Source organism: Copadichromis virginalis, linkage group LG6 (genome assembly GCF_057382275.1).
Source record: "Copadichromis virginalis isolate Kocher_CV1m ecotype Utaka linkage group LG6, C_Virginalis_male_GT1.1, whole genome shotgun sequence".
NCBI lineage: Eukaryota > Metazoa > Chordata > Actinopteri > Cichliformes > Cichlidae > Copadichromis > Copadichromis virginalis.
Genome location: NC_140623.1, coordinates 32,439,915 through 32,505,719, shown reverse-complemented (window position 1 = coordinate 32,505,719; position 65,805 = coordinate 32,439,915). Strand labels below are relative to the sequence as shown.

The following is a 65,805-nucleotide window of genomic DNA, read 5'->3' as shown; positions in this document are numbered from 1 at the left end:
ACAAACATGTGCACAGAATCTAATTGTGTGTGTTAATTCTTCACCACCCAGAGCAACCAACTCGAGCCCAGGTTCAGAACAAATCGACCTCATGGCTTCCAGGGACAAAAACACTGGCTTCCATAGAAACCACACTATAGGATGTTAGTTTTGCGAAGTCTCCAAGCAAATCGCAAACAGGAGCCCTCTTTAACCCTCCTTTTTATCCAACTTTTTCACTTCACACAAGCGGACAGCCATCTTTCAAAACCCATGTCGTTCCAGTGTCCGACCCACAAAGCCTGAGAAGCTGCTGCTAAAGAAGAAAAAATGGCAAAGAAGGAGTTTTCATTCGTCTGAGTCTATGGTCAACCTTTGAGCACCAGCCTCTTAATGAGCCTTTGGTGGTGTTCAGGCTTTTTGTGGATGTAATTAAGAACGTCTTGAGCTTCAGCAAAGTAGAAAGGCCACTGAGGGGCTACCCCTATTCAGTCTTTAAAGATACTTCTTTTAGGTTACCATCACTTGTTTCTGCATTGCAAACCTTGCTCTTTGTGCCTTTGAAATTGAAATTGGAATCAAAGTTTTTCATTTACAGTCCATCCACGTGCATAGCATTGTTTGACGTTGGAGTAAAATTTAAAGAAATGTGACTTCAAAGCACAGATGTCATTTCGTGACGGCTTTCTTATAAAACGGTAAATATGAAAGACTAACGGTGCACTTTGCACTACAGTAAAAAAATCTGCGAAGTGTGGATTATTTTAAAGAAATAAGCTCTGTATCACATCTGCTATAGCATTTTAGGACATTTTCTCCAACATACCCTTAGAGCCAGGCAAGAACAAGGCAAAGAGCATCTAAGTGAAAACCTCAACAGGGATAAAAACACTGCTAAAGTATTTTACTGAAAGCATTACCCCTTCTAGTTTTTCATTCACTGAGTGGAAAAGAAAAATTGTGTTTGGATGTATTCATACAGATATGAGAAGGCTTTGCACTCCAGGAGCGTTTTGTGTATTCACTGGGAGTACCTGGAGTTTGAAAAAGACCACACATTAAGCGGTTTTCCAGTCATATGAAAGAAAATGTCTTTGGAAAAATTCAGTTGGTACCAGTTATTGTGCAGAGCTTGCAAAAGCATTTTTACACGAAGGGTCTGGCACAGATCAAATAATCATAATATAATATAGGTGCTCAGGGGGAGCTTGTGAAGTTTTTTTTAAACATTTTATTACAGTTTCCTTTCTCTAAAAGTTAAGACACTTTGGGACTTTTTAATTTCTGGGCAGACATTATCAGAAAGCAAATTAGTGTGACATGCAAACTATTGGACTATTTCCTGCTTTTTATTTTTATTTTTTTAATGTTTTTTTGTTTTTCTGTAGCCATCTACCAGCATTTACAAATGCAATTAGCGATGCTCATACTTATTTCTATGATATATAATATTTGAGCCTAATATATTCACTTGAGAAAACCACCAGATGTTTAACATAAACATCTATATCAACATTTATTTATTACCCAAATCCTACATTGTGAGTTACAATAATATAGTGAGTCTGAGACTAGACTGTGTTTTGATCTTGAATTAGACTTGCTCCACTTTTTCAAAAAACTGGTGTACATCTGCTCGGGACAAAGCTCTGCAATGTAATTCAATTCATTCTCATGTGTAGGCATTTTAAACAAACCGTCACCTCAACTCACCACTTCATGCACCAAAACCATTTGTCTGAAGCAGCGACTGTTTCACAGTCCGTCTTTCAGTATCTTTATTTTCTCTTCCTGAGCTTGTCATCTCTCTCAATCAGCTTTTCACAGGTACAGAGATCAGTCTAACAAGCCTGTCTCATTCAATCAGTGAGTCCTTCTGAGTGCTGCTGTTACACACTGATCTGTGCGTTCACTTTGGAGAAAGGCACTACCTGCCTGCATCTCCGTCCATGTGTCTTCCTAAAAATAACATTGTTCCTGAGGTTGAAATTATGCCAGAAACCACATCTGAACGCAGGTCCATTGCTGTCTGACACATATGAACCCTGCAGCCAATTCCTTTTTGTGCCATTTGAGTTTAATTACAATTGAGTGAAGGTTTAACAAACATTTACAGTTTCTATTCCCCTGTGGCTTCCCTGTTCCTGTCTTCTCTGCTGTTTATTTTTCTGCCTTACTTCTCTCTTTGTCGCTCATCTTGTCACAAATGGACATAATAATAATAATAATAATAATAATAATAATAATAATAATGATAATAACAATAATAATAATAATAATATAGAGTTTTATAGACATGCTCTTGATGGTTTTGGTGGTGGTCGAGAAAAGCAGCTGCATCTTCTGACCTCCTGGAGGCTGTAAAACCACAGCACATGACTTTTACATGAGAGTTATGGTCCACTTAGAAGGAGCAAAGGGTGAGGCTCTAGGAGACTAACAAGTATTTAGAGAAAGTGTTATTATGGGTTTGGCATGTGTTTATCATGGATTTACCAAATGGATGACTGGATTACGTTCTGACAGCTGAGGTGCTGTGGTACAGGCAGTTGTGTTTCCTGGCCTCCGTATGTGGGATGAAGTGTCATTTTTCCCCCATCAACAGAACAGTATGCACTAGTGTATTTTTCTTTACGGAAAAATGTGCATTGTGTTGGATAGTGTATCAGTTATTTCAAACGAGAAATGTGAAAGTGTTGAAACTGCCAGGTGGTTTTAAAGACAGATGTCCTCTTCAGCTTAACCTGCTGTGGTCACAGAGCCAGATGTTTTACTAATTCTCCACTTCTGGAATATAAATTAGAAGCAAGCCAAGTTATTGTAGAAGTTTCAGTCAGATCTTCAGCAGAGATTGAAACAACTTTGAAAAAAAAATCTGAATTCCTTCAAAAGCATTTTTTTATATTCTTCTTAGAATTTGTATTAATACACATTTTAAATGACATATTTCTCATGTGTTTATTTACCCTAAACATTTTATTTTAACCTTTTGAACAAAAAGACCATAACATGCAGACATTCACAGTGTGTTTTCTTTGATAGCTTAACCGTTTGACTACTGTCTTTTACATATTTATCTATGGATTTACTTTGTAGTAGGGGTACATCGTGGTTGCACAGTAGATATGAATGTCTATCAGGTCTTTCTTTAGAGGAAGGGCATGATACTTGAGATATAAAGATGTTTAGATAAAGACAACATCAGGAGGCTCAGCTGTTGCAAACAATTTCACATAAATTCACTTCATCCAGACTTTAATCACCCACAGAGGGACTAATAGGAGGAACATCTTGGAGTCCAGAATGAAACATGAAGGATAATTTTCTTTACTTTGGACTTGGGCATTCATGTGAAACAAATCTATTACACAACATGTGTATTATAAGGCATAAATTTCACCATATGTCTTAAATACACACTAAATTGCATAAATATATGCCTTGTATCAACAGACACGGTTGCATCTTTCCACACGGAAGATCGATCTCACCTCTGTTTCAGAGGGAGAATGAATATTCTTTGAAATGAGCAGTCCCTCAGTGAAGGCCAATACATATTTTTACAGCTGTGCAGAGAGTAAAGGAACATGCATGAGAGCAAGAACTTCATTAAAACATTAAATCACAGCTCTGCTGAAAAACCGGAAGAGGGTCTTTTACCATTTAGAGTCTAGAGAATTAAGTAGTCCTGTAATGCAAAGAAAACAGGTGAAGTGACTTCCTATTTCAACACCAGCTGAAGATCGTTCAATCTTTTCAGGCCTCACACCGAGTTGGTGTACTTGCATTTACAGTATGCATGTTTCTTTTAGCTTGTGAACTGGGCGGTATCACAACATCTGAACCCTGCTTAAAACCCCAACTGTGTTTTTAACAGACGCATCTGTGGGACTGTTTGTTTGAGTACTACTTTGACTTCAGAAATGGTGTTTAAATAGTGTTTACATTCATATCTGTTCTTCTGTTTCAAGCTCTCCTTTTTTAAATGTCTCCATTCAGAGATTTTTGTTTGTTCTGAAATGCAAAAATGAATTTATTGAAGAACTGCCACACCTCTTTTGCACCTGAAGGCCGACTGCAAACCAGCCTAAATGGTCCAATATGATTCACTGGTGTAAGGTTTAAATGTTAACATTTAAAACCTAAAATGTTACCAGAAATAATTTTTAATAGCTAAATTTATTTTAGAATTAAAACATCATTCTGTTTTTCATTTTTTAACTTCAGTGTCTACAGATGTGTGGTTAGACAACTGTTTTCTAACACTCACCTTTATTCACAGATAATATGCCTCCTGCTAATAGCAGAACGTTTTTAGAGTAGGTTCAGGGAGTAAAAAAATATCTTTTTAAGTAATAAGTGTAGCAATAAGTCTTTTATATAGCATATAAAACTATTAAACTATATACAAAACTCTTAAACTGTGTATTGAACTATATACAAATTACTGTAGTTTTTTTATTACTACTAATAGGTTAATATTTCACTATAACCTTTTAATAAACAAATTTATTGTTACTGGGGCTGAGAATTCTTTCTTCAGTTTTTCACAATAAAATGCCTTTACACTAAGAACCAAAACTAAAACAAAAAATATACAAAACTCAATTTAAAAAATAATGAGAATAAATTAAAAAAAAACTTGTATGTGACTACAAAGCCTGCCTTGATATTTAGAGCATGTTGTTATAGCTGAAACTCCACCATTTGTCAGGAAAACCATAATCAGAGTGAACCCTCTGGGACTGACACCAGCCGCCTATTTTATGGGCAGCCCCGACCACGTGTAGCTGTCCCATCTAAAACTGTCACATCCTATTTGTGGGCGTGCAGGTAAGAAAACAGCAAAGCATGTTCGCGATGAACATGGTGAACATTACGAGCTAGAAGAGGTCAGATGCAATAAAGTTGTCATGTGAAAAGATGCTGTTAGTGAATGTGTATGTGTTTAGAAAAGAAAACAAGCAGGGAAAGGCGAAAATATGAAATCCAGTCAAATTCGTGGATGTTGATGCATTTGATGGATTTTGAGGATTCTAAAACACAAATATACAGATACACATTATTTAGTTAGTATAGAGTAATTGAGCAATAAATAGCTATAGGTTTTTTGGGTTTTACTTTGGGGTTTTGTTGCATTTTTATGTAATTTGCAGAATGTCTGTGTAAGTTCTCAGTGATCTAGGTCATGGTAGTCTGTACATGCAGCTTTCACCAGCTATCTTGGGGTATTCATGCCATATGGTGATCTTTTGCATTTGAGCCTGCTGCACAGTCAGCCTTGACAAGGGAAACATTGGACCTTTACTAGTCTAACTAAGCCTCCTGGCTCAGGCTTCATATTTGCCACACTAACAAAACTCTCCTCATCAAGACAAACATACTGCTTGTCCTATACTGTAAAATCTAAGTTAGGGTTAGATAAGTGTGGGAGATAAATGAGGCAAATACAGAAGTGGTGAGAAAAGAGCGGGGAGTTTATTGGGGTTTCCTCTAATCTTTGGAGACAGGAAGAAAAAACTGGGGGTTTATCTGAAAGCGCGACGATGAGTTAGGGATCTTCTGAATCACAGCAGTGTTTTTATTGGTCAACCATAAACCTCTGATGATCCCTGGGCTGACAGGTCACCTATAAACCGCCATTTAAGAGTGTCCTGGAATTCTCTAAGCTAAAACTGAAGCTAGGTAGGTAAAAGGACACCGTCGGGTCTGACAAGTTTATGAGACCCCCAACCCTCTTTAAAACAGACGGGCTTTTAGCTGTCTCGGAGGACCAAGAAGATTCCTTTCCTGTTGATCTAAACAGGAGATTCCAGGCTTTAGTGAACCAGAACAAGTGGCGATCAGCGCTTCTCCACGTCGAACCAATGAACTGGAGAGGAGAAGGTGAGGTGGGGGTAACTGGATGGAGTCAGGAAGACAGAGGCAAAGATGCTCTGTGTGTTTACCAGCACACATGGCTGCACAACATTGTCAGCTTGTCAGCCACAGTCAAAAGGGGTTAAAACATCCTGCCAATTAGATGCTGTCTGCTTTCCCACAGTGTTTAGTTTCTGAGAAATAAACATGGCTTTAGATATTTATACAACAAAATGATTTTCTTCATTTCTGTGGAAAAGCAGAGCTTAAAATCTCTCTCATATTAATTTGAGATCCATCTGAGTATTTGAGCATTTAGCAAGCAAAAAAGCTGCAATCATGCAGGGTTTACATTTACTAATCACCATGTCTCAGCTTCATTCTGTTTTTCTTCACTTGCTTTTGGGTTAACTCCTCCCAGCTCTCTCATTAGTATAAATGAAAGGAGGACTTCTTGTAATATCAAAGTGGCCTTAATGGATCTGTTATCTAGATGATCCATGTGTGATACCATGTGTGGGAGGTTGGCCATGATGAATGTTTTTTAAACTTTCAACTCAGGGTCATTTGGCAAATTAATCTACATTTATCAATCTCTCACTCAGGCCAGTGACAAAGACACAGAGGTCAGAGTTAAGTTTAGAGAGACAACGCTTTGCATGAACTCTAAAATAAAATAAACTAAGTGGTGATTCCTAATCTGATCAGGTTAAAAGCTGAGACTGAAAGTGTGTTATGAAAAAAAAAGTTTTCTTAAATAACATTTATTGTTTGAAGTAAAATATAGCAGACCACCTCTGAAGTGAATTTAGGTAAGACAACATTTGCTTGGCTGTAAGCTTAAAGTCATCATAATACAAACACAGTACTTCTACATTATGAGAGTGATTTATTTCCCTGTGCTAAACCTCTCTGCTACTGAAATAAATATGGTCTGTACAGGCAGACGGTATTGTGGGGAAACTCGATATACCTGAATCAAACAATGCTGCTACTTACAGCCACTGCATTCCTGGCTCATCGATAAAAATCAGAGTTCGCTCTTGAAAATGGCCGAGTACAGATGATTACTGAAAAATGCGTTTCCACAATCTTTACTGCATCTTACAAAAATGTCAGAGTTTTTCAGTCAAAGCTCTTTTAAGCAAGGCTAAACAAAGACTTTATTAAAAGCAATCTCAGATCCAGGGGGGAAGAAGCCAGAAGAGTCGCGCTTAAGTTCTTGATATGAGATGACTGAGCAACGTGATAGTTGCTGACCGGGGGGTGATGTGCGTGCCAGGCTCATGCTAGCAAATGCATGCTTCCACATACATCCATATGTACTTAGAAAATGTCATTTATGGGCTCTGTTTGTTTTTTAAAGAATGCAGTCATGTTAATTTAAAACCTGTAATCTATACAAATATACATGTTAATAAAATTGTTTATTTTACATATTATTACTGGAATAATTTCTTTGACTGCTTATTGTGTTAATTTTAAGTTTTTTGACTAAAAGATAATTTAGTTTTCATCATAACTCAGGTGTTAAAATTCACTTAGTTATAGTTGAGTTTTAGATTATGGTAGACTTTGAGAACTATGATGAAAATTATTTGTCAGTGAAATTAACACTGGTCCGCATACTGCCTTCTCATGCAAGCAACACACAAATAATCCAAAGTAAACAATATATAACCAAAAAGTTTTTGCATGCACTTTTAGCATATAAACTTTAAATCAATACATTCAGCAGAATTCGCCTACAGAAAATCCTCTTTCTTCAACGGCTTATTTCCAGGCACACAGGTAGAACCAGACATCAAAAAATCCCCTAAAGTTTATACTCACTTTCATTTTTTTCTTTATCAGCAAAATATATGTTTTAATTATGCTAAATTAAACAACAGAAACTGAAAAGTTCTCAAACTTATCACTAAATAGGCACAGTGAGGAGGAAGCAGTGAACGTTGAAGCAGCCACTTGCTTTACATTTTCTTCAGGCCTTTCAGGTCCAAGATTTCAAGTTGAGCTTTACCCACTTCCATTAACAATAGAGTAAGTTTAGATTATTTAAGAGGTTGTTGTTCCTAATAGCAATCAAATTATTAGTCATTAAGGGAAATGCATCTCTTCGCCCATCCAGGAGTTACACAAGTGGAGTGAATGGGTCTTATACAGTTGTGGAGCTCGTTATAAACATGAGGCTTTATGCCATGCTAACAATTAAGCTGTCCTCCTGCAAAATAAGTCACAGTTCATGCAAAAGTCGGATGTTTTATCACTTTTCGTGTTGTGTTAATGTGAGATCACGGAGTGTCCTCAATGGTAACTGAGCCGCAGGATGTTTATTGTCCTGTTAAATCCACATGAGAAAGTCAGCAGACACAGGCGGGCAGCAGCTGTGGAAACATAAATCTCAGCCTGCTCGTGGTAACTATTAACAGCTAACAATTACTATTAGCACTAACTCACACATCTGTTATATAAAGTGGTACCAGTGTTTTAGAAGCTGTGGGCAGTCCATGGAAAAGGTACTAAACAAAAAGATTAACCAGCACAGCCTGAGCTCTTTATCTTTAAATAACATCTTGTGCATTGGTATACTTTAAATGTCTTGTGAAGGGTATATCGCTCAAAGTAATGTGGATTGTAAAGTAAAGCACGTTGAGTGGTTAATAAGAGAAAAGCTAGTCCATTTATTATTTGCCATCTTAAACTAAGAAGAAAACTACAGCTGTACGTGCATATTTTAAAATATGAATACTTTTGATGGTGACATGATGAATAGAACATGTGAAACGCCCCGGCGCATCTGGCGGATTTGAACCCAGGACCTTTCTGCTGTGATGCTTTGCATTGCTTAAATGCATCTCTCACTTACTCTGATCACAAGGATGACCATAATACTGGAGATAAGATTATTATAGAGTCAACGCTTTTCAAATGCACCAGGCCCCAGAGTTTGAATTATTGCACAACACAGAGAAGAAACAATATCTATGTTTAATAACACATTTCCTCTTTACCTCTGATCTCTGACCTCCCACAGTGTGACCCTCGTGACTATTTACTGACCAAGCTTTTAGCCCCACGGATAGTTGGGCCGACTGGGATATATGTTGTTCCTGTGGGGTCAGAGGTGAAGTTTCGGCCACTTAATGGAAAGCTCTCTCGTGAGCTGCCAATCATAGCTACACATATCTGAGCCAATGATAATGTCCTGCTCCCTCTCACGGGAACTCAAATTAATTTCAACCTAAAGTGTGTTTGGGAGAAGCAAATGGAACGAAGCTGCTCTGGATGATGATGTAATGATTGAAGTGCTATCGCTATAGATTGAAGAGGTGCTCATGGGAATGTGTAGGATGTACTAGGAAGTTGTTGTAATAAAGAAATACCACCCAGAGCACTTTGAGGCACATACTCGACACACTAAATTCAATTCAATTATCTTTATGTTTTTTATCCCATCCATTTACTATAAACCTCTTTAATTTTGCTCCACAGACCAAGATGGAGGTCTAGCTTGTCGTTACATACCTCGGCTTCTTATACAGAAAACAATAACCATCATGCAGCAGAAGTATGAAATGTTTGTGGAACCTCCAACGGGGTTTTCCTTATGAAAAAAAAAAAGGAAGAAAGTAGCTCACACGAGTTCAGTGCCAGCCTGAGGCACAGTATTTAATTTCAATATAGTCAGAAAAAGAGGACACAGTCCAGCATCTGTGTGAATGTGAGTACCTGCATTTCAGGACAAATCTATCATCACTTTAAAGAGGCAGATTTCCTGTCATCCTCTGAGGATACAGATAAGAATGCATTCATTCCTGAGTTGATCAAGAAGGCTGCCAGAATATAATCTAATATGATTCCAGGCCAAGCTTTTCCCCCGTAAACTACAAGCTGTAGGGTCAAACCTAAAGCGGAACATGATTTAAACGTAGCAGGGTAGCATGCCAAAACCCAGTATTTTGATGATTTAGAAAACATTTCATATAGGAGTAATTCAATCCTAAACGGTTTCCTGGACAGAAATCATTAGATGTTTGACTAATTTTTAATGACATAAGCAACGCAGTGAGAACTCTAATGAGTGAGATGTCAGAGAATCAACAGATGTTAGATTACAGCGTGGCTACGAGCTGATAAATGGGTAATAAATGAAAAGCAGCTATGGCTTATTTAAACAAAGCTGCAGGGAGTTTGATGAAGCGTGGTTGTCCGATGATGAGCGATCCATCCTCCGACAAAATCAAACACGCTGAGCGTGTGTGTGGCTGGATGAACGTGTGTGTATAAGGTTATGGCTGAAGCAGAAGGGTTGAACATTGTGCACCTATTCATGCATGCACTTCACATGTGTCTGAATTGCATACAGTATCTCATATGGAAGCGATTGTCTCAGCCAGGACAGCTTTTCTTTTCTCTTTAGGAGGCAACAATTCCATTTATCATGATTTATGGCCTCTGATGGATGTCAGATAGTGTTTCTGGGGTCTTTTCAAAGCATCCTAGATGGGAAAAAAAAAATGTAGAACTGTATAAATTAGGTTTAATGGCTACTAACTCGCCATAATGTTGCCATTAAGTATTCAGAGCTTGGATTATAGCAAATGTTTGAATGTTTGACAACTCTGAAACGCCCTGACACTTGTTTACATTTTAAATCTTTTGTGATGTTTGACCGCACCACAATGTATTAGAGACATTATAAAATACCTAAAATAATAGTGTACATCGCATTCTTTCGAAGGATCTTTGGACGCCAAACACTAAAATGAAACAAAAACCAGTCTGAATGACTCACATGTGGAGATGTGAGGTACAGTTTTATTTTGTTTCCTCAGGTTTTTAACCATTATGTAGTCATGTCATCACTCCTCCAGGAAAAAATGCAACTATAAAGTGTAGTGCACTTCTCTTCTCTCAATTGGGTGCAAGAACGATCATGTGTTATAGATACACAAAATTTATACAGCAAGAGAAGATAACAACAACAGTGAGCCAAGTAATCTAGAGATGTAAAACCTCCTCTAAGGTTCAGATATGTCTATTTATTCTGGATGGATAGAGATCTCCACCTCTCCGACTGCCATCTGTTTTGCTTGATTTATGATTAGATCTCATCATGTCTGCCAAAGTGCCGCATTGTGGCGAAGGTTGTTTCGATCTCCGAGGCTTGTGGCCGGGAGTATATGGTTCTTTCAGTCAGCTCACTCTCACTGCAGATTTCATTCTTTAATCAAAGATTCGCCACATGTTTTTTTTCAGCAGGTGCAGTCTAAATCCTACGTGTGAGGCTCAGCTTTCTCACACTATATTGTTTACTGATGTGTCTACAACCATCTCCTCCTCCATGGTCATAGTCTCCAAATAGATTTACGACATATTTTGTCATTCACAGTTTATAAACTTTCTCAACAAAGAGGGTTTGGGTTTTTTTCCTCTTCTTTGAACAGAAATAGTTGTTATTTATCGAAATAAATTAGACTTGAATATACAAAGACGTGAAAACAATGACAAAGATTTAAAAAGGCAGAGATTCAGACAAACAAACAATGAGAAAAAAAAGTGAATAAAACGCCACTCAAAATATAATGGAATGAAACAAACGATCAGCAGCACCGGTGCCAATTATTTCTGATCGTACACATTTACATTAGTCTATTTTTCCCTTTTTCTCTTAAAGGTTTTCTCACTGCCCAAGATGTTGTGCTTTTACTAATGTTTCTGTCTTTTAAAATGATGCTAAAATGCTATTTGGTTCAGTAGATGACACTGTTTCACAAAATAAGCCATTTTTAAAAACATTATTATTTCAAAAGTTTTAGCAGCAGCACAAGGCACAATGTTGTTCTTACTTTCAGCACATTTATTCATGTCTAACATAAGTGGTTCTTCAGCAGATGTTTATTAAGAAATTATCTGATGACAAAGATTTATGCCAAGTCTCTTCTTCAGACTGTGAAGGAGCCAAGTTTGATATCAAAAGTATTAGCATTTGGATTTTTTAAAAGTCACTTAAAACTAGATATATACACAGGGCTACACTGCAAACCAGATAGCCAGCTGCTGATGGGTGGTAATCAAGAAGACAGACTGCAGAGAGGTAACCTGCTCCAGACAGTCATTCATCAAAAGGGTAGAAACATCACGACACTGTATCCCATGTTGAAGAGGTGGGCTCTGGTTTATGTTGCACACATAGAAGGACTGGTATTTGAAAGGAGCAACAAAAGAAACTGGAGCCACCTCCAGTTTTAGTCTTTACTCACTTGGATCTGCAACACGGTGTAGTAAATTTACATCACACCCCAAAAAGGAAAAAGACAGAAACCAACTGGCCCTAACAAGCAACTATCCTCCAGTGTGAGGTCCACAGGGTCCTCATTTAGAGCTTAAAAATGTTTATCAACTCAATCAAATTAATATTTTTGGACAACTGTGATTAGGTGGATGTTTTATTTTCTTACTACAGTCATGCAGATTGTTCGGGTGTGTTTGCACGGAATGCACGAGGGTCTATACGTAAGGGTGTTGATTTAAGCGATCCTATCTGAGTCTGCATGTTAGCTTGATTGGGTTTGTGTGCGTGCGTGCGTGTTTGTGAATGTGTGTTTAAGTATGTGCTCTCGTGGGGATTGTTTTTAGTAGAATGAGAGAGGTAGGACAAACACTGGGTCTAGTTTATCTAGTATAATTAATGCTGCAGGAAATTTAAGCATGGCAACGAGAGAAGCCCAGTGGCTCATTTCAGTGTCTCCGCTAATTTTCTCACTTTCATTTCAGCATTATTTTCATAATGTGTAATCCTGTGATGTGGATTACAGAAGACTAAATGTGTGAAACTGAAGCCCTATAGATGTTAAATGTAAGTGGATTTAATTAGTATAAATCAGTAAACAAAGAGTAAGAAAAGCTATAGAGAGACAGAATGCAGAGAAAACCTAAATTTCCCCTGGGGTCTTCAGTCTATCAATGCATCTATTGTCTGTCTGTAGCACTGGTATGATGGATTTGACATGCTTATGATCTACAGATAAGTGGAATTTAATCTGCCCTCATGTTCCTGTCCTGCATGTCCAGCCGTTATCTGTCACACCACTATTGCCTCAGATTAAGGTCAGTTCAATGTCAGATTTGTTATGACTGCCAGGGCAGTGACCAGCTTAGGTTTACACTATGGAACAAGTGATGTTAAGTGAGCTATACAAACTTATCTTTTTTTCTGTTTGTCTGTGTTTGGTTTAATTTAGACTTAGTAATGCCTAAATGATGGCATTCTGTGAATCTGGAAAGACTGAGTAGCTCAGTCTGTAGCTCAGCTAGTGAGATGTAGCATGTGAGCACCATGTTACATCAAACTAAGTTAGCTAGTGAGAACCCCCAAATCCCTGTCCTGCCCAACTTGATTTCACCTGATGACCAACACTAAGAATATCCTGAAAGGTTTTCATTTGCACTTTGGCTGCAGGCAAAACAGATCGTGCATCCGACTCATTCACCAATAGAAATAATGAGAATGGAGCAAAATATTTTAATCTTGACAGTCAACGAAGACACAAAGACCCACTGGAGAGAGAAAGAAAATTGAAGAGATGTTTGAGGAGGGAGGAAATCCCCTTTGTCCCACCTCATCATTCGAAAATGCACCTGCAAATAATGATAAAATTCTGCCTGGTGCAAAAGAAACAGCTGCAACAGACAGCTTCTGAGTTACCTCTGACCACCTGTGAGTGTCTGTTATAGATGTTACCTAGAATGTGCGATGAGACAGGGCTAATATGTCTTGCAACAGCTACAGCATGAGAGCTCCTGGCATGCCAAACTACTGTCTGATGCGGGACTCAGGGCAGGGGAGATGCTAGCAGTGAGTGGCCACTCACTGAACTCACTGAACATAAAACAGATTTTTTTTCAGCTCTTGCTAAAAAGTTAAGGAGACCATCCATGGAGAACAGAATTTGAAAATGCTTCCAACAACTGTCTGTTGACAGCTATAATTTTATTATAACTGTATAAATAATCTTATTACTGCTAACAAGCAGGTGCACATAGAACTGTAGCGCTTCTCATACCTGAGGCTGTTGTGCTGAACATTAACATGGCCCTGATTATCTTCAGCTTCCTGTCTGCTGCCAATTCAATCACAGATGCTGATTTTCATTACAGGGGCTATTCCTCTTATACTGCAGCTTAAATATAATATTATAAAGTAAACATTCATTTTAAAATCCCTTAAGATGAATATGTTTGGAACAGCTTTGGTGGAAGCAGTATAACAGGAACATTTGGAAACATCACCTCATTCATCCTCCTCAAGAAAGAACCTACAAAAGTAACCGTTAGTACTCTTTAACTTATTCCAGGTTTCAAGGCTGAAGCCATAGTACCACAACCAGCTGTTTTTTAAAAGCCTGTTAACCATCACTAGTGGGCTTGAGCTGAATTTGAAAATACCTCGCAATTTCATCCGGATAAGTGCAGCTTTAATTTGCTTTTATCAAGGCCTCGCCTGGATTAATTGTTTTCTCTGACAGCGTACCGATCACAATTATACCTCTATAATAATCCTGTCCGTTCAGTTTTATTAGCAGTGCCAAAAGGGTTGTGTAAGATTTACAGTACCAACCTTGCCAAAAGTCCAGCTGGTTTTTATTTCTCTGTCATGTCGGTTGTGTTTTGAAACTCAAAATACTGCAGAGAATAGCGAAATCAATACCTTATGGCCAAATACCGTCGTAATTAATGGTCGTGTTGTGTTCCTCCAGTGACAAAAACAAGATGTTAGAGGCAAACTGGGGTCTTGCACTTCTGGAAGACTTCAAGACACATTGGGGGTTACTTTTGGCGTAAGGAGACAGCATGAATCCGCAGCAGCCCATCTATGGTCTCAAATGAGAACTGCTAATAGAATCGCTCCAGCCAACTGTCCCTCTAATGGCATCTTCAATTACTCTGATAAGGAAATAATTAATGAGCCACTTTTCCTCGCCCTGAATTGACCACATGCCTGTATTTAGGTGTGGAACTAGAAATGGGACCCGCTGGAGTACCAGGTTTCACTGTAATTGAGCAGAAACAATAAACCCTCCTCAGGTTTGCAACTCCAGCCAAGATGCGGAGGTGGGTGGTGCTGCTGGTGGAGGGGTAATAGACTCTGCGCTGCATGGGTCTCCGCACTGACAAGCTGATCACGACATTCAGTACAAACGATTAGGGCAGTGCTTTGCACTTCTGAGGCATGCCGTGACCAAACCCTCAAATTACCTGCTACAAGCTTTCTTGTTTTTCTAGCGCTAGCGCACTTTGAGCGATGCGCTTGTGTCTGAAAGATGTGGTGGGAGTTAGGCCCTCAAAGGCCCAGGGTCAGTTCTGTTTTATGTTTGCCCAGAAGTGCTTGTGTAGGCCCCACTGTATTCAGGAGAGGTGAGGATCCATCTGTCTGGCTACTTATCCAGGGTTCATCGTGTTTTATTAGCCCTCCCCTTGTAGCTACAGCCATTTGTATTTGTATATCCCGGAGACACATTTTATAGGTGCTTTCCTCTTCTTCTCTGACAATACAGTGACACAGATTCATGACCAACCTTTATTTTCAAAAATGACTTTTGCCCTGTCTGGCTATGAACTCGTGGTGGAATTTTCCTTCTGCAACGCCGTCTTTGACCTCGGCTTTTTAAAATAAACTCTCTTAGTGCAGTTAGTCATTATTTAGGCCTGCAGCAGCTCCGCACTTGTTGTTTCAGGTAAGTGTGAAAGGAGAGCAGTTGAGGCCAAAATATTCTCCTTTCACACAAATGCAACCGAGGTTGCATATTTATGATCATATCAGCCAGATATAAATCTGTTTAATGTGCGTAAGCCATTTAGTAAAAACACCGGGCAGGTGATCTGACACACTGTATACTCAGCATTTCTCCCACTTAAACAGTTTCTGCCATAAAACATTACTGTAACTAAAATAAGTTGGAAAAATAAGGAACGCTGTGTTGCTATAATACATTATTAATGGTTTACTATTATTCAACATTTGTCAGGGGCGTGTCACCAGTGTGCTTCTTTCATCTTTAAGCAAAGAAGACATTAGAGAGCTGAAGAAACCAATTAATGTAGTTTTAAAAGCCAAATCTTTTCCAGTCCTTGTTTTTATTTTGCTTTTCAGCTGTTCAACAGTTGAGGTCATTGTATTTATTTATTTATTTCTGGTTATCTAATCTTTAAATCTTGCAGACAGGCAAGTTGAGCACTTGGACTGTGTTACTACCTGACCCATGCTGGCAGGCCTAATGAAGATGGCAGCGTTGTATCCATTTTTCTATGCATGGTGGAGTATTAAGTTGCATTTGTGGATACAGTGGAATGTGTTTGCAAACAATAGCTTCTGAAGTATTTGTGTTCTTCACTACACAATCGTGTCTGAGATTTCATCTAGGGTCATGCACAATAGATGTTGAAATACCCAAAATCTTATATTATAAAACACTGTGTTCAAAATGTTGAAGATTTGCAACTTCTCCTCATCGTCACCCACTTTGTGTCTTTCAGACGATCATTTTACTGATTGAACTAATTGGGAAATGTTTCTAACAGGTGTTTTCTTTAAGCTTACACACAGTTTATATTGTCTTCTTGCACGTATCCCAGTGTTGTTGGATTTAAAATGTTTTCAATTAAAGAAAGGGTTTAAAGAATTTGTAAATTGGGGCAGTACTGCGGTGCGTTAGTTAGTAGACCTCACAGCAAGAAGGTTCTGGCTTCTAATCTGCTGACTAGCTGGAGCTTTGCTGTTGCATGTTGCACATTCTCCCTGTGCCTGTGTTGGTTTTCTCTGGGTACTCTGACTTCCTGTCACAGTACTCAGCCATACATGGTTAGCACTCCAACACAAATATGCAGTATTTACCCCACCTCTCGCCATATCACAGCTGGAATAGGTTCCAGCCACAGTTCTAAATTGGATGACTGGAAGAAAATGGATGGATGGTAGACTCCCAGCTATCTAAGGAACTATCTAAGAGTTAATCCAAACAGTCACAGACATCAGTAACAGTTATGTTATGAGTTGTAGTAAATTGATCCTATTTGTTAAAGGTTTTCTGTCGATGTGTACTTAAGTACAAAGTCAGTGGCATACCTTTTATACCATTTTTCTAGCTATTGTTAGAGTTAGATTGTACATATAAATACAAGGCCAGTTTGGCAATCATAATGGTTTATTAAAGGTATCTAAAATAGGGATAGGTTGCATGCCTAATATATCTATTACTGCTGTTTTAGTCCACTAAAGCACCAATAATATATGTGTAATATATGTGTAATACACCAACACTGGCATTAGTTTACCTTTCTTGATTTTTTTTCCCACTGATGTGTCATCCCTGCAGCAAAAAGCATTTACTGGCACTCTGGAAACACAGATTCATGTTTCAGCAGCTGTCATCACAGTGATGATTCATATCAGCGGTAAATTTTCCATGAAGACAAATATGTGTTTGAGCTGCAGCAATTCATCATCACCGATTGTGATCTGATGAAGCACTTATAAAATAGGATGACAACAGTGACTGTGATGTAATGGGAGATTTAAAAGGCTTATCAGAAGTGCCTCGCTAGATCTCTGAGGTATTCTTTTGCTAAAAATGTTGCCCTTTTAAATGACCTTGATGAATTAAATAGTTAATAATAACTATGTGAATGAATGTGCATGGAAGTGATATTCACATCCCATGTGTGTTCTGTTTTTCTACTGAGAAAAATTTCCATAAATCAATAGGAGACATCTTCTCTTTGCTGTTGACAGTCTAATTCGTCATCACTGGCCAGATGTGAGAGTGTGATAATGTCCACCTGGGCCTGGAGAAAGGATAATATAATTTGCTATTCGGACAAGTCAACCATCAAGTTAAATGTGGGTGTTCCCGTGTTAGATATGTTGCAAGCGGACATGAACTATGGCATCTACCACTTATACAAAAGGCGGACAAACATTATACACCTAGAAGCCTAGATCATACCCCTCTGTGGGCATGGACGCAAACAGCCAGAGACCCAGCAGCTGAGAATCTTATCCACTTGAAGTTCGCATGACACAAGTCTAAAGAAACACTGGCAGGCAAGTGAACTTCCATACGAACAATCCCACTCACTGGGATGATGGTGAAATTTACGTTAATTGGACCCAAGTAATCCCATGTTCATCAAGGCAAATAAAATAATATAATACCACTCAAGACAGCACAAGCTTGGTAACAGCTTATTAAGCAAACTCAGCCAACATTCCCCTAATGGGAAGTCTATTGTTTGTTAATTATAATACTTTTTAAAGATCTACCTCTGCCTTCCCATTTGGATATATTAATTTTTGTATTCCATGTAAAAACTTTTAATATTTATACATTAAATAGGAAATAATTACAAACACACAAAGTAAAATTTATGTAAATATTCCTGAAAAACAAAAACAATCAAAAGCAATGTGTTCAAAACAGCAAATTCATTATAAATAAATTATAAAATATACTTTGGTTGGTTTTATCTATCTATCTATGTATGTGTGTATATATATATATATATACAGACAGACAGACAGACAGACAGACAGACAGATAGATAGATAGATAGATAGATAGATAGATAGATAGATAGATAGATAGATAGATAGATAGATAGATAGATAGATAGATAGATAGATAGATAGATAGATAGATAGATAGATAGATAGATAGATAATAGGTGACACAATTATAGTGCAGCATATTGTTACACTTATCTAAGTTCTGTGCTGGTCAAAAGATGGATGTTGTGGCTATTTCAATTTGTGATTGAATTAATTAAATAAGTTAATGAACATAGTTAATCATCTCAGCAAAGCCTGATTTGAAAGAGGCCCCCTCAGTTTCTCAGTTAGCAGCCGGATCTCCCGGAGCTGGAGCTGGGGAGCTTCATCACAGATCCCAGTACAGCTGGCAGAGACCTCACAGCCAAAGCGCCTCCAGTGTGTCTGATCTCTGGGGACGAGAACCTAATACCTCCCTCCCTCAGCTCTCTCCACGCTTGGGCGAATGCACATACTGTACCATGAGCCGCAAAGTATGCGATTTCACTGTTTGAGTTGGCTGCCGACACCAAAGCTGTCTGCGCCTTAAGGAGGAACCTGCTGGCCCCTGTTAGAGAAGACAGGCATCACAGAGCAACTATTTTAAAAACCTTGTTTCTTTTGATGGAGCTACACATTGTGTATTCTGGTACAATGGAAGCATAGTTCACAACAATCACTTTTGTGCTGAGGCATTTCATATATGTTATGTCATGTGGTGCCGATGTTTATTTTAAGTTCACAGCTGTATTCAATGAATGCGGCACTGAGGTCAATGTGTAAACAGGGTCATAGACAGTCTTTGTTTATGAGGTGTTAGGCCAAACACTTAAAGCGACATGCTTGTGGTTTTGCATGTTTACTGCACTGTTCAGAGAAAAGTGCAGTAACTACACTCCACTTTGGAGAACTACACTCCAAAGTGATCCAGCGTGTTACGTTCATTTATAATTGAAAGATAGAAATCATGTAAAGGCATGGAGAAAACCCTGTATGTGCTGCTATAACATTTTGTTTTCATCTGTATTTGCACATTTTAGTTTTTGTCAGCTCATGAAAAATAAAACATACTTTACATCTAGTGTTCCACAGTGGCCCCCAAAACTGCAAACTCTAAATAAATGTAATAAACAAACCAATGAATCTATCAATTTGCCTTTTAGCACAATTTCTTTTGTTTTCCTTGATCTCCAACAACATACTCTGCAATGCAACTGCCACATGTCTGAGCCTCCACGATGCTCAGACTTCCAGTGATCAGCTCGTGCAATGCAGAGCTCGCAATTTTACCAATAAATTAAGGTTAAAAAATGTTTTCCTATTATTACGCATTTTATTTACCTTACATCGCTTTTATATTTGATTTTCACAAGAAATCTCAATAAGTCATCTGTGTAGCATGCTTCTTTGCCAAATGTCTGGCTTTGTTATTTGCTGTTATATTTTATATATTCAGAATTTTTGTTCACAATTAACTGCTTCTTTACAAACTGTTTATTTTTATCTCCTAAGGTCAAGAGTCACAATGTAACTGGTGCCCAAAAATCTAAAAAGAAGGCCTGAAAAAAAAATCCAGGATTTCCCAAACTTCGTGTGAATGATAAGCTTGGATGTGCGCTGGATTCTTGCTGTTTTCCCGTGTCCATCCTCCGAAAACAGTTGACAGGGGGAAAGCTAAATTCTTCTGACCGTGTCCATACAAGAGATCTGTATCTATTTTTGGCCACAGCTTCTACATCCCACACATGTATGATTCCCCCCAGAGTGTCTGGTGACATCTTTTTCCCAGCGAACTCTGTATACATGCGTCCTGGGTCATCTTTATTTGTCATGTGGGTACTCCAGGATCAAGCATGTGGTTCCCAGAGAAAAAGTTTGCCAAGGCTTAGTGAGAAAACCAACAGCATAGTGTTTGCCAAAACACAAATCAGTAGGATTTAGCCTAAGACATCATGAATTTCCTTACCAGGATAGTTCACAACAAGAATTATTGAGCAAATTAACAACAAGTCTTAATTGCGGAAATAGCATAAATTCTTGGCCCATTTTAAATTTCCACTGTAGTTCCACATCATGTCATATCGAATCATTTTGATTTGATGCTTGCTCGAAATTGTCTCTAGAGGATAATAGTGGAAAGTTTCCCAGAAAAAAGCCTGGCTCTTCTCTAATAACATCTTTTGTTCTTCTCCAAAAATAATCATGAACTGTCAGGCTGTGTTCGGCGTTGCAAAACACCACAGAAGTGTCAGTAGCGACCACGTTTTATGAGCTGTGTGAGTGCTTTCTATTAACTTTTTGAACAAATCAATATTAGCTTGTGATGTGGGCCAATATAGTAGAAAACAGTATTCTGAGTTTGAACCCGCTTTGTGGAGTTTGTGTATTCATTCAGTCATGTAGGTCATGCTGACTATTAATATAAGAATACTAATGTAATACAATTAGCTTGGCCTTCATCGGTGTAGTCACTAGTATAGTTTTATTTCAGAGTGGTTCTCTCAGTTTTGTAAGGTCACAATGATTCAGTTGCTTAAAGCATCTGATTCAAATCTCTCTTTATTTGCACCTGAGAAACATTTGTCTTATTCAGCTGCTTGAAATACTTTAAAGCATGTACAAAAACATAAATGCATCATGCTTGGAATAGCTTTCAGAACTGGGTAGCAATACCTCACATTAGCACATCATCTTTGTTCTCCTTAGTCTCTAGTTTGCTACAATGGTGTTTCTGCATAAGATATTTGACTAAATTTTCTTTCTTCATGAGGTATACTCTGGTTTCACAAGATATCCTCAACAGCCAGCATGACCTTTGACTCCTAGAGTTAAAACTGACATTTTGTTTTAGGAGTATTTCATACAGTCACAGATGAAATATCTGATAAAATGCAATGCTTACATTTTAGTTTGGGCTTAGAGCCACCTGCATACAGTACGTTCACCGATACGATGATGTGAAGCTCCCCGCTGCACTGAAAAACATCCTTCTGACGTCTTTCATTATGATAGATCGCCTATATTTTTTAGTACTGCTGCCAAAATCTGTTTTCTTGTCTGAATAACAGACGACAACTTAAATTTAAGCACTTGAAGACAAACATGTAGGTTTTTTTTATTCTTTTTTTTTTTTTATAGATTTACAGATAATGATTGAAACAGAATAAGTGACTGACCCACATAAACAGTTTGAGACTGACCAAACATACTTTCCACTTTTTTCCCATTAAAATATAGCATTTCAAGTTAAAGGTCATGAAAGTTTCTACATTTTCTTCAGCACTCAGTTGACATATCAATACATCATCTGTATAGTTCTGAGGTAGTCAGTGAGGCAGCAATAGATATATCTTGGAATAATCTTGATGAATGGATGTTGAATTTAAGCTGTAGCCAAATGAATCTGACGCCAAGTTGCTCTAAGAAAACCTTTTGTATGAGACGAAAAAAGAAATCACGTGTAGTTTATAAGGAGCAAAAAGATGCCCAGGCATTGATCTATTCATGGTCTTTATAGTGATGAAAGAGGTCAAAATTAATTTATTGTTCTTTAATTGTAAATAGGAATCAACCATAGATTTTTTTTTTACTGATTATTATTATTAAAGTTAACCTCCTATGGGCAGAGTTGAGGCTTTTATTCAGAAATATCATGCATTACACATTACTTATTCCTTTTTATTAAGAAGTAACGCATTATCTTAATTACTTATTTACCTGGAAAAAGAATTTTGTTACATTACTTGTCTGTTACTCAATAATATGCCCTGAAATGCATCGTAACATAATTATTAACGTTAACAGTCTATCTGTGCAAATGCCAAAGAACTGAGGTTGTGTTAGCGTTATAATGCAGTCGCCTGTGTCCTGGTTACCATCATGCTGTTGGTCTTTCGTGCAATAAAAATAAAAGTTATTTTCATAATATTCATATCTCTACTCCTCAAAGGTTTAAGACCACTCCACCATTTTTATTCTCACTGCACTGGAACTGAAATCATCTGATTGTAACACAAGTGTGGAAAGAAAACGTAGGCTTGATGTTTTTGTTTTTGTTTTTGCGTTACATTACTGCGCTAGTTGGTAGCTGTATAGAAACTGTTTTCAAATGTACGCCTGTATTATTCACACTCAGCTTTAATTCCTTTAAATCATTAAATCTGACTGGGATCGCTTTTAGAGTGTTTGAGTCTTTAGGCCAGACGAGCTGGAGGTCCTGGTCATGAATACACCCACTGGTTGATAACAACAGGTAGAAAAGCTAAGAGACGCCCTTTATCCTGTATCATATTTTGTGTGTAGTTCTTTTTTCTATAAATTAATATGATATTAAATTTATTATTATCTTAATCTCATCTGCTCTGGTGTTTGTCCCTTTCTTTTTAATCTCCCTCTAAAACTTTCCAGTCACGGTTTTGTATGCAGGCATGGTGATATCCACAATTTCAAATTTGACAAACCTAAGATGATGTGACGTTACAATTTAAACATGCTACACATTTTTTCTTTCTTGCAAGCATTCATTGGTTTCCCATTCACGTCCACTTTTCTTTTTCACTAACTCGAGTTGCAATATCCCCATCCAGACAACAAGTTAGAACCTGCATGGGGATTAGTTGGGTCAAGTGGTATTGACCTCTGCTGAGTGTGAAACCTCGCAGAGCTGTCAGTCTTGCTGAACTCAAAATAATGACACTGATTTACTCTGTATTTCTAAGGAGACGTCTGTGGCTTTCCAGTCAGGATTTATTTCTTGTCTCTAGCACCTATTGAAGTAATTGCATCTACTGGTGTAAATTCAGCTGCTGTGGAAGGTATTTGAAACACAGAGGCAGTTACAGACATGTAGGGAAGTACATTTGTCATGAATGCTCATTTAATGATTTTGTTCAAAAGTAGGAAAAATAGCAAGCACTAAGTATTGTGGGGGCAGAATTGTACATTTTCCTTCAATCTCAGACAGTAGTGGTTTTAGCTGAAGCCCTTGCCACTGGGTCACCAAACATAGTTTTACATTATGTTCACACACACTGACGGAGGTGGGTGAGATGCTCTTTTAACGCACTAGCGAGACGACTCTGAACATAAGCTATGCTTCAAGTTAAAAATTGGCAGTGTGAAGCCATTCAGAATTAAAGTTGCATATTTGAAAGATGTAACATTCCATCAAATTATATGGATTTTGTAACCATGAAAGTTAAAATGATTAAAATTAGGAATTGTATGTCTATAGTTAGTGGGGATAGGTTCATTGATTAATCTAAATTGCCCATAGGTGTGAATGTGAGAGTGAATGGATGTCTGTCTTTCTATGTGTTAGCCCTGCGGTAGATCCTATAACAATAAATACAAAGAAAACCCCCACAATCATATGACCCCCTATGAGCAAGTACTTTGGTCACAGTGGGAAGGAAAAACTCCCTTTTAACAGGAAGAAACCTCCGGCAGAAACAGGCTCAGGGAGGGGCGGGGCCATCTGCTGCTACCGGTTGGGGTATGAGAAGGAAAATGGGATGAAAGACATGCTGTGGAAGAGAATCAGTAATTAATAACATGTAGCATATTAATAGAAAACTTGGAGGACTGTGGGTTACAATCAAGGTTAAGAAAAGTAACAACTACAAGGCAACCAGTAACATAGAATAGAATAGAATTCAACTTTATTGTCATTGCACATGCACAGGTACAGGGCAACGAAATGCAGTTTGCATCCATCCAGAAGTGCTTTAGTGATATAGATATATTACAATATATATTAGCAATAATATAGATATGTGAGTATATTACAGAAATGGGTCTATTATGGTATGTTATAATGTACACGGTATGAAGTATGTTGTGAATATTCTATAACTATAAGTATGTACAGGCTGTAGTGAGTACAAGCTATGTACAGGATATGAACAGGATATAAATATGAAAAACTATACAGAATATGAAATAAATAACTTTACAGAATCTGGGATATACAGCTATACAGAAATGGGAACTATGCAAGTTGTAAACAGTTGTAGGATTAAAGATTATCGAATGTACAGAATGATTATTTACACAGAGCTATACAGTAGTGCAGTTAAGATAAGTGAGGGTGTAGATAGTTTCTACAGAGGCTATATAAAGTGCTAGTGGTTGTGAGTGGTGGTTCAGTCCATGTTATTATTGTGTTTGAGGGTACAGTTGTCCATTGTGGGTGTGTGTATGTTCAGTCCATGAGTTTAACGTGGGTCAGATGTCAGGAGGCAGAGTTCAGGAGTCTGACAGCTGTGGGGAAGAAGCTGTTCCGGTACCTGGTGGTCTTAGTCCGGAGGCTCCTGTGGCGCCTCCCAGAGGGCAGGAGGGTGAAGAGTCCATGTGATGGGTGACTGGGGTCTTTGATGATTTTCCCAGCCCTTTTCAGACACCGCTTCCTGTAGATGTCTTTTATGGCAGGAAGTGGTGCTCCGGCGATGCGCTGGGCAGTTTTCACGACCCTCTGCAACGCCTTCCGGTCCGAGGCAGAGCAGTTCCCGTACCAGACTGTTATACAGTTGGTCAGGATGCTCTCGATGGTGCAGCGATAGAAGTTCACCAGGATGTCTGAGGACAGGTGGTTCTTCCTCAGAGTCCTCAAGAAGAAGAGGCGCTGGTGAGCCTTCTTGACCAGCTTGGAGCAGTTGGTCGTCCAGGTGAGATCCTCGGAGATGTGGACTCCCAGGAACTTGAAGCTGCTCACACGCTCCACAGCCGTCCCCTTAATGTGGATGGGTGGATGTGGGTCAGCATTCCTCCTGTAGTCCACGATGAGCTCCTTGGTCTTCTCGGTGTTAAGCAGCAGGTTGTTTCTGTCGCACCACTCAGCCAGACGATCCACCTCCTCCCTGTAGGCGGCCTCATCGTTGTCACTGATGAGGCCAATCACCGTGGTGTCATCTGCAAACTTAATGATGGTGTTGGAACCATCAGCAGGTCTGCAGTCGTGGGTGAAGAGGGAGTAGAGGAAAGGGCTCATCACACAGCCTTGTGGTACACCGGTGTTCATTGTGATGGTAGATGAGCAGCGGTTATCCAGCCGGACATGTTGGGGGCGGTTGGTCAGGAAGTCCAGTAACCATTTGCAGATGAGGGAACTGATACCCAGGTCTGTCAGTTTCCTGATGAGTTGTGAGGGGTGGATTGTATTGAATGCTGAACTGAAGTCTATAAACAGCATTCTGGCGTAGGTGTTGTTGTTGTCCAGGTGTGAGAGGACAGAGTGCATTGCGATGGAGACTGCATCCTCTGTGCTCCTGTTCCGGCGGTATGCGAATTGGTGGGGGTCCAGGGTGGGGGGGAGACAGGATTTGAAGTATGCTAGGACCGGTCGCTCTAAGCACTTAGTGATGATGGGGGTGAGTGCTACTGGGCGGTAATCATTGAGGCAAGATGGGTTGGAGTTTTTGGGTATCGGGACGATGGAGGTGGATTTGAAGCAGGCCGGTACCACAGCGTGGGCCAAGGACAGATTGAATATGTCTGTGAGCACTCCTGCAAGCTCCCCAGAACACGCTCTGAGAACACGCCCGGGGATGCCATCAGGGCCTGCAGCCTTGTGGACATTGATCCTGCTCAGCACCGCTCCTACATCGGTGGGGGAGAGAGTCATAGGTTGGTGGTCTGGCGTCATGTCTGCTTTGGTTGTGGTTGTGGGGTTCCCTCGCTCAAAACGAGCATAAAAGTTGTTGAGCTCGTTGAGGAAGGAGACATCAGAGGATGCGGGGGAGGGTTTGGTGGTCCTGTAGTCTGTGATGGTCTGGAGTCCTTGCCACATGCGTCGGGGGTTGGAGTTGGAGAAGTGTTCTTCTACCTTCTTTTTGTAATGGTGTTTGGCTTTTTTGATGCCCTTCTTTAGATTAGCCCTGGCTGTACTGTAGGCGTGTGCATCTCCTGACCTAAAGGCAGTGTTGCGGGCCTTCAGGAGGAGACGAACATCCCGGTTCATCTGGCTTCTGGTTGGGGTACATGGTGATCCGTTTCTGGGTGGTGACACTGTCTGTGGTTTTGGAGATGTAATCCAGTACAGATGAGGCGTACTGGTCCAGGTCTGTGTGGGTGAACATATTCCAGTCTGTGTTTTTAAATCTGTCCTGGAGCACTGCGTCTGTCCCCTCTGGCCACACTTTAATTGTCCTCACAGCAGGTTTCACATACAACTAATATGCCTGCTCCAACTTTAGTCTAACTCCTCTCACTTTGGTCCATGTTTTATTTAACTTCACATGGCCGTTGTTTCTTTAGACGTTAAACAGGTTGCTGAAAGGTCAGCTGCGAGATTCAGCCGACAGCATATTCTCTCTTGGAGTGCACCGCTCATTCATCTTTCTCCGCATTCATAATAAATGTTTTGTTAAATGGTAAATGGCCTGTATTTATATAGCGCTTTACTAGTCCCTAAGGACCCCAAAGCGCTTTACATATCCAGTCATCCACCCATTCACACACAGGTGATGGCAAGCTACATTGTAGCCACAGCCACCCTGGGGTGCACTGACAGAGGCGAGGCTGCCGGACACTGGCGCCACCGGGCCCTCTGACCACCACCAGTAGGCAACGGGTGAAGTGTCTTGCCCAAGGACACAACGACCGAGACTGTCCAAGCCGGGGCTCGAACCGGCAACCTTCCGATTACAAGGCGAACTCCCAACTCTTGAGCCACGAACTTAAATGTACGATGTTATTTAGATTGTTACTTCATCGGGTGACAAGAACACCACACATTTTCCAATATGTTTCCAAAAGTTATCTCATCGAGAAATCATTCAGAACAGATAACACCGACATTAGATGTGCCACGCCCAAGAAGATGTTTAAGTCTGAGACAAACATTTTGGGAAACCTCGGAAAAATGTAAAGAGAAATATCACAAGCAGGAAAAAGTAGTATCCTTTGTCACGCTTGCCACATCTCCTTTTGTGAAGTGCTTACATATTACTCTAACATGTTAGAATCTAAAGTTGTTAAATATTTGTCTACTGTTGTTGCCTTCCCATTCTCTGCTCCATGGGATGGCTCTCTGGCCTCTGCAGCCACTCTAGATCAGGCTGCTTTAGGCCAACAGCGGCTTTGGGAGTAGCAGTTAAACTACACTCCCTCACTGCTTTGTCACACATACAAAGATAAATAGATGTCTGATGGGTTTTTTCAGATAAGAGGATTGACTCAGTGAGACCCTGCAGAGCCTACACACAAGTGAGTGACTGGATGCTCGGATCGCTAATAGACATACCCACATTAAGGATGAAACTACACTGCACACTGGGTAAGCTGTAAAAGACCCCACAAGCACTTTGGTCATCAAGGTAAACTCATTATAATGACAAGTCTTTTGCTTCAAATATGATATTTTATTTAGAGTAGAACTTAGATGTAGGCTGAATAAGGGTTTCCGATACTGATATTTAGCTCAGCTGGATCAAATGCAGAACTTCCTCAGCCAACATGGGCAGTAAATGAAATAATACCTTTTTCTAGTTTTAACAAGCCAACTAAACTAAATCATTCACACACAAACTGTAACTGTGGTACATATTCTTCTTCTTCTTTTTTATGTTCACTTTTTTAAAAATGCATTTTCCCCCATTTTTTAAAAAGATTTTGAATAACTTTATATTTGCCACTCAGTTAAAAATGATGATTTAGTAAATGACGAACTCCCCCTCGTCATGTTTTACCTCAGTCTGTTAAACTTGACAGGATATTTATATTGCAAACTCATGTGCAGTTTTGCAATCCCTTTTTTATCCCACTGTGCGATACAGGCAGAGGGAGAACAAGAGTTCATGGGAACTTTTTCCTTTCTCTAAACTTAATATGTGACTAAATTAACACAAATGGCACAATATGGTGGCAGACCATATGACTAAAATATACTAAAAATAAATCCCCGCCCTGCTTTTCAGTTATGATTGATTAGACAGATATTACAGTAAATAGAAACGATGGGTTTGATGGATCTGTGTCACTTATTCTCATGTTACACGAATCAGTAAATCTCTATAATTCAGTTGTGATTTGCTCTTCTACGACCTTGAAACAAACGCCTGCTTTTATTATCTATCCTCTCCTCTTGCCGTACCTCCCAGAAGCAGTGCTTTACAAACATTAGCAGACCTTTCCTTCCCCTTTGTGACAAATACTTAAATTCATTCAATCTTTGAACTAAATTGAAACAAATTTCTTCTCATATTTACACACTAAATTCCATCCTGTTGCTGGATATCCAGGCTTTTTGCTGATCCGTAATAGATCCGTTCAGAGAATTCAAAAAACAACACAAAAAGTGTCTGGCAGTTTCCAAACAGTCTCCAAAGTCCATTTGCCAAACTGTATTTACTCCTGGCAAGCAAATGATTAGCGCTGGATATTCTCAGAGATACAACAGGCTCCTGGTGTCCAGCCAACAGTGTATTGAAGTGGGATGAGACTAAGTAATGAGCCGTGGGAGATGGACTGTCCATCTCAGTAATGCTGAATTATGAGCTTGGCTTGGTGATAGTTCCTGATTTGAGTGATAGAAGTGAAATGCAAATGGTTGTTCGGTGGTACTCCCATTGGATTTTTTTTTTCAAAGACCTCGTATAAAACTACAGAAACTATTCTCGGTTACTTGGTTGCATCAGTCCAATATCTGCGATATCTGATATTAGCCTGATAGAGCCATAAAAAGTTAGACTGGCGTTCATATTGAAACATTGTTGTCAATGTGCCAGCTGACACCAGGAGAAGTAACACAGCATGGAGGAAACTGCATGATGACAGCAGGTTTTCTTTGTATGTTTGCAGAAGTTTTTAGTTCTTATAGTAAAACGTGGTCAAGTGAGTTGATGTAACCAAAAAGCTCTGATGATTATGCATTTTCTGGACTCTCTCTCAATTGCCTGCTGTGAACCTACATGATAAAAACTCACCGTGTTCTAAAGTGTAAATGGACTGATTCTCATATAGCGCTTTTCTACTCTCCCGGAGTACTCAAAGTGCTGTATACAACATGCCTCACTCACCCGTTCATGAAAGCACTTCTAAACAAGTGCAAACTAATCTACATTCACAGTCCGATGAACGCATCGGAGGGCAATTTAGGGTTAGCATCTTGCCCAAGGCAAGATATGACATGCAGACTGGGGAAGCCTAGGATCGAACCACCAACCTTCCGACCAGGAGCTGATCTGCTCTACCACCTGAGCCACAGCCACCCTGTGTGTAGGTCTTCTCCACATATAATCTTACTTTATTTCAGGAGGTGGGTGCACAGAGCAAGGAAGGAGACACTAGCCCAACCTTAAATAGCTGCAAATGGAATAAGTGCAAATGAACAAGGTCACTAATATACAGTTCATACGTCTTTTTATTTTTCATGTTTTTAGGTTGTTTTTTTTAATATTTGTCGTGTGCACATGTATTATTTTAATAACATATGCCAGTTCAGTAAATTTATATTCTTGGATGTTTTAATTTGTTACATTTTGTTTTACAACGTTTAAAAAGCAGTGTTTAAGTGAAGCCTGATGCTGCCTTAAAAATAAAAGAATGTTTCTTAGTGTCTTCCCCACAGTGAGGAAATCAGAATACTAAATCAAAACTGGTACTGGCCTTGCACTTGGACACAGCAGGTACATGAAGCCAAGGTATTAGTATCATAAGTCATAAGTATAAGAATGTTGTAATCCAACAAACAATGCCGAATAAGCAATTTTTGCAAGATGTGTAACATTTTGTAAGAAATCAGACGGCTTACAGTGAGTTGATCGAAGCTTGTTTTCTGAACAAGAGATTAATGAGCGGCTGCTGTGTGCTAATTTTGTATAAAGCTAAAACACATGGTGCGCACAGGTGTTTTCATTTGTCTTCTGGATTACAACACTTTGGACAGAATGGGAAACATATTTTCCCCTCACATTCTTTGCAAATCTGACCACAGGAGTCTTTATTTACTTAAGCCAGCCAACATATCAAGAAACTATTTCTGTACTTTCCCCGAGTTCTCACTCGTTTCTCTTCTCTTTGTCTTGTGTTTCTGAGAAGCAAAATTATGAAGCTGCAGAAATTTACCGTAGAGGAATTAATTTCTCTCTTTTGAAATGGTAAGAATCTGTACCACAAAACCTGCATCTCTACACCTGGCTTATATCTCATTAGACAAAGTAAGTAAAGACACCTGTGTGCACAGGAACACCTTAAGACTCGTATAAAAAACTGTCTTTATAGTCAAATATAAAACCTGTTACAGAAAAACATTAAAAAAAACTTGTATGTAAACTAATTATTTCTTCACTGTTGATTTTGTTTGATTACATTTTGATTGAAAACACACTTTTACATAATGAGAAATGTGCAGACACATATCATTTCTTATCTGGTGACAGGTTCTTTTGCTCATTCTCATGCTCTTGCTGGCACAAGCTGTAGCCTCGCCTGAGTTACTGCGTGATCATCAAACCTTTGACCGCACCAGGAGCCATGCAGACTTGAGAGCAACAGATCCCTGAATTAAAGTGGAGATTTGTGGAGCCCTTGCATGATATTGTTAGATATTAAGAGATTACATACGGTTTTATGGCCAAATCTTGTTTTATATAAAAGAGAAAATAAATGATGGCGAGTAAATCTCTGTTGTAAATCTTGAGGTCTTTAAGCATGGAGATTGTGAACTTAGAGATTATTAATACTTTCTATTACATATGTTTTTCTTTTTGGTATTCATCATTACAAAAAGCCTGTGCTTCTTATTCTTCAGTCCACTACTGTCTTTGTTAGCTATTTGCAAACAAACGGAACTTTGTTGAACTCAAAGCACATTTCCTGCGCAGTGCAGTAGGGGGTCAAAGGGCAGACAAGGTCAAGGAAATAGTGTGTATGTAGTTTTATGACTCGTGCACAATTCATGAACCTCTCTGTGACACTACTTGGTCACTTTCACAGACATCCACTGAGGGCCACGATATCCTGTATTCAGCTTTAATTGGACAAAACAGTGATGACAGCAGGCATCTTTAAATCACACATTTAAAATTCAGTCTCCAGTCTTTTACATTAGTATGAATCTAACATGTGTTGTAAGATTAGGTTTGATTGGGTCAGGTTGTCTTTATTTTCCTCACAGTCAAAACAGGTTATTGCTTCATGCCCCAAGCGGCTATCACAATAACAAATTTGGGCTCAAATTCAACTTTCAACCCTCTTCACAGAACAGTAAAAACATCTGACAGCATTGCTGTTGTGTTTTTTTTTTGGGGAATTATCAAAAATGAGCGTCAGTATTAGGCAGCAGATTATTTCAGTTCATTCTTTCATCGTAGACACTAAAGTATGACCCAGGACTTCATGGGAAACAGTTCTGATGCTAATTGACTGGATTCATAAATTGTAAATCAAATCGACCTGAACAAAAACAGCTCAGACTGAAATAATAAACACACATACATGTCTTCATTAAAACATCTAAAAAATGTATGCTCTTGTAAAACTTACATTAGGTCAGTATTTAAAGTTATTAACTACTAACCACTGTATCGATCATATTTGACACTAAATCACTTATAATTTTAAGATTTTCCAAAACCGTGTGATTCTTTTTTGGCTGCTTATTCTATAAAACCAAAAGAATTAAATATAAAAATATTAGCTAAAAAATATATACATGAATGAATTATTGCATTTTCAACAGTTTTTGAATTATTGCAGATTCAGCTCTACTTAGATTTCCATCACAGGGACGATTCTTTTCTGCTTGTTAGCGTATAAATAAAGAAATTTCATAAACCAATGTATGCTTTTGACGCTATGAGCCATATATTTTTAATGCAATTTTACTGTATGCATATGGTGCACTTTAGCCAAAACTACACGACACAGAACGTTTCCTCTCCTAAATGATGATCCATTTTACAAAGAATTTTAAGCGGTGAGTCTTTCACCATGTACAGAAGTCATCATACACAGTGGCATGACCACTGATTATTATCAGAGATATCAAAACACAACCAGCATACATTATTCAGCCTCTGTGCATTAAAGTGCACCTCCAGAAATTTAACTGACAAGTGTAATAAATCAAGTCAGGACCTTCCCGCTGAACCACATCCAAAAAATGGATCAGGCTAGAACAGTAATTCCCCACCAACCTCTGTATAAATACTGAGGGGGAGGAGGCAGAGGAGCACAGTGGGTGAGCACGGGTGAGGAGGGGTGAGGAGGAGTGAGGCTGGGTGATGAGGGATGGTCAGGAATTCACCAAAAAGAGCGGGGAGAGTTTGACAAAGATTATAGGAGAGATGATTGATTGACTTGGATGAATTTAATGAGTCAAAGAAAAATATGAAACTCTGTCCCTCTGTTTAAAATGTTAACCTCAATGGTTCCACAACATAAAAGCATTTTTACAGTCATCCTGGGCCTTAATAACATACGTTCAGCCAAAATATAATATAATTTTTGGCAATCAATAAGTTTAAAAAGGAACTCTCATTCTGGAGCAAACAGAAGATAACCAGTGCACAGGGGGGAGAAAAAGAAATGGAGGAGAGGAAATGAGTAAAGGGAATAAGCAACTTGATGAGGATGTTGGGTACAAGCCAGCGAGCCTAATAACTACAAGACATTCAGCAGGAAGGTCAAAATCTCACCTGCTCCGTCTCTGTAAGCTGCCGGGGTTAGAAATGCCAAAAAGTCAGCTAATGATAAGGGAACTTTAAGCGTGGGGGAGTAAACTTTCTGATGTAGAAACTGAACAGTGTGCTGCAGTGATAAATGAGGTGGTGGTTGTGGATCGACTGTGAACTTGGGAGAAAGCATTAACAGTGACATTACGTTTTTTATCCACTCATCCTTTCAGACATATGCCCTCTATCGCGCTTAATGTCTGTCTAGTCTAAAGGCCATCACTTACCGTTGATCCAGCTGATGTGGCAAAAGCCATGAGTGTCAAGGCAGCATATTAACACGAGTGCCTTATAAAATGAAATGGGTGGAATAATGCATTCAGGAAACACAACTCCGTGCATGCTTGTAAAACAGTTTTTGCTGAATGAGACGTGGGCGTTTATTTGTATCAGAATCTTTTTTTCTTTCTTTCTTTTTTTGCATATATTTGAATGATTTTAATCACCTTTGCTTTACGTTATATTCATGATTAGGTTACTGTCTTGTGATTCATGTTTAATCAAGCTAACTGTGTTTTTGTTGTGCATTTTCAAAGGTAATGTCCTAGTTAAAAATGTTATATATAGGCAATATAAAATATTTTTGAGTTGTTTTAAAGAAACATTACATGTAAAGAGTAACTCTGGGATAGAGTTGAGTGCTATTAAGTTTGTCTTTCTCGCTGTCCGTCTGATTATGCAAAAACTTACCAGAGGTGAAGCATGAACGAGGGGAGAACCCATGAAAATTTTATGTAGATCTGGATCACTTTCCTCAAAGTACAAAATAGGGCAGTGGCCTTGACAGAGGATGTACTTTCTGAGTACCCTGTAAGTGATTTTTTTTTCCCCTCACACATCTCTAAGGACAACAAGCCAAGAGTTTAAATGAGACTATTTTAATCGGAAATCAGTTTAATAAAGTGCAAAACAAAACCAGATGATTCACGTCTCTCTTTGTTGACTGAGCATTAATCTTTAATAACTCAGGAGGCTTTTCCAGCACTCCAAGTCAAACCAAGCACACAAACTCATCAGGATCATGCTATCATCAAAGTGCCTGGATTTTGCTCGACTGTGATACACAGATTATTTCATTAGTAATGTTAGCCCTTTTTTGCAAATGCTAACAAAAGATGAATTTGTTGAAACGTCTCCTGTTTATAAGAGCAAGAAAGCATGAAGAAAGTATGAAAGCATCCTTTAACAAATGGAAATGTATTTTTCACATAGCTACCCAAAGGTTAGCAATAGATACATACATACATAAACACACATAACGTTACACAGACATTTGGCGATATCCAATTTCCGAATTTGCTTTAGTTAGTCAAAATTAATGTAATGCATATAAACATTTCTCGTGAAAGGCTTTAAACAACATGAACAGCACCCATTAGATCTAAAAATAAATTATATATTAAGTTTTTGGGGGGTCATACATTGCTACCAAATAGAAATCTACACGTAAGAGGTATATGATATAATTACAAGACAAATACATATCTTTAATACAACCTTAGTACAATGAAAGAAAAGCATTAAAGTTATTTTGGTACCGGTAGTTATTCCTAAGAGTTTCCTCCACAGTGTTAATATGGTTGTTCTGGGTAAAAGTGGGAAATATTTAGTTGGTGTATTCGGGCCTTATTCCCATGATAGTCACCACAAACAGAGTTAGCTGAAAACTGCCTTGCTCAAATAAACCTTACCAACTAAATGCCACCCACATGCCCCTTAAATCAAAACAGTTTAACCCTGGAAAATGAAAAAAATGGATGTGAACATTAAACAGACTTAAAAAGGAGTTTAGGAGGCTAGTAAACACATATTTGAGCCTCTGTGTCATGGCATACTTCCTAATCAGTTAAACGAAGTCTGGCTTTGTTTTTCTTTACTGTGCACTGACTTGGAATATAAAGACCCCAGCTGTCACTCAACCCTCAACTGCCAGGGCCAGTCTCAATAAGTAATGTGACTGCAGGCTGAAGTACAAACAGACAGGCGAGGTCTGACACCTGCTGGAGAAGACGATCACTGCGAGAGTTCGTGTTTAGCCAGTCGTGGAAGCAGTTTTTTGTTTTTTGTTTTTTAAGAACTACCAAACGCTACAAGTGAGATCTCATGCTGCCCTGGACCCTAAAACACAACTATCTAATGAATTTGTTAGGACAGCAGTGTTTTCATGAAGTCCTTATTTGACAGTGCAAGCTATCCACTATTTTTCCAATAATTTCTTGTTTAATTCGATATAGCAAGTTATTATATTTTCTAAGAACTAATATGCATAAAGATTTCTAGAAAGATCATTCAAATTCTCAAAAAGTTCACTTCGTGTGGCAGATCGTCTCATCAAAGAGAAACAAAACCCCTTTTAATTGGATCCTCAGCTAATTGCATGATGTCTCCCATGGCACTGCACGGTGAAGTGAAGCATAAGAAGAAAGAAGAATGCTGTCTTTGTTGCGTTTTTGCTGGCTTTGGCTCTGAAAACACTTTGGAAGCACTCTGCCGTGGATCCTGACAGTTTGTGGAAACTGATTTTAGTCTAATTGGAGTGTTGTGTTGTACTGTACTACCGTCCTCGAAACACGCAAAGCCAGGAGTGAAAATATAACAGACAAAAGGTAAGGAAATCAGTGTCCCGAATTTTGGATTTTGTCTGAAATGTCGCCTAATTTCACTTCTCATTTATGATCCACTTTAGGTCACTCGGGTCCTTTTGCCACTCCTAGTGCTGCTCTGTCATACTCTTTGCTTGACTGCAGGACTGGAGCCCTGAGCCTGATCAAAAGTACCACAGCAGCACAGGATCACAGTCATCAAGCCTCTAAAAATACCCAACTCTGTGCCGACCACCTTTCCAAGCTATATTCACCTCTGTGCTCCCCTCTTTGCAGTTCCACTCCTCCTTTGACCTTCCTCACTCCACTGCATGGGGCATCCTTGACTATTACCGTCCCATCGCAGCCTGAGCTTCTCACCACCATCTGCATTCAGATAAAATACCTATCTAATCTGCCACCTCTTGATTGTCTACTTTTGGGTTAACCATTTCTGTGTAACACTAGAACTCATTAGAGTTTGTACCTATACCTCAGAAGCACTAAATGTTCTTTAACCATTGAATGTGCAACGCTCCTCCGTTTCTGCCCCATGCTTATGGTGCCTGCTTTCAAAAAGCAGACATGGTAACAGGAAAAACACTTGTTTAACTTTTAACAACCAGTGGGTGGCGCCATGCATCTTTTACGTACAGTCTATGATGTGAACATATCTTTACAGATTTAATTAAAAGTAAGATGGAATTTCTAATTTGCTAATTATTGAGAGAGAGCGATAGAGAGAGGAAAAAGTCAGCTATTTCCTCTCTTTATATTAGAAAAAAGGATTATCTTTGACTTTTGAAGGTAAGGAAGGACTCTCAGAACTTTGCCACTATTTCTTTGACTTTTTATGTCTAAATGCTTACAAATTCAAGCTAAATAGATAACAAAATGCAATTTGAAACACTTGCAATTTTATTTAGTAAAAACTGTAAAGCACCTTTTGTATAATAATCATCCTTCCACAAAAGAGCTATATATATATATATATATATATATATATTCTGCTATAAATGACCATGCTTTCACTGCACTGCACAATAAAAAATTACTTCATTTGCTTAATTGCGTTGCTTCCTCTTTCAGTGGTGGAAGCTTGAATCAAGCTCACTGGTTCTGGGTCATCACCCAGAGCTTATTACAAACAGTATAAAGGGATCAGCATCTCCCTCCCCTCAGTGTCCCCCAGAAACCTGAACAGAATAATGAGCAGTAAACAGGGAGAGTAGCAGAGAGGCAGAAGAGGGGGGTCTCCAGCTCAAGGGCTGACAAAGAAGGGGGGGTCTCCACAAAGACTCACTCAAGCTGTTGCAGTCACATGGGCAGAGTTTTTTTTCAATAAACCAATGAAAAGAGTTTTACAGCCCAGCCTCGAGTCCTTGTTTTGGATGTCAGTGGCAGCAACATGAGTGAATCCGCACAAGACAGAGTGCCGACGGCAGTGAACCTCCACCTGAACGGGACCGCAGCTTTGGAGCAGCAAGACGAGAACATGAGCTCCGGCCTGTTTGGTACGTAATGTTCTTCTGTTAATTTCTCAGAACTCTTATCATAAAGTTTAACCGTTTTTCCCTTTGCTTTCTGCCACCCAGATATCAAAGTGTTTAACTTTGTGATCATCACTTTGGCCTTTTGTATACTTTCCATCACTGGCTTGTACTGCATTACCGTCTGCTACAACCGTTCCAGGTGAGCCTAATGGACTAAAGCATGTTTATAGATATGTGCAACTCCTAGTTTAATTGAGGTAACAGCTGAATGAAATTGTGTATTTGTTTAAATTAAAACTGATAATCTTAAAGAGTGACCAGGTAATCCAAAGTAAAGTTACATGTCAGTGTAATTACTACTGCTTTGTTCAACAGGCAGTCAAAAAGAGCACAATTATACGAGAGCGCAGTGACCCGAGGCGAGCTGGAGGATCCCGTGGCAGTCAAAGCAGTGAAGAGATCGACGAGTTTCATCAACCCTCTCACCTTCTTCAGGAAACCAGAGGCACCAAAGGATAACTCCCGGATCTATTACATCTACAGTAACCCACTGCCCGTAGGAGGGAAGGATGAAGATGAGGAGGGAGCCAATAAAGCCATTGGCGTACCAGAGGAGCAACAGGTGCTCTCATTGTCTCACTCGTTTCAAGAGTTCGCCAGTGATCCTAAAAGTGGTGTCGTCCTGGACACTCCAATATTTTACATGCAGCTTTAGAGGGTGGGAAACAGTTCTAACAAGATTAGCTAGAGGCACTTGACTCAGTCTGAAAGGTTTGAAGTTTGACACCTCCAGCTATGTGTATGAAAACTTCTCACCAAGATGTGAAGGGCACTACATCAGTTGTACAACCTAGATTCAGTAGTCTGTGATACACTACTCAGAACTACTACTACTGTAGATTTCTTTTGCTCTAAAAGAGTCTGAATAATGTATTCCATGTTTCATGAACACTCAATATATGCTAATAGTTCATCAGAAGTTATTTCCCCTCACAAAACAGTAAGGATATAAAAGTGCTTCTTGCTTTTGACAGATCTTTAATAAAACTGCTGATGTAATGTGCTTTACAAAAGAAGCTGGGTGCGAGACATGGAGAAACATGAGAAAATACAAACGTTTATCACTGCAGAGCAATCAACAGTAATCCTGGGCAAAATGATCATGGTCCTCAGATGATCAGCTGGGTCTCTCTGATCAGCCACTCTAATGCCTCCTGCCTACCCTGCCTCTCCAACTCTGCTCCAACCACCTCCCGACACTTCCTGTGGTACTCATTCACCCAGTCCCGCTGCAGGAGAGGAGAGCCAAGAGTCAAACCACATATACACGGCATAATGTAATACAGGATTTCAATAACATTGCAAGCTGAGAATGTTCATATTCACTGCACAGAATAAAAAGCTGATAATACTGGATGTGCAGAATTTGAAGTTTTTACCACATATATAACTGTGATAAACTCCAAGTTAGGGCTGTGCGATATGACCAAAATCTCATATCCCGATATTAAGACATCTATCGTCCGATAACGATATAAATCACAAAAATGTAACATTTTTTGTAAATTCTGTGAATCTCGGGCAGCTCGACTTGCGTTAAGTGTTTCCAGCTGGACGTCGTGTATCTGGAGTCGAGTGTTTTAACCGATGCATGAAACGATACATTTTTAGACATAAGTTGTAACAGCCGCCATTTTTTTTTGTGAGTATTTATTACATGGCGTGCTGCGGGGAAAAGCCTGTTCTAACGTTTGAGTCTAAGGTTTATTTTTTAGCACCTGGCGGCTCTTTTTTGCTTCCCATCAGTAAACACTCTGCATCTTTCACGTGATTCAGTTTATTTTGAAAAGTCTCAACAGGATCTTGAGCTTTATTGTGAAAGGTTTATGTGGAACAAGCGGACACACGGTGGTTGCTAACGACAACGCATAAAAACAAACGCTTGTCTGTCTGTAGTGTGGTTATATTCAATGTAAGAGAAAGAGTAAACAGTTCATTTTGCGACACCACGAAACAAACGATTGCGTAAAAAATATATCGTTATATCGAACAACCCTACTCCGAGTATACATATACAGATTTTTCTTTTTATCCGAGTACCAAAACCTTACCTCCTTCTGAGTGAGAAGCTCTGTATTCATCATTTTCACTTGGATGGGAACCAGAGTGAGAGGCTCAAATGTCAGACTACCCCTGTTTCTGTAGTTGTACTGCACATACAGACAGAAAAACAAAAACAACATTAATTCATCTCATTATTTTGCTACAAAGAATTAAAAGTAAAGAACATCTTAATGGTTATAACGACTCATAGATATTTAGAGAATGTGTAAAAAAAGAAAGTCGTATGTTTGATCTACTGCATTTCTGAACATTCATTTGACCCGTTTTAACACGTACTTTGGGCTTAGCTGGTACAACGAGGACCACATTTTCCAGACGAATGCCAAAAGATCCATCTTCATAGTATCCAGGTTCTACAAAGAAATAACACACACAAACACACAAATTATAGCCAGCTGAGCTTTGGTAGCCTTATCCTCCTAGGACGTGGCGTCCACACATGTGGACATCACATTTTGGGTTTTCTAGACTAAAATACTACATTTTGCTCTACAAGTGCCTGATATCCACTTACGAGGACATTAGACTTCCACTAATCTATCAAAAAGTGAATGTCCTGATATGTGGATCCGTTTTTTCTCAGAAACAAAAGTCAGTTTTTTTTTTAAAAACAAACAAACACGTAATTCTTTGTTTTTACATTCATCCCAATCAGCCCACATAGCAAAGAGAAAGAAAAAAATGCATGCCATGAAAGAGTTCGGGTACTTAGGAGGTTAAATTTGGATATTTTTATAAGATTTTCTTTCAATCTCTGGAAAAACTACAGGTTCCTCTTTTGACTTGTACACTACTTGGATAAGCAGATATCTCCAGAGGAGATACAATGATGTAGCAGTTTTTGACTGTATTATATCACAGAAAAAAATAGAAGGTTAATGGAAAAAGTCAATTAATTATTGACTTTGTTTCATTTCCAGTGTACTCACGGTATTTATTGTTTTAGCTCTTTCCTGAATTTGCTGCTGGGGTTTCTCTGAATAACTGGACATTTATTAATCGAACAGCTGCTCTGTAAACACTGCAAATGCAACAGATTCTTCATTTTATGATCCATTATACAGTAGATCATACCATCGCTGACAATCATGCCGGCCTCCAGCGGTTCATCTGCGAAGGTTTTGTAGCTGATGCCGCAAGGCCCCTCGTGAACGTTGAGGAAACAGCCCACCCCGTGACCTGTACCATGGAGGTAGTCCAGCCCAGACTCCCACAGGGCTGCACGGGCAAACGAATCCAAGAGGTGGCCTGGTAAAGGAATAGAGGTTTAGATCAAAATGTCAAAGGTCTTTTACTTCTCTGCTTGTGCATGTTAAAATACTGAGTGTATGATCATAAAATACTGGTGGCAGCCAGTGGTAACTCTTAGCCTACTAGTAGATGCACCTATGGTAATAATTTCAAACTTCCATGTCCCCTGGCAGGGTGACAGCTTCCGGCTTTTTACGCGATATAATCATAACGCGATTGTTCTTCCTTTGGTGTAAGACACAGTTCAAGATTGTAAGTAAACAAGCTTGATTGGCCAAAAAGATGCCCGTGTTATGAGCGACAAAATGTTTATCTTGTAGAAATAAAACATTTGTATTCCTGAATAGACAGAACAAGTACTAATCACCGTGAGTCATCTGGAACTTTGTTAGCTATTTTGGTGTAAAATCGTCATTTTTAACATCCGTGTACTGAAAACAACATCAGCATAGTCTTAACGACAGAGCCGAGTGCTGCACCTTTTGTTCCATTGGGGAAAATGGCAGCGCTGACAGCTATGTGTCCCTTCAGTACGTAGGTAAAGCATTCCTATGAGGAAAATAGCACACATATTACAAAGATACATATAATAGTCTTTGTAAATAAACAGTACTGAGTCAACCTAAGTGTAATTCAATTAAATTAACCGGTGGCAGGAAATATTCTGAGCAATCGCACAAACTTACCTTCTCAAAAGCAGATGGTGTCCCGAAGTGCATGGTACGTGTGACGTCTGTTGTTCCATCACTGCAAAAGACGTAAAGAGGTAACTGATTATCCTAAAGACATCTGCTCTGCAGCATTTAAAAACAACCTTACTTACACGTATTGAGCTCCAGAGTCGATGAGATAAACTTCATTTACGGTGAGGGTCCTGTTGGTCTCAGGCAGTGGTCTACAAGCAAAAACATGAAATCACAGATACAAGCTAAAACTATGAATTAACAAAAATGACACAAATACAGTTTTTATTTGCAAACTAACCTGTAATGTATGATCGCTCCATGTGGACCAACACTGGAAATTGTTGGGAAGCTGAGACCCACAAAATCTTTCTGCTGACTGAAAAAAGTGCAAGAAAATGGTAAGCATTAATGACAGCCATAATTATACCATGAGAAATATTTTAAATATTTACATTGGAGAGACCAAACAGCCACTTCACAAGCGCATGGCACAACACAGAAGAGCCACCTCCACAGGACAAGACTCAGCAGTCCACCTGCATCTTAAGGATAAAGGACACTCTTTCGAGGATGCCAGTGTTCACATTTTGGACAGAGAGGACAGATGGTTTGAAAGAGGAGTGAAAGAAGCCATCTATGTCCACTGTGAGCGACCACCTTTGAACATTGGCGGGGGTTTACGACACCAACTCTCTGCCATCTATAATCCAGTTTTGAGCTCCCTCCCCAGACGCCTTAACGCCCACTCACATCCTGGGCCATCTGACCTCAGGAATTCGCATGATAAGGTGGGGCCAGGTTTCACAATGAACACACCCGAAACTCTGGCTGATTGGGACCCACGCCCAGTTTCACACCTTGGCTCAGGCGATTAGAGGATCATCAGGGGGTCCTTTTGTCCCTCTGTGGGGGGATACTCCCACTAGGTTTATATCTGGGACTCTCCACCATTTGACCTTAGAACTGAAGAAGCTTCTCGGATGAGAGGTGAAACGTCTTCAAGCAACTTAAAGAAGTCCAGACGCTTTTCTGTGCAAGCTCCTTTGACTACGATGACCTGGATGACTGAGAACCTTCACAGACATTTTAAATTAAAAAAGAAAACCAATTATTATTTTTTTCTGTTATTTTTCCGAGATGCAACTGTTTCTTGATGACAGCTTTGGTTTCAAAAGGTAGCCACATGCAATAGTTCTTAATTACCAGTTAAGTGGTAACAGACAAATTTCTTCTTTTTAATGTGATTGAGATGATCGGGGTTTGTTGTTATACAGCAAACAGCTACATTTTAATCAATAACAACTTCTCCGCCTGCTTCCAGCACTTCCTGCTAGCACCTGGTGGGAGTTTGTTTCCCATATTTGCACTATTTTTGCTTACTATAGAAAAGGCAAATGTGCCATTTATTAGTTTTTAAAAAAGTATTTTTTTTTTTAAATGACATATGACACTTTCACCTTTTTACCCCAGAGGGATAAAAATATTGCAAAAGCTTAATACCAGGTTAAGATTAATACCAGAACTTCAGCACTTTGTTTTCCTCCTATGTCCAGTAGAGGGAGCTGTGACCATTCTGTGCTCTGCACACTTTTACTCTGCAAGTTTACACAAGGGGCTTCAAACCAAATAGCCTTACATCTGAGTGGGTTTAAAGGAAAAGACAAAAAAACCCCAAAAAAAAACTATTATCAAGGTCGCACAGTGACCGAGAGAATTCAAGCACACTGAAACATAAGTAAATCGTAACAGATAGAAAAAATGCTAAAAAAAAAAAAAAAAAAAAAAAGTACACAAAACAACAGAAATAAAAAGCAAAAGAAAAGGCTCACAAAACAAATAAACAAAACCGTCACAGAACACAAGAAACTTAAGTTTTAGGAGACAATAAAGTGACGGACCAGCCATGGAAGTGATGAGCTCACAGTAAACATCTAACAGAAACTCTGCTTCCTGCTTCTTTTCAGCGTGCCACAGTGCACACCTTCACATTTTTGTGTGATTTTGTTTGCACCGTAAGTTTGCATCAGTACAGGTTCACTAACGACATTCAATGAAGGTGCACCTGTTTTGCATCATATATGTATATTTATACACGACTTGTCTTGTTTTGAAAGGGGCTTCGTATTGTGATTATATTTTAGTTTTCCATAAAGAAAAGAGCTTAGAGAAGTGAATGCATTTTAGAAATACAGTTGTAAACGCTTGCTTATAATTAAAACATAATCGGCCCAGTTTCAGACAAGTGACAATAAGTGATCTTAATCCATCCATGTGATGGCAGACAGAGGTTCCCGTTTCTGGTAAAGACGGCTATGTGCTCTATTTTTACCTTACCATTTAATTAAAAACCCTTTCAGTTGCACATGAGGGAGGATGCAGATTGGAACTGCACCAGCATCTTTTAAAGACATCCTTTCCAAGAAGGAAGCTGTTGAAGCTAAACTGGATGAGCTTGATCAACGTTATGTTAAACAAAAAAGCAAAACAAAACACACCTACGTAATTCTTCTGCCTTATCAGCAGCAGATATCTCAGTCACGTTGCCGTTTGGAATCTGTAAAAAAACCAACGCATGTGAAACTCAACAAGGAGACAACAAGGAAGACGTTAAAGCTCATGACAAAATGTCATGTGACCATAGCATTCCTACACTCACAGTGAAAAAAAATGAAACGTGTGTTTCCTGGAGTAAGTGAAAATGTGTATAGAGGGTCTTTCCCTTACAATACAAGGCAACTGTTGTGATTAGGTGCTATATGAACTGAATTCAATTGAATTGAAGCCAGAATTGAAAATTCCAGAGATGCATGCATGAAAATAAGATTAAAAAAACAAAACAAAAAAAATACGATACCTCCTTTTCCAACCAAGCAAAGAGTTCACAAAGTGCCACTGCATCTTTGATCTGTTGGCAAAAGCACAAACACACAGTTTATAAAAATATTAGACACACTAATATGTTTTACACTACATATTTCAGGGGTCAGTGATTCTTACATGTGCCATTTTCATGCCTTGAATCTCTGTGGCATTTTTCACAGCTTTGCCGAGGCAGAGTGGAGTGTAGGGAATTGGAGATCGGTGAGTCTTTACCCCCCCGCCCCAAAAAAAACAAAAAAACATCAGGAGAAAACATTAAACATGCAGCTCTTTTACTATTTTTTTTAAATATATTCATACTAAATGAGAAATATTTATTGTATTTTGCTGTATTTTTATAAATGTAATGAACCAGTTTCACATCGGGTAAAGCAGATTCATGTTACATATTAAGAGTTGTTAGTTTTGCTAAAGTTACAATATATTTTTCAAGTTTTACTTGCTAATGCAGGTGAGAAAATGAGTATTTCTACCAGACACTTAAATGTCTGTAATCTTATAAGTCTCTGTCCTATTTCTGAGAATTTAAAACATAGCATGTTTTAAAAAATCTGACCCTATAATCTGAGAATGTGTCATCTGATAGGTACGAGGAAACAGACAGGCAATATTTTTCTAAACTGTAAAAACTCTCTGACATTTACAAATAACCCCTGAGCCATAAAGTACTCAGGTATGTTTTTACCAACCACTGGTATTTAAAGCAGATACTACTTCTTCATATTTGTGTAAACAGACACGACCTAGATGCAATCCAGCTTGTTTTGGGGTTTTTTTTAATCTTCTTTTGTGAACACCAGAAGCCAACGATGAGCCTCTAAACATGAACTATTTATATCTACAGTGAGGAAACGATCACTGCTGAATTTATGAGACCAAACAGCTTTTAAAGGATGCCAAAGACAAGATTTTAGACCTGCATGAGCCTGGAACTGTTGGTACGATTATTCAGAAGTGGCCAATATACAAAATGACCTTCAACCACCCTTTGTCTGCAGCTCCATGTAAGACCTTGCCTCATGGGTGGTTGGCAAGGATGTCTTACTTCAGTGCTTGGCAACAAGGATTTCTCCACCAAGGACTACGTCATGTTCTGCTTGAGGATTGAATACTTATTTCACTCTCTGATATGAAAATCAGTTTATAACTTTTATGTAACGTGTTTGTTTTGGATTTGCAGTCGATATTCTGTCTCTTCCTGTTCAAATGAAACTACCACATGAATTACAGCACGTTCACGTCTTCATAAGGGAGCAAACTTACAAATTTAGCAGTGACTCAAGTAATGATTTCCCTCTTGATTAATCATTTCTCTCACCTTAGGGATGACCTGTGTGAGAGCACAACTGGCTTTATCACAAATCCACACTTTGTCCTTTGGGCCAAGTGCAGCACAGATGGCCTGGAGCTCAGTGTAGACCAACTCATACGGAAATGTCTGGATACTGAGCTCAGGTTTGCTAGGGGAGTCCAGCTGCAGATGCTCTCTCATTGCAGGGTCAGAAAGACGCTTGAGGTCCACAAAAAACCTGCAGAGAGGAAAGGGTTGCTGAGTGAAAAAGTGAAATGGTTAACACAGGAGGAAACCCTGTTCCTCTGGCTTTGGGAGGTGTAATCTGGATGTGCCCTTAACTAGCTACTAAATACATACAGTGTATATATCGCAATACATATAGTATACAATCTGGTTGCATACAATTATCTTTCATTAGCACTAACAGATGTGATTGCACTAAACACAATGAAAATGCACTTCAGTTATTCTGACATCTCTCACTGTCTAAGAGATGTCTTAACTACTGTCTAAGTTTTACAGTAAAGCACTGTTTGTCCAAATTCATAATCACTGATGCATTATACTGGACGTCACCTTATTGTATTCATTCCCACAATGGTATATGCAAAGAAAACTGGGTTGTACTCAATGTCTGCCCCGCGAAGGTTGAAAAGCCCTGAGAAAACAAAACGATAAGATGACAGATTAAAAAAATTAAACAAACAAAAGAAAAAAAAGAAATACCCTATTCTTCCTTCTATTATGATGCATCACATAGCAATGAATACTTTCATTCTCATGAAACAATGAGCCAGTATGAAGTGGGTGGTGTAAAATATCAGTGTTATTATTGAACTGTCATTCATCCTTACAGGTTTCATCTCTATAATCTACAACTATAATCTGCTGGTTGAAGCCATCCAGCCCTAAATGTTACCTGCTGACAATCAAAATAAGTCTTCATCTAATAAACAGGACAATCAGAAACAAGAGCAAATAAAGCACGGTGAACGCTGAGATCCTTGAATCTAAAGCAGTGGTTCTTAACCTGGGTTCGATCGAACCCTAGGGGTTCGGTGAGTCGGTCTCAGGGGTTCAGCGGAGCCTCCACCATGACATGTACAGTTCATTTTGTGCACCAATAAAAAAAATACATCTATGCCTTGAATTTGAAAAAAAATAAAAATAAATCACCTTTTATTTTTCACTAAAGAGGGGTTCAGTGAATGCGCATATGAAACTGGTGGGGTTCGGTACCTCCAACAAGGTTAAGAACCACTGATCTAAAGGGACACTCGCACATGTGTCCTCTACTTGTTATCATGTACCGAACAGTAATATTTAAATCATGCACATTGAAGAGCTTAGCTGAACTGCACTCAGGAGCAGGATAGGAAAACTGAACCGTACACGCAATCTCATCCAGTGCTGTTGCAACAAACCAGGTGATCTTCCTCTCTGACATCTTGGCTCGCAGCGTTGTGATCTTGTCTTGCCAGGAAATACCTACACAAAGCATAAATAACACACAAAGACACAAGTTTGTTTCATACAATGCCTATACATCTAGTTACTCAAGACTGGAAACGTAATTAAAAAGGCCATTAAACTGTGTCTAGATTATGTGGATTTCTAAAAGTATTACACAATTTTTTTAATTTAAAAAAAACCAAAAAAAAAAAAAACCAGACGAACACTTAATAAGCTACTATTAAAAATAAAAAGAGGCTACATGTAAAATGGTTTTAATGCTATTTAATTGCACTGACCAGTGAAGTCTAATCCCAGGCTACGGAGTTGTGTGCTGGGTCTTTCTGGTCGGTCCGGCCAGACGGCATCGATAAGGTTATCCTGCACTGCTACCAACGAGTGGCCAGCACTGGACAGAGCCTTGAACATGTTCTTCCATTGGTCTGAAACACAATATGAGATTTCTTAACAAGCACAAATACCAAATAAAAAAAAAAACCATAGTGTTACTTCATATGGACAACAGAGTCACACTCTGCAGTAATATCAGCCAGCACGCATAGTTTCATAGTCCAACCAGCTAATCTCATGAAGCTCATGCTGATTAAGTCGTATTAGCCTACTTACAGTTATTGCAAGCTGCATGGCAACCCACATCCACCCAAATTTGTCCTTTCATTCGGTTTTTGACAATTCAGATAACTTTATTTATCTCCATGTGGGTATTAGATGATGTCTTATCTGTTGTCAACCATGTGTGCTCTTCTATACTGTGCTATTGATATAAATTTGAAGTTAAAAAGAAATGGCTATCGATTGTAAACAATATTCTTCTGATTATACAGATCCTAACTGAATTTTTATTTATTTAGGGTGATTTGTGGGTCTGAAGTGGAGACGCTGCAGGCTGCCTCTACTCTACAACAAAATGCAAGTGTATTTGTCTGAGAGCTTACGAATTCCTCCATTTTTTTTGTGCAAGTTAAAATCTAATAAGATGAGCTAGAAATGTTCAAATCATGCACTCTTGTTGCATACTGGAATATTTCCTTTAGCCTCGGTTGCCTCACTGCAGCATGAGTGGTTTTCCAAGTAAAGCTTGCAATGCTAATTCACTGAACTAACATGAATATGATACTGTAGCTTACCAGCAGCAATGATCCAAGGATCTACTCCCACTTTTGAGTTTTCAGGAAGAACACTGATCAGCCAGTCTTCCTGTGAGGGCGTCTCCTTCAGCCCTGTATATGATTATTAAAATCAGTTTATGACACCTTCAAGACATGTGAATGTATAATATAAATGACTCATACCAATGTGGAAGATGGAATACTAAAATGTATGAGTGTTTACACTCTTTGCGGACACAAATAGTGTCTAAACTCAAGTTTGGGACACTTTTTCCAGTCTTAGAATAAATAAACATTCTGACTTATTGTCTAGCTGTGACTCAAGCCTTATTACTCATGCTGTGATAGATCTAAATGTCCATGTTGTGCCTGTGCAGCTGCTCCATTAGAGAGCCTCAAACTTTAAAAGCGCATGTAGTTAAATTTAACTTTTTAAATGAGAAGAAAAAAGATCCGTTGGTGTTTGTACTTTATGTAACAGAGAGAGATTTTTTCATCACTGAAACACCAAGGTGGACATTACCCATCTTCATCAGGGTCCAGTTGTTGTCCATCTGCTGGTTGGCTTGCAGGAAGTATCGGCCATCAGTCCACATTGCAGCATGCTGCTCTGTAACGATGGCTGTGCCTGAATGGCAAAGTATGGAAGAAATTTTGTTCAGCACTTTCTTTTGGCTACTTGGCTTTATTTGTACAAAAAGCATATCTATTCATTTCTCTGAAGCAACATATAAGGTTTATACCTCTGAAATGACAGCAGTGAACAAGCAGCCTGAGAAAGAGTGAATTCTTCTTGTCTCGTGTAAAACTGTGGTTATGTCAGGGCAAAAGGCCAGATTTCCACAGTGTTTTCTTACGTTTAAAAAAAAAAAACAAAAACAAAAAAAACAACAACACCTTTCTTGAAAGTTCACAGCCTTTAATGGGAAAGAAAACTACTTTTCAACATGAAACTAGGTGCACTGGTGTTTTTTGTTCTGCTTTACCCTTAACAAACGAGTCTGAACGAGAGATATCAAATATCATTCTGAGTTATCAAATGTTCCAGATTTTTTTGCAGTGAAAATGTTTGATTATACCTACACTTGAGTGTGCAATGGGAATCATGCACAAGCAATACAAACCTGCAGAGCCGTCGAATCCAGAGATGAATTCACGTCTGCAGTCACACGGTGCAATGTATTCACTCTGAAAGTCACAGGGACACGGGAGAAATCAGCTTCATTAACAATCACTGTGAAGTGGCCATCCACCCAACAAACATTTTAATTGCCACCATCGCTGCTAGTCATGTGCATGAAGAAAAGGGCAGGGTTAGGGAAGTGTAATGAGCAAAGGGCTACAATCAGTTGCAAAGGTCAGACAAGACCATGAGAAGTAAATTAAAGTGAATTAAGAAGTGAATTGAGTTCACAGTGAGAAGGGAAATTAGAGAAGGGACAGAAGTAAGAGGAGCAGCTGAGAGATTTTCCATGCGTCTTGCTAACGGGTTGTGTAAAGATATTTATTGTAGTAAATGTGATTTGATTTACCTGATGTGCATCTCCAGATGGGATTATGTAGGCTTGTATAGGCTCAGAGAAGTATTTACAGTTCTTCATTGCCTGACGGAGCTGCCTGAGCAGCTCTCCAGTTATCTTTGGAGACATAGCCTTTTCTGAATGGCAAAGGAGATATGTTTGAAAGAAGTCAAGAAAAACATTAAAATAAAAAATCTAAACATACATAGTTTAAAAAAAAGCAATCTCAAAATGCATCATAAGATAGGCTCTAGTTTCTTGTCAAAGCACAGATCAGTGTCCAAAAACACTGATACACCAGTACTCAATAGGTAATCAGATAGTCTGGTACAATTCCAAAACACAGATGTGGTTCTTTAGAGATTACCTGACTTTTCGGATGGCATGTTGAATTCAGATGACTGAAACTGAACAGACTGACGACAACCTACCAAACTATTCACGTGGAGCTCAAAGTCACAGGCCACACCTGGACCTTTATTCTGCTGCAGTATGCTGAATGAGCAACTGTTACTGAAGTCAGAGTTAAATATTAAAAGAATAAGCTGACTGGGTTGAGGTGGCATTTGTGTGACCCTTTGTACCACAATAATCACCTACAGCAGTGGATTCCCCCATCACTCTCCACAGTGAGTGTGAGGCTGTGGAAAAAGAATCCACAAACCGACCAATCAGGTAGCAGTATTGTACATCGATGAGGTCTCCTATTGGCTAGAAGCTCAGCGTGCGGTTGTTGTTTACAAGTTGACATGAAATGAATCAGCTGCATTCAGTATCTGAACCACTAGCTAGTTAATTTTCTCAATAAAATCCAATTACTGTATCTGAGTGTGTTTTTAAAAAGTAATAAAACAGACAAACGCAGAGTCTGTAGCCGACTTTTGTTTCCATTAAGGCATCACTTTTTTTCCTTGAAAAGGCCAAACAGAACACACAAATAACTAATTCATTCCGAGTATCGGCGATGGATTTACATGTGGGTGTGGTAACACACCGGTGGAATATTAGGAAAGTTGCTAGCTAATTATCCAGCTTTACAGCTGAAAGGAAGCGCTTTTCTCGCAGCTTTCGTGACAGACAATACTACAGGCGTGGGCGGACTGGTCGTTTTCCTCGTTTTGAAAACAGTCCACAGCCTTCTGTACTCGCGCTGAGTCGCCTTGAAACAAAACGCTAGCATTTCAATCCGCAGCTAGCGACCATAAAACGGTAAAGTAGCCCCCCGCATGCAGCCAGTGAAGTGCTGAATACACACCCGGTGGTTTCGCCTTGAAAATGCGACACTCAGATTTAAAATCGAAGCGCTCTTTTAACCAGCTCGGACCTTGTGTTAATTTACAAAACAGGAGGCTGCCATTTCGTTGTTGACGTTTGTGGTCACGTGACTGTAGCTTCTTCCAGTAGACGTAGCGGGATCCAGACTCGCCTCTTCCTCTGTGAATAATTCATGCGCTCTCTACTGCAAACACATAAACGAAATACCATTTCATTAATATTTAAGACTGTGTCCACGCAGTAGATCTCTGAGAGTGCGAAAAGAATCAAAGTGTGTAAAGTAAGTGAAAGGCTACATGTGAGAGAACTGAATCAAGCACACAAATATACACGATGATCAGCCTGCATCTAATATATCATTAGTTCAATTCCTTTGGTTTTAAGTTGTGGCTTCTGATAATTTGTATTTGTTTATTATTAGTTTTAAAGATTTCTATTTCTTTTATGGATTTAAATGATCGATCTTTATCATTTTTTATATCTTTGTACAAGAAAGTTGAAGAATGGAGTGTGCACAGGGTGGAGTGTTTGGAGATGAATCTCAGGGTGATGGTAGTGTTTTACAAGGACAGGACTAGAAATGAGTATATCCGAGGGACAGCTCAGGTTGAGTGGTTTGGAGACAAAGTTGTAATTATTTGGGTATGCTAAGGATGGATAGTGGACATACTGGACGAAGGATATTGAATATGGAGCTGACATCATAAAAGACACCTCACATCCTGGCCACTCCCTGTTCGAACTGTTGCCCTCAGGCAGACGGTACAGGGCAATCAGAGCAAGGACTAATAGACTCAAACACAGCTGTTATCCAACTGCAATAACACATCTGAATACTACAAAAAAATGTCCATCACGCCACTCTTGTGTTAATCTATGCACGGTCTGAAGCATGTGTGTGGGAATGTATGTGAATGTTTTACTGTTATATCTTATTAGTATTTTAAGTATTCTATCTATTTTATTTATTGAATTTTATTGTTTTATTTATATTTTGATATTGCTAGGGATGATGCAATGATCGGGGACCATTCTTAATTTCGTTGTTCTCATGACAATGACAATAAAGTTTCTGATTCTGATTCTGATTCTGACATGCAGGAGGAAAAGAGAGACCTCTGAGAAGATTCATGGATGTAGTGACAGAGAACAGAGATCCTAGGGATAGCGTGAGGTACTGTCACTAAGTAAGACAGATGCCGCTGATCAGCTGCGGTGAGCCCTAAAAGAAGTAGCCAATACAAGAAAAAGAAGAAAAATAATTTTTACAGTCTTGTTTGTTACATTTTCTGTTGTCTTTTCACATGGAATAAAATTTTATTTATAAAATTTGTTTGCTTAGATGTGGCTGGTTGTCTGATACATACTCCTGAATAGATTACTGATGGGTACAGAACCCTGAAAAAACATAAATAAAGAGTGGGTAAAACTCTCCCCTGAGATGTGTGCAAACCTGCTGACCAACTACAACATATGTTTTATTGTAAATGGACTGGTTCTTATATAGCGCTTTTCTACTCTGAGCACTCAAAGCGCTTTACATAACTTCACATTCACCCATTTAAACAAGCACTTTTTGCTTTGTTTTTCTATGTACCGTAAGTGCTTTCTAACTGTCACACAATATTGCTCTGCATCAGAGAGCAACATGCAGACTAGAGCAACCAACCTGACTAGGAGATGACCTCCTGAGCTACAGCCACCCCACAGCTACTGCTGTGCTTTTTCACAGAGTAATGTTTTGCTTGGGGATCAAATGTTTATTACACTCCATGACAAACCAATTTAAACTTTTGCGTATTGTGTTTTTTTTCTGGATTATTTGATCATTTTACCTCTCTCCCGTAACACTTTAAAACCTAGTGTATCATATTTGATTTGCTCTCCTGATATTTAGACTGTAGTATTGATATTTTAACCTTTGCCTTTTGGGGAGTTTTTTTTTAAACTTTTGAAAAACTTAAATGATACAATTTTAAGAATGATTGAAATACTGTATATTATTTTGGTGCAATCTTTTCAACTTTTTACCCACATAGATGGAAACTTGAGGTTGATTGCACGGCCTTTAAACTTATAAAAAAATATTTTTTTTTAAAGAGTTAAGTGTCAGTTTCTGCTCTTTGTGATCATCATCTTTTAGTTTTAGCAGGAATTCATGTGGTTTTTGAGCCAGACAGTTTGCGTGATGCTCACGTGTTGAAACTAAAACTAATCAAAATGTGGGAAACTGTCTGAATGTGTGGAAAAGAGTGAGGGAATGGGTGGAAAAGTGATATGCACTTTACCTGGACACCATGTTAATGAAAGGAATAACACTGCAGTCTATTTAATCTAATCATTAGGCATTTTGCAGCTATTTGGAGGTTTGTTTTGCTGGAATGAATTGAAAAAGTTAAAAAAATCTTATTTTGCAAATCTTAACAGAATTACTGTCCAGCTAAAAACTGCATCTGCAATTTAAACACATTTACTCTGGAAACTGACAAGGCATCCAAACATTATTGTACTTTATTCACAAATTTCAAGATATACACAAAATTTCACATGGATATTTGGAGAGTGCATACATGAAAAACAAAGTTAGGAGGTCAGAAGATACAATAAAACCACCCACCCATTAAAGAAACCAAATGACATAAATAGAAAAAAAATCTAGTTTGCAGAAATTTCTAAACATTAAACTCTTACCTGTTACCTAAGCCTTGTTACCTACCATTATTATTTTTATATTTATATTTTATATTTTTATAAAAGTAATGAAAAAAGGGAAATTCTTCATTGATTGAAATTTGTTTTTCAATGTAACAGATTGTGTTCATTCGCTTGATGATCACTGTTGCATTTGACAGACATTCTATTCACAATCTTTTTAAGGTCATGTAACCCCACTGACGGTGAAGGTGTGGCTGAGTCTCCGGGCTATAAATAAGTTGCTGAAGGCAGCAGACAGGCGAAGGCGAACATCAAGCCAAGAAGAAAAGTCCATGGCGTGAGGGCTGGACTTGGACTTGGACTTGGACTCGGACTTGGACCTCCTAATAAGAAATTAGAAAGGCATTCACGTTATTTGAATGACTAACAATGATCACTGAAAACACGAACTGCGACTGCAAATATTAGATTTTTACAGCTGACAGCACAGAGCAAAGATGAAAACTCAATTCAATTTTATTTATGTAGTGCCAAATCACAACAACAGTCCCCTCAAGGCACTTTATATTGTAAGGTAACTAGCACAAAGAGACTTGAACAGGCAGAAACTGTTGTCAGTCATGCCTGACTGCTCATCACTGTTTTTGTTACCTGTTAAAGTTCAGGTTTTCAGGTTATTTGCTGGGCTGGGGTCAGCTTTAGCATCACTCTGGTTCTTGGCTAGCATAGCATTAGCATGCTAGCAAAGCGCCATGCTATTTTCCTTTTTTAAAAATAAATGTAATGTCCATATCCACACTGTTGACTGGACCACTGTTTTTGGCGAACTGAAATCAGCCGATTGATTGTAAGTGGAAACGTTAAGTGATATCAGACTTGTGATTTCCAAGGAACTGAACCACTGGGAACTGATTCTCTACAAGGTTTGGTTCTCAGTTCCAGTCCCAATTAATAGCTCAAATGGCTTCCAAGTTTTTCAAGTGTTATGCATTATTTTATTGTTTGGATTGTAAAAAAGGACATCAAAGTGTCCTTCTAAATGTTGTCTAAATACATTGTTAATTTCATTTTACCAAAAGGCATTTAAAGCATAGTCAAAGCTTTAAGAGCGGTATAAAATGCACTTACTTGTACATATGTCAGACTCTCTGAAGACGCCCATTTTGTCACTGGTTTTGACAGAGCTCAGCAGGCCAGTGCTCACATTCCCTTTAGCATACAGACAAAGTAACAGTGCTTACTTACACATATACCAGTGTACTTAGCATACTTAGAGTTTCACTGTTTTGTTATACTTCACAGAAACTGCTAGTTCAATGGGTTATTATGAAATGTGAATCTTTGTTGTACTGAAAGTTATGTTTCCCTTGATGTCACTTGGCTGACAAAAGAAATGCCCTTTCAATATTTTGGCTTGAATCAGAAAATAATGCCATGAGAGCAATTTCCGTAAGCCAGTTAAAGAACTTAATCGTTTTATTCTAATAAAAATGATCCAGTGGTGGCCTTGTGTGGAATTATTGGAATAGTAAACTCTTCACCTTTTAGGAGACCTGGGATAGTATAAATGCCTGTCATGTGATACAGTGTGTGAAAGCTGTGAAATTCTCCTCAGTTACCCCCTGGGACAAAGGAAGGGACAGAAAATGAGACTCCCAGTCTCAAATTACTTTTCATTATTCCAGGTTTGCGGAAGATTTTCAATACCCATTATTGTTCATTGTATCGATGTCCTGACAAAAAGCTTGGCCAGTCTAAAGCAGCTGAACCATTTACTGACATAGATGCTGTAACATTCACGCAAGACTAACATTAATATTGATAATACGAACAAGGGAACACTCGGGGACAAAGGCATATGACTCACACTGCCCCCTCATATAAATAATATATACATATATTATAAAATCATAACATAAATCAAATAATATTCGATTAAAAGTATGAAATAATAAACAAGAATGGAAAAAGTCTAATGTAACAGCCAGGCAACGGGAAATTAATTATATCAAAGGCATTGTTTTAAGTACTTGGTACCTGGGTGGTGCAGTAGTTCTAGATCAGTTCTAGGTGAGGAGTTCTTTGAGGCTATAGTGTGTGCAAATGTTTTGGACTGAATGGTGAAGAAATTGTATTATGTCTCTTAATCAAACAATAACTCAGGTTTGATATGTCAGATATTTACAATAAAATATGATTAAAAATTTACATTTGCAGTCTGAAGTTTGACTGTTTGAAGCACCCAATGTTATTTGGGCCAAAATATCTTCATTAAATTGTCAAAACAATAAACATGACCCGATAATTAGCTGGCCTGTTTGATAGTTGTCCATCAGCTAAATGTCTCTGTGGTCATAATAAAGCAGGGGAAAATGCTTTGGCTTTTCATTCTAAATCATCTCATGAAGCAGAAGATGCATGTGAGTTCCCAGAGTGTGGCTTAGCTTTCCAGGGGAACTCCTTCAAAACGTGATTGCAGGCAGTTCATAACAACCAGGAAATTTTCTGTTGCATTTGCATAAACTGTCATGTTCTGGCTAAGGATCGAGTAACTGCTGGTGTGACACCGAATTCCTTCACGATACACAAGTCGGGTATAAATCAAAAATAAATGCTAGAAGCACATTAGTCCACGACTGACATTTTCAATCTTGGAGAGTCTAACACACATTGACCCAAAGTATTTGAATTCAATTTTCAAAATAATAAAAATCCTCTGGTAGATCACACTTATAGCCTGTTTGAAAACATCAGCTAAAGTTCTCTGTTCATAATAAAATAATCATTATTGCAGTGGGAAAAAGTTTCAGCTTGTCTTTATTTCAAATCATCTGATGAAGCATGTTGAATTCCTAACATACCTTGCCAAAGACACCTGTAAAAGACAACTGTCTGACATTATAGCCTACCAGAGGCTGTAGTGTACTTTGTATTTCTTCAACAAACTTTAAATTGTTAACAATATTCACTCTACCTACTGATAGCTCAGTAGGTAGAGTGGTGGCCCCATGATCGGAAGGTCGGGGGTTCAACTCTACTGAACGGCTACCCTGAGGTACCCCTGAGCAAGGTACCGTCCCTACACACTGCTCCCCGGGCGCTGCATTGGTGGCTGCCCACTGCTTCACTGGGTGAATGGGTTAAATGCAGAGGAACTATTTCCCTATGGGGACTAACACATACACATTATTATTATTGAAATACTTGTATTAATACTGACATTATGACACCTTCTCACATCATCGTGTTGTTCCTTTTTTTGGTTGCCAAATATGGAAGTTTGATTACATTTTTTCTGCCTTACCAGATATCATGAAGTTGACTTGCTGACATGTTCCCCCAGATACAGACTGAGGAGATGTGGGCAAGATAGTAACTCTTGCCAGGTTCATTTGCAGTACGTCAGCGACCCTGTTTCGGAAGTCATACCTGGACATAAAGACACCAACATCCACTTTAACGTCATACAAACACTTGAGCTCTACAACAACAACTATTTAATACAGCACTGATAAAAGGGTTATACAGTGCACTATGTACAGAACAGTTTTATAGAACGTCTACGCAAATGGCCTCCAGCAAGCAATTAAAGTGTCTTGAGTGATTTAGGATTACATGAAAAGTATTCATCATGCAGTATGTTGTAATTACACTCACCGGCTGAATGTAGTCACATTGGGAAACGTCTGCGCTGCTGATGGGGATTCAGGGAGGATGTCGGCACAGGCTGTGATGTTTTCTCCATTCTTCAGCACTAAAGATCTGAAGACCACTAATAACACACACAAAACATAACGAACAATTAGACTTAACAAAGTAAACTCACCTCTTTGGAGATTTTGAAGTTTTGTATTTGCTGTTATCACTGATCACATATGGTGACTCATTTCACCTGTGCTGTCTCCAGAGAGGCGAATAATGCTGTCAGTATAGAACTGTCTCTGTGTCAGGCTAACCATGCCATGTCTTACAGATATCTCCCCCACCACGCAGCTCAGTGGGTTTTCTAAAGAACAGGTGGGTCTCTGCAAGTGGAAGCGAAAGAAAGAAGTGATTTGCACAAGTTAGAGGAAGAGGAAGAGAGAAGTTAGCAATATTCTCCGGTTATTGACCAATTGCATCACTGGTCCCATGAAGTAAAAGAAATGTTCATATTATGTCTTATACATATATTATATGCTTACATGTAAACATTTGAAGAAAAACATGTAGAGATTATTAGATGAGCACATGTCAATCATGTTAGCATTACAATTATTTAGGCAGGTTTAAGTTGATCATGATCCTTTGCAAAATCTTTTTCATATAAAGCCAATAATTTGGTCGTTGAGATTATTTACTTTTGATAATTAGTGCAGTTTTTAGCATCTTTATACTATTATATACATTCATATACCCTTACAAGCATAAAAATGTACTATTATATTTACACTTTAAACTGATCATCTTCAGGGCAGCCTTTGAATCTTAAATTCAATGAAATTCCGAATTTTCAAACTGAGGAACTAAAGAAACTTGTAATTAGACTCAGACTGGCCCCTTATTACAATATGTGTCCCCAAACCGCCAGGAAACAGCAACCCTTCTGGACTTCCTTCAAGTAACTTATGGTCAAACTACCTGGCCAAACTCTTTTTTTCTTCCACTTTTTTTGCTTTCAATTTCTCATTTCTTAAGCGTGTTGTTTCTGTTTTATTTCGTTTTTGCGTCCTTTTTACGCAGATAAGATTAGGATCTCACCATCGATGTCATGTTGAAGGGATTGAATGTGTCTCCCACACTGTTGCACCCGGTGTCACTGGAGCCAACCCGATTAGTTGTGATGAACAAGGAAGCTGTTGATTTCTTCAGTTTGGGATAAAATACAGGTGTGAGAATGATGTCTTTTAACACATCTATCCCATTAAAGGCTTAAAGAGAGTTTCACACTGATGGGTGGCAGATGAACACTGAGTTTTGTGATGGTGGCCAATATAATTTTTTTGCATGCATGTAGATTATATAAAGCTGTACTTACATTATCCCCTGCAGATGACTTAAGGTTCACCTCCAGAGTAACATCGCTGCTACTCCCATCGAGGAACACCTGCTGTTGCTGGGATGAGGAAAACAAAGTGCTTACATTACAAAGAAGGAATCTCATAGTTCAATCGCAACTAAACACTTGCTTTGCTGAAGCATGAATGCCGTTAAAATGAACCGAGTATAGATTTGTGGATACTGCTGTCCACCTTTAAGTGTAAAGGTATTTCACTATGACATTTCATTTCACTTTTCTTTTGATTCTCAGTCTGTCTGAGTGAAACCACTCTATTTTGTTGCAGAACAACATTGATTACTCAAACTGCCTACTTCTCTTTAATCATATAGGCTGTTTAGAGATACTGCAATCTCTTCTCTCCATTAGTGTAGTGCAGAGCTCAGTATGGGGCCTCTGGAGGGCAGCTGCCAGAGACAGCTGTTCCCTTGGTGAGCTTTTAGTTTGGTGAAACCGCACGTACCATTAGCCAGCGGATAGATGCTAAGCTAATGCTCTCGTCCCCCTCTTCCTTTTGCTTCCTGTTGCAAGCTATCGTAGGCATAATGAATTCTGTCCAGTGCAGCAGAAATACACTGTCATGTTTTTGTGGCAGCTTGGCTCCAAATAAGTTAGCAATGATAAAGAAACAATTGTTCTGCTCTTAGGCTATCAGATATATTATACTACGACTCATTCACTCATCTCATTCAATTATAACTTCTTTTGTTTCTCTGTCAAACTGGTCTCAATACAGTATTTTACACACTGCTAGTAAGATTAGCAACCTTTTACAAGTGGGTAGCAGTTAAATACACCGCTTTAGATGTGGTGTATAAGATAAGAAAAGCTGCTGTCTTTCTAAAAGTTGAATCCTCTGTGGGAAATCATGCCTGTGATGTTAGCATCAGTGTGAGCTAAATATTAGAAATGTAAAACCTTTTGTTAAAATGTAAAATCCAAAAGAAGGGAGCTCATGAGATTAAAATAGCATATGCCTCACCTGATCTTGAAGCCATTAGTAATGCAAAGGAATGCAGTGTTAAATGAATGTAGTACACACTCCCTAACTTGTCTGATTAGATGGCAATCAAACTGGTTTTTTTTTTACATTTGTTGCAAGAGATAATTGCATGGCTTTGTTGTTGTTTTTTCCACTTCAGATATGTTCACTTGTTAAACACTTATTCATATACAGTAAGTCATTATCTTTTAAATAGAACCTTTTGTGTTAAGTTGGGGTCGGCTTCATCCTCTGTGGCCCCTCTGCTTTGGGGTGTTCCACAGGGATCTATTCTTGGGCCGTTATTGTTTTCATTGTACCTCTTGCCCCTTGGCGCGATTTTCCGAAAGCATAAAGTGCCATTCCATCTATACGCAGATGACTGCCAGCTCTACTTACCTTTTAGTCATTCTGATAGTCTCCCAACTGGACCTCTGCTTGACTGCCTTACTGATGTCAAAGCATGGATGGCAAAAAACGTTTTAAATTTTAATGATCGGAAGACAGAAGCAATTTTATTTGGCCCAAATCGTTCTTCTCATACTCTGGATGTTGATCTTGCAGCTTTGACTTCCCAACTAAAGAGTTCGATCACAAATCTCGGAGTTAAAATTGATTCTGCACTCACCTTTGATGACCATGTAAACGGGGTGGTAAAATCAGCATTTTATCACCTCAGACGTTTATCAAAGGTTAAGCTCTTTCTTTCCAAGCGTGACTTGGAAAGCGTTATTCATGCCTTTATTACCTCACGTTTAGATTATTGTAATTCTCTTTTAACAGGGGTTGGGCAGGGCACTTTGTCACGCTTGCAATTAGTGCAAAATGCTGCGGCACGATTTTTAACTGGTAGAAGAAAATTTGATCACATCACTCCGATTTTGGCCTCTTTACACTGGCTTCCAATTGAATTCAGGATCCGTTTTAAAGTCCTTTTATTGGCTTTTAAATCTCTAAATGGTCTGGCACCTGTTTATTTGTCTGATTTGTTGAAGCCCCACGTCCCCACTCGTTCCCTTCGGTCAGCTGAGCAGTTGCTGCTTTCGGTCCCAAAGTCACGGCTGAAACTTAGAGGAGACCGAGCGTTCTCTGTTGCCGCGCCGATGCTTTGGAATAACCTTCCTCTCCACATTAGACAGGCTGCATCAGTGCCCGTTTTTAAGTCTTTATTAAAAACCTATTTTTATTCCCTGGCTTTTAACTCTGTGGGTAACTGACATTTTTATTTTATTTTATTTTATTTATTTTTATTTTTATTTTTATTTATTTTTTATTGTTTTTTAACTTTATTGCTATGTCTGGTTTTATTACATGTGCATATTAGTATTGTACAGCACTTTGGTCTACCAGGTGTGTTTTTAAAGTGCTATATAAATAAATAAATGATGATGATGATTATTGTTTTGTGAGGAACCATTTAGTCACAGAAAAATAGAAATTATTGAAATTAATAGACCAAACGAAAGAAAGAAAGTAGATGAGAAACATGAGATGAGGGTTGGATGAGCACCAAACACTTTATCTGTAATGATTCTTACCAGTCTAACTGTCCCAGTCACTGTACCATTAAAGACAGCCTTGGCAATAACCCATTCACCATCTGTGAGTCTATCAGCCAAGATGTTGGCACACCTAATTCTGTAAAAAAACAAAAAACAAAACACATAAACTAAGAGAAACACAATTAAGATAAGAAAATCGTATCATGTTCTGACATCTAGGAGGATCTTCAACAAAGTATTTTGCTGAGTAATTCTTTGTCATGGCACAAAACACCAGGAAGTTATGTCCGCAACTGACATTTTACACTGGTGTCCTCGAAAGACTGACACGTTTTTGTTTCTGTGCCAGAAGTCGGTCTCTCAACTTACATATCTGGTTATTCTGCATAAGGACTTGCAACTAACCAGACCTTTCACTTGTTGGGAGTTGTCCCAAATGATAAATACTTCCTCTTTTTTGCAACAGATACCAAGTATTTAAAAATAAAAGATTAGCTAACAATTTTAGTTCTAAAAAAAAAGACGATGTGGTAACCTGTGTATGACATTGCTTTCTTTTCTTCCCTTTTAATTTTGTGCTGCGTTATGTTCTTTCTTTCTCTCTGCTAAGAACACAAATAGTAAAGTACACATTCTCACCTTGCTCCACTGACATTGTGAACCACCAGCGACCTTCCCACTATGCTGTAGGGTCCAGTCATCGACATGTCAGGGTCCATGTATACAGCTTCAAAGTTGTTTTGATCATTAAGTGTGCCGAACTTCCCGCTGATGTCTCCCATCTCATACTGGTCCACAGTGCCAACTCCAGGAGGGGGGGATTGTGATACGTTCCAGGCTAGTGGGTTGAAGTGGCCCTGGATGTTTGCATTTGAACAGGGCTCTGCACTGCCTGGGTTGAGGGGCAACACGTGGACATGATAACCACTAGCTATGGAGTTCAGGCTCATTAAGGAAACATTTATAGTTGTGGGACCTTGTGGCACAGCCCGGGAGAAACCCACTTGTCCATCAGAAACTCCAGGGCCAAACCATGTACCTAAGCTAGCTTTGGGAACTTGCACCAATGTGACATTGGCACAGGCTATTCTTGGCCCGCCTCTTTCTGCTTGATGGATGACCACAGAGCGGCCAATAATGCCGGGCATGGGCACCCAGGAGGTGACATCAGTGAAGAAGTATTTTGCTGCCACTACCTCTAACGTGGTTCCAAGATCAAGGGTACTGTGTTTGCCGGCGAGGTCTCCAACCTCACAGGATAGGGGACCAGATGGGTTACAGTGGAGGGAATAGCTGGCATCAATGGTGATGTTGAAGGGGTTCCAGTGACCTCCAGTTGTGGTACAGCGGCCTTGATCATCATCCCTCTCTGAGCTGATTGGGTAGACGTGAACATGCCAGTTGTGGTTTTTGGTTGGTGTTGTAGGATTTCCGTATGCCAAATTCAGAAATATGGATACATCAGAGAGGGGGTTGTTCACCAGCTGTGTGAACCAGACCTCACCAACCACAGGGCTTGAAAATATGGCTCTGCCTACAATAACCTCGCCTGGATAGCTGATACTCATGCAAGCAAACCTCGAACCATTTGGTTGGTGAATGACGACTGAGCGACCTACAATGCTGTTCTTTCCAAACAGAGGGAGATTGAAGTCTGTGAATGTCATGTCCACCATATTTTTGCCTGCTATGCTCCCGTGCTTGGCACTGAGGTCACCCACCTCATACATGTCATGTGTTGACCCTGGGACTCTTGGGTAAGTTGGGCTACTTCTGTTCAAACTAAATGGATTCCAGTGGTCACCTATACTATCATTTGAACACCGGTTTGTTAATGACCTAACAGGAAAATCGTGGACATGGTAAAAGGCAACATTGCTCTGTAAATTGGTCAGATTGACACTCAACTCTGTGAGATCAAAAGGGGAAGCCTGACGAAAACTGAAGTATCCTTTGATCCCATTCATGTTCACATCAGCTCTAACCTGTTTCACTGGCACATTATAGATCTGAGCACAACTGAAACTTGACCCCACCCTAAGGAAAAGAAACCCATTTGTGGTTTGGAAGCTACTGAGGTCCAGACGGGATTTCTGGAGCTGCAAAGGGGTCCCGACCTTTACGGAACCCAGAGGAGTCAAAGATGCATTATTTAAGCTTTTAAGTAGAATATCACAGTTTGCAACAGTACTTGTAGCTCTATAGAGCGTGACATTAGTTTGCGAGGCATTAACTTGACCGATCGTCACAAGATCTGCAAGAACCCTGGAGCTGGCGTTATCCATGTTATAACGGATATAAACGTTACCCGCGATGGGCCCATAGAACCTGGCCTGACTAGTTACGAGGGTCTGACCTTGACTTACAACTGTGCATACTTTAGTTCCGTTACACGTTTGCAACGACAGTGAGAAGTCATCAAGGTTTTTTCTTTGCGCAAAGAGTTCGGACACATTGATGTTAGAATTTGAGGCAAGATCAGCAGTAAAAGTGAAGACGCTGGAGCCGATATTTTGTTCAGAACAGGGCTGAGCAAAGTGGCCATACATGACGGGAAACTCGCTGAGGGAAATGTTTACTGAACGACAGGATCCAGCCCCAGACACGTTGACAGTGGCCATCTGAGACATTGAGTTAAACTGCACCAGCCCAATGACTCCTCCCATGTTCAAAGGTGCCAGAAACTGAACACAGGAAATGGAATCTGAAAAAGAAGACAAGGAAAAGCTAATTGCCGCGGCATTACTACAGCTGTCAATGCACAAGCACTGAACAAAAAAACCCCAGCACAAACATCCTTAAAAGCTTAAAAAAGGATTAAAAAAGAAATCCCCTCAAGACATATTACAACCTTGACATGACCAAGAAGTTGAATATTTAATATACTAAGAAGTCAAGTTTCTAATCGGTCTTTTCTGAACTGTACACTGGGCCTCATCTGATTTCCAAAGTAGCAGAAGATTTTTCATCCACGTCTTACAGTAAAAAACCTTGAATAAAAACGAACACAAAATCAGCTGTTGACCATAAACATGTACCTGACCTTTACACCCCCACATTTTGTAATAATATAAAAACACCACACTTTATGTGCATTAGACAGAAATGATGAATATTCCACTTAAGGCCAGATTGTCTGACGAAGGTATGAAAAAACACAGATAACAATTGCTTAGTTGTGTGTGACCAGTCTATTTAAGAAAATATGAGCGCCACACAGGTGGCAGCACAGTAGTTTCTGAGAAAGTCAAAAAAATAGTTACATAATATGATAATGTGTTTATTAAAAAATATGGGTAGATAATTTTGTTGGGAATATAACATTTGTCTCATATGTAGAACAAATTTTATATTCCATTTGTAGAAACACTTTTAAAACATTTTTACCATATAGTAGAGAACTACTTGATAAGTTTGTATGCATAAGGTAGAAACACTGGTTCACATTTGAGTTTCTGTTCCCAATTATCTGTTACCACCAGCTTTCATTTCTTTATGTTATTCAGAGACTAAAATGGGGAAATTCTACTTTTACAATGTGTTGCCCTGGTATAAATACCTTCTAGTAGCCCTATTTTGATTTCCATTTCCATTCTAATTTAAAATGACACTATATTGATTCACAACAAAAGAAAATCACCCTCTTTATTTTCAAAGCTTCTATAGTCAAGTGAGTAGAAAATCTCCCATTATTTAGAGTGAAGTGGTAAAATCTAACATAACTGTCCTATAACTAGTTAGTTTTAAGGTGTAAGTGTTGACATACCAGAGCAACAACAGATTGGGGTCTTTTTGCAAACCCAAAACTAAATATTCATTAAATACCTTACACCATAAGTAGGTACTATTTTTCTCTGGATCACCATCCTGCTCTGACAATCATCTTGTAATAAGCCTGATTTTCTTTTGAAAATAAAGCAAGTGACAGATGGGAATATGGTTGACAAATCAAAAGGCAGCATGTTCAATGCAGTGTATGTAGACCTCTAATGGCAAATTTCTTAACTAGTTTCAAGCGGTCAGAGTTCAACTTTAACATCCCCTGTAAGAGATGCAGCATACTAAGCTTTGATCTTGAGCAGCTCAGATATCTACTGGATGACTGACTTCAAAATACATTAATCATTACAAACAGTTGCTGTTAAATGATAACTATTTGGCAACATACTTCTAACACCTTTCTTTGAAAAACATTCATAAGAAGAAAATGAGCACATGTGAGTTAAAATAAACTAGGTTGCTCAATACATAAATCATTCATAATGTCCATTTGGCCTAACTGGATAAGAAGATTAAAAATTACTCACCAAGCAAAAGAAACAGCAGAGTAGCACTGAGAAGGGACATGTTGTCAGATGTGTCTAAAACACAGAATAAACAGAAAATATTGAAAGTGCAGGTTTGGGGGGGAAAAGTCACAGCAGAAAAAGTTCAGTTATGGCAAATTAATGGACAGACTCTTGGTATGTGTCTCTCTGCTTTCTAAGAGTCTTTCATGTGTGACTCAAAAGCATGCAGCCTCCCTTGCACTTCTGTTTATAAGCTGCAGTCTGTGCTCTCCCAGCCTCTGATTGGTCCTCAATTGGGGAACAGTGTCTCATTCACGTGGGTAGGGGAGGGATGTCTGGCAGGATGGTTAGAGGCGGCTCACTTGATGATGTTCATTTTACGGAAATGTACAGGCTTTGAAAAGAACTTAATGGCCTTACTAATGTATTTTAAAATACAATAGTAAGCTCAAGAACATTTTTGAGACTTAAAATAATAATCTTTCATTGTGGACTGAGTTGAAAGTTTCTTAGTCACAGGATCTATTACACGTTGCTCTTTGTAGCATGCACCATA

The 65,805-nt window shown here is 38.9% G+C and overlaps 3 protein-coding genes across 4 annotated transcripts; 1 reads left to right on the top strand and 2 right to left on the bottom strand.

Annotated features, from left to right (window-relative positions):
* The first annotated feature begins 37,020 nt into the window (after positions 1 to 37,020).
* LOC146708158 (uncharacterized) lies at positions 37,021 to 38,587 on the top strand. Its single transcript, XM_085459918.1, has 3 exons — positions 37,021 to 37,192; positions 37,274 to 37,370; positions 37,547 to 38,587. Exons 1-3 carry the CDS (start codon positions 37,087 to 37,089, stop codon positions 37,884 to 37,886), a joined length of 543 nt encoding a protein of 180 aa, XP_085316044.1. The 5' UTR covers positions 37,021 to 37,086; the 3' UTR covers positions 37,887 to 38,587.
* Positions 38,271 to 50,822, bottom strand: xpnpep1 (X-prolyl aminopeptidase (aminopeptidase P) 1, soluble). 2 transcript variants are annotated; one of them, XM_085459916.1, is made up of 20 exons: positions 50,764 to 50,822; positions 49,521 to 49,645; positions 49,113 to 49,176; positions 48,512 to 48,616; positions 48,007 to 48,099; positions 47,158 to 47,301; positions 46,799 to 46,894; positions 45,983 to 46,064; positions 45,431 to 45,641; positions 44,230 to 44,319; positions 44,087 to 44,137; positions 43,728 to 43,786; positions 41,531 to 41,608; positions 41,370 to 41,441; positions 41,233 to 41,293; positions 41,026 to 41,095; positions 40,370 to 40,543; positions 39,572 to 39,648; positions 39,283 to 39,381; positions 38,271 to 38,460 (listed from the first exon to the last, which is right to left on the bottom strand). In XM_085459916.1, exons 2-20 carry the CDS (start codon positions 49,635 to 49,637, stop codon positions 38,341 to 38,343), a joined length of 1,863 nt encoding a protein of 620 aa, XP_085316042.1. In that variant the 5' UTR covers positions 49,638 to 49,645; positions 50,764 to 50,822; the 3' UTR covers positions 38,271 to 38,340. The 2 variants fall into 2 exon arrangements, with proteins under 2 accessions (XP_085316042.1, XP_085316041.1); XM_085459915.1 differs by lacking the exon at positions 50,764 to 50,822 and adding an exon at positions 49,876 to 50,139.
* Positions 50,823 to 53,276: 2,454 nt separating this feature from the next.
* On the bottom strand, positions 53,277 to 65,462 carry cusr (Copper-only SOD repeat protein). The gene is made up of 10 exons (XM_085459914.1): positions 65,268 to 65,462; positions 61,600 to 63,664; positions 60,997 to 61,096; positions 58,456 to 58,533; positions 58,179 to 58,283; positions 57,331 to 57,463; positions 57,096 to 57,210; positions 56,743 to 56,867; positions 54,567 to 54,647; positions 53,277 to 53,821 (listed from the first exon to the last, which is right to left on the bottom strand). The coding sequence occupies exons 1-10, from the start codon at positions 65,305 to 65,307 to the stop codon at positions 53,706 to 53,708; spliced, it is 2,958 nt and encodes a 985-aa protein (XP_085316040.1). The 5' UTR covers positions 65,308 to 65,462; the 3' UTR covers positions 53,277 to 53,705.
* Positions 65,463 to 65,805: the final 343 nt, after the last annotated feature.

Coding starts and splice junctions, on each gene's coding strand:
- LOC146708158 (XM_085459918.1), top strand. CDS start 37,087: ATGAGTGAATCCGCACAAGACAGAGTGCCGACGGCAGTGAACCTCCAC. Junction 37,193..37,273: donor CATGAGCTCCGGCCTGTTTG/GTACGTAATGTT, acceptor TCTGCCACCCAG/ATATCAAAGTGTTTAACTTT. Junction 37,371..37,546: donor GTCTGCTACAACCGTTCCAG/GTGAGCCTAATG, acceptor TTTGTTCAACAG/GCAGTCAAAAAGAGCACAAT.
- xpnpep1 (XM_085459915.1), bottom strand. CDS start 50,074: ATGCCACCTCAACCCAGTCAGCTTATTCTTTTAATATTTAACTCTGAC. Junction 48,100..48,511: donor CTGGACCCTGATGAAGATGG/GTAATGTCCACC, acceptor AATCATATACAG/GGCTGAAGGAGACGCCCTCA. Junction 47,302..48,006: donor TCCTTGGATCATTGCTGCTG/GTAAGCTACAGT, acceptor ATTGTGTTTCAG/ACCAATGGAAGAACATGTTC.
- cusr (XM_085459914.1), bottom strand. CDS start 65,307: ATGTCCCTTCTCAGTGCTACTCTGCTGTTTCTTTTGCTTG. Junction 63,665..65,267: donor TCTGCTGTTTCTTTTGCTTG/GTGAGTAATTTT, acceptor CTTCTTTTTCAG/ATTCCATTTCCTGTGTTCAG. Junction 57,211..57,330: donor CCTCTCTGGAGACAGCACAG/GTGAAATGAGTC, acceptor GTGTGTTATTAG/TGGTCTTCAGATCTTTAGTG.